The 72,089-nt window shown below is 45.0% G+C and overlaps 1 protein-coding gene and 1 pseudogene across 1 annotated transcript; one reads left to right on the top strand and one right to left on the bottom strand.

Moving 5' to 3' along the window:
• Nucleotides 1-8,846: 8,846 nt before the first annotated feature.
• On the top strand, nt 8,847-38,534 carry Snx18 (sorting nexin 18). Its single transcript, XM_057789864.1, has 2 exons — nt 8,847-10,612; nt 35,885-38,534. The coding sequence occupies exons 1-2, from the start codon at nt 9,016-9,018 to the stop codon at nt 36,136-36,138; spliced, it is 1,851 nt and encodes a 616-aa protein (XP_057645847.1). The 5' UTR covers nt 8,847-9,015; the 3' UTR covers nt 36,139-38,534.
• On the bottom strand, nt 28,286-32,065 carry LOC130887653 (ras-related protein Rab-2A-like; annotated as a pseudogene).
• Nucleotides 38,535-72,089: the final 33,555 nt, after the last annotated feature.

The raw sequence follows: 72,089 nt of genomic DNA on the forward strand, positions 1-72,089 counted from the left end.
GTTGCCTGCTGCAGCCACTTGGGATCCACATTTTACTTTTACCATTATAGCAGGAGCAGCAGGAGCAGCAGGAGCAGGAGGACCAGGAGGACCAGGAGGAACAGCAGGAACAGGGGGAGCAGGAGGACGAGGAGGACCAGGAGGAGCAGGAGGACAAGGAAGAGCAGCAGGATCAGGAGGAGCAGGAGGACGAGGAGGACCAGGAGGAGCAGGAGGACAAGGAGGAGCAGGAGGAGCAGCAGGAGCAGCAGGAGCAGCTGGAGGAGTAGCAGGAACAGGAGGAGCAGCAGGAGCAGCAGGATCAGGAGGAGCAGGAGGACAAGGAGGAGCAGGAGGAGCAGCAGGAACAGGAGCAGCAGGAACAGGAGGAGCAGGAGGAGCAAGGAGGAGCAGGAGGACCAGGAGGGAAAGCCATTAATATATAAAAACATTACTAGAAACTCCTGGATTTTTTTTAGCTGAGGTCCATGTAAACGGGCAAATGTTTAGACTGGTTATAAACCCTTACAGCATAGTGGGATAGATGCCACAAACAAGAGTGTATGAAGTGCCAAGGTGACTATATCTCTATGCTCATAAGCGGATGGAGGGCTGCAAGTCCATTAGGATGGGGACTGGACACTGGAAGCCCTCAACTTGATTAGATGGTTGGGTTTTCAGCCCTAACCTCTAGACTCTGGAAGGATTGTGAGCCTCTTGAAAAAATTTCATGCTCCTCTCGTAACAGGGAAGTATGGATGCTTTGATTTAATGCTGATCAGAAGTACAAGCCAGGCTCTTAAAAAGCTAAGCATGGCTTTGATCCAAAGCAACACAGCAAAGAAACAAACCAACGAAACATAGGTCACAGCCTGAAGTTTGTGGAGGGGCGGGGGAGTCAGTCTCGAGACAGAGCCTTCCAGATGGAGGATCTAATCATCCCTCTAGGGGGTAGTGTCCACACAAGATTAAATTATAGACACAACTGCCCGGTCTCTGATGTTGCATAATTAATTGCTTGCTTAGTGGTTGGGAGGAACATCTGCATCTCTCTCGAGGCCACAGTCATCTTTGGTTAGATGAGCATAGTGTGAACATCTAGGAAAGTTCCTTGGATCTCCCAAGCATGGAAAGGGACAGGAACAATTTCGGGATGTTTCTGTCCTGGGTCTGTTCTTCTCTCTTGTCTGTGTGCTCATTCACTGACAATTTCCCACCCTCACATCTTCAGTTGCCAGCTATGAGCAATAACTCAAGAGACTTCTAACTCAAGGTATACTCCCATCTCATGGGTTCCAGACCTTTTTTGTACAACTGCTTAGAGAATATTTTCTCCCTGGTGTCCTGCAGACATCTCAAACTCTATCCCCAAATCTATCCACTTACCTTAGTTGAACCTGCTTCTCCTTATATACACCTCATCTCATCAATGGCCTCTTTGATCCACTGCTGACTCCTCTGGATTCTAAGTCCATGCGTACAGACACGATTCCCATCACAGCTGTTTCTAGCATTGTAAGACACATAGCAGACATTGCTGTAAATCCTGCTACAGTAAGTGAATGAGTCCTTGAGTCTGTAATTTGCATCAACCCTCAGGGAATAGACACCATCCTCATCTCTTTTCTCCCTCCTCCTTCTGTAGCCACATTAATCAAATCAGACCCCTTAGCTTCAGAAGGCCTTCCCTGATTATACCTTTCTCCTCCCTGGTATGCCAAGTCCCAGAATTTCCTGATCTACAGCATATGATTGCCACACCAGTTTCACTCACCAGTCATCTGAGGGATGAAGCAGGCACCACATTCTTATCCTAGTGTATCCTTGTCTGTAGAAGGTAGGAGAGATGTTCTGGAAGAGGTATGTTGCGGGAGTTCCTTCCGCCCCTTCAGCCAATAGCCACTGAGATACTAGCCCGTTGGGGTGTGGTCTCTCTCCCTTTAAAAAAGCGGCCACTTCCCTCTGCTCTCTCTAGCTTCTGGCTCCACTTCCGGTGACTAGGCTCCTTTCCTGATTGTGCAGAGGGCTATTATCTGGGACGGTGATCTGTAAGTTTTCCCTTTAAATAAATAACCATTCTATTAATCATAATTTCAAACTGGTGTGGGATTGTTTGTGACTTATGCCTTCAGAGGTATCTGGAAGATGTTTGGGCATAAGTGTGGACCTCAGAAGAGGACTGTACCAGAGAGAGATGGGAGGTACTCATGGTGATGCTGTGGGATGACTGCTCTGTATTCATGGTGATACCATGGGGATGACTGCTCTGTATCCATGGTGATGCCATGGAATGACTGCTCTGTATCCATGGTGATGCCATGGGATGACTGCTCTGTATCCATGGTGATGCCATGGGATGACTGCTCTGTATCCATGGTGATGCTATGGGATGACTGCTCTGTATCCATGGTGATGCTGTGGGATAACTGCTCTGTATCCATGGTGATGCTGTAGTGATGAGAAATTCTGCCCAGGAAGTTGGGTACAGAACAGAGATGAAAGATAGTCAGACATTTAGGATAAACTGAGACCTTGATTCTCTAGAGAGAACATACCCCAGGTACAGAGGCGAGCTAATAATCCTATGCAAAGATGCTGGCTTAGTGTGACCACATCTTCTGATTCCCCCTTAGCTTAGGAAGTTGGAATTGTGCTTTGGAACAAAAGAATCTCCAACACAGATGCTGCTCAACATACGCTGGGGTTAATTAAAATAAGTATAAAGTGGAAATGTGTTTAGTATGCATTCCCCGTGGGACACCTCAGCTTAGCAACCCACTCCACCTGAGGGGACAAGCTGGATAGTTCCCCCTCGTGACCACTAGGGGGAATGACTAAACACCTGCTGCTGCCCAGCATCACAGAAAAATCAGGAAAGATCACTGTTCACGATGCAAAGGATGATTTCTGCTGGATGCATGTGTTTTGGTGCAACAAAAAGCCTAAGACTGGCCATATGTTGAGGTGGATGTCTGCAACCCCAACTCTTAAGAGGTGGAGGCAGGATGATCAGGAACTTGAGGTTGTTCTGGGCTACATGATACCTTGTCTTAAATAAACGTTAAGAAAAAGCAATCAACAACACACACATACAGACACTCATATATACACACATAAGCTCAGGTCAAATCACTGTATGTCAGGGTAGAGACATGTTGATCAAACCAAACACTAAACCAGATTTAGGTCTTGGTTTAACAATTCGTGTCTTCTGATTGAAAAAAATTGGGATCATTCCTTTCTAGACCATGGAAATGTGTCTTAAGAGAAGGAAGAAAACTGGAAGCCCCAATTGAAAAGGCGACAAACAGCTAAAAGGAAAATGGGGAAGTATATCCCAAAGAAGGCACTCATCAATCATGTGACTGCATGGCTTTAACAGACACATGTCTAAGGAAATAGAAGTATTTCGGTCCTTGATTTCACTTTGGAGCAGACAGGAGCTGTGTATGAAGGTAGCCAGGGCATTAAATGAATGAAGAATTCCTCCAGCAATGGTGGATAAACTTTTAGAGAAATGTTTGTTATCAACTGTAAATATGGATGCAAAGGAAATGAATATTATAGAAGTGTGATGGGAAACCCAAGCACGTGAACACTCCAGCTTCGCCTTGGGGATAAGCTGACTTTAACAAAAAGCTGAACTTCCTTACTATTATTAGTAGTATGAAGTTACTATTTTATTAAATCCTGATCTGACCCAAGGAAGGGGATTTTAAAGGTTTTTGAAAAAGTTTTATTTTATGTTTGTGGCTATTTTGCCTACCTGCATGTCTGTGCAGCACTGGCATGCCTGGCAGTCACAAAGGCCAGAAGAGAGCATCAGATCCCATAGCAATGAAATTACAGATAGTTGTGGGCTGTCACGTGGGTGCTGGGAGTCAAACCTAGGTCCTCTGGAATAGCTGTAGTGCTATTAAACTCCAAGGCATCTCTCTAGCCTTTGAGGTAGGTTTGTTTTTTGTTTGAGACACAGTCTCTTTGAGTAGTCCTGGCAGTCCTGGAAATTGCTGCGTAGAACAGGACTGCCTGGAACTCATAGAGATCTGGTTGCCTCTGCCTCCTGAGTGCTGGGATTAAAGGCAGGTACAACTACACCTGGCTCTGTAGTAGATTTTTTTAATTCCTATTTTTGAGGAATAAGGGTTGGAAAACTTTGTCCATTTATTTATTCAGTTGATGGGTATTTAGTTTATTATGCAGGGCATAGATCATAGCGAAGAAAGATGATTTTCTTTCTTTTGTAAAAAATATCCCAGTAAAGTTCTAATTCCCGGTGTCACCAAGCAGACTCAGGGACAGACCCCCCCCCCCCCGACTCCAAGCCTTCTAGTAGACCTCAGATACAGTTTCTAGTAAGTGGCCAGCCCTTTTAATAATAACAGCAATTTTGAGGAACCGGCAAAGCACAGGCTCGTGACTCAGGGAATGGAAGTTTTCAAGACAGCTGAGTAGCCCCAAGACCACTCACCAACCACATGCCTTGGCCAAACACCCAGTCTGTGGTTGCGAGCAGTGTCAGCCCTCTGCCTGGAAGAGCTGTCGTGAAAACAGCGGGGACTCACACAACACAGGTGGGAGTGCTTATAAAATCATTTCTGTAATGCGTGACATATTATATGCATGGTTTCAAGTAATTACATAAGTATAGTGTTATATAAAAAATAATGACCCATTCCGCCAATTCAATGACATTTCCAGTCGTCTCAGAAATTTTGCAGTGGTGCCCTGGGCGGATGAGTCAGCCTTAAGTTTGTTGACTTGATGAGAAGCATTGTTCAGTTGACCTTTGCAATATTTAGTTTGAGCCGGAGGTTGCAGGGACCAAACCAGGAGGGTCCAGACACAGCAAGAGTCACTTCTCGGAGTTGACATCATCTGGGGAGGAAACAAGTGGGCGTTTTCTCATTCATTAAACAAGTATTGACTGGTTGCCTACACAGCTCAGTTCATTGCTATGCCCTTGGTGTCCTGAATAACCCACCGCCCCCACCCCCCCATCCCCCCAAGTGGTTTACATTGTAACAGGGAGAGAGAATGAATACATAGAGATGTGTTGATGTTAGGTGGTGAGCGTTAGAAAGAAAAACGAGATAGGGCTGTGGATGGCGTGTGGAGGGAGGGAGACCTTGTTAATTAATGCCAGCTGTCTCAACAAACAAACCCTGCTAGTTCAGTGGCTTAGCCCAACAAAGTAGGGTTGGGAGTGGAAACTCCGGGACCCAAGCATACTCTATCTTACTGCTTGGGTCTTCAAAGCAGCAAACAAACAGATAAATGAGGCTTGGTGGAGCCGGTCTGATTCTGAATAAGGAAAAAGTGCAGCATGGTGGATCTCTATGATAGACGGGTTCAAGAAAGAAAACAGCAGCAAAGGCAAAAGCAGGGACAGTCCCAAGAAGAGCAAAGAAACCCGTGGGGCTTCCCCAGGGGAAGAGGCAGCCAAGAGCCTGACACTTTGGGCCTCTCCAGCCACCTTAGAAAGTGAGAAAATACAGGTGTAGGATCATCGAGTGCCCCTTAAAGAATTTAAATATAAGAACATAACAAAGTAGAAATTGTTGATAGCTACAGTGAGTACATGAACTAAGTTATGAATTATGTTATTTTCTAGAGGAGTGGTTCTTAATCTGTGGGCCAATAGCCTGCATATCAGTTATTTACATTGTGCTTACACAGTAGCAAAATTATAGTTATGAAGTAGCAACAAAATAATATTATGGTTGGGGGTCACCACAACTCGAAGTGTATTACAGGGTTGCGGTATAGGGAGGTTGAGAAACACTGTTCCAGAGTAAGGCTTCTGGACCTTTTCCCACTTAAGACTTATTTTATTCAAGAAAAATTTATACCTAAGATATATGGCTCTATATAATCATTATAAAAAGTCAAATATTTACTGATAATAATAAATCAGTGATTTCAGACAATTATGTTCTATGCATATAATTTTACCATGAATTAAAGATAAAAAACTACATACTAATGCGGTAAGTGTGCTTGTTTGTTTTTAAATAAGAATTGCATATTGGATGAATATTTGATACTGGAAGGCACAGCATCTTCAATGTTCTTCAGAGCTGATTGACATTTGTTTTTATAATCATCAATGCTTAAGAACGCCATCTCACATTACATATAGTACAAAATGTAAGAGGCCCGCTTATTCGTTTCCCGGCCTCCCAGACTCCCGAAATAATTACACAGAAACTATATTATTTAAATAACTGCTTGGCCAATCACTTAAGTGTATTGCTAGCAAGCTCTTACATCTAGAATTTAACCCATTTCTATTCATCTGTGTATCGCCACATGGCTGTGGCTTACCAGGTAAAGTTCTGGCATCTGTCTCCAGAGGGGCTACATGGCTTCTCCTTGACTCCACTTTCTTCCTCCAGCATTCAGTTTAGTTTTCCCTGCCTAGCTCTGATCTACCCTATCACAGGCCCAAAACAGCTTCTTTATTAACTAATGGTATTCACAGCATAGAGAGGCAAATTCAATATCAACAAATATGGCAGAAGTATATTTAAGGCCATTTCATAAATTCCTAGCAATTCTATCCTAATCTCAAGTCAAAATTCATTCAACAAATTTTTATAAACTTAAGAAGTTGAACAGCTGTTATAAAAATTAAACACTCGAACAGTCTAAAGAGGATTCAACACATACATGCTGAGGAAGGACAGTGGGATACTATTCTCTTCTCTGTTGTGGCCCTTTAAGAGCAAAGAACTTTATATGCATGCTAAATCACTGCTGCTCATGAAACACCATGGTTTCAAATCTCAGCTAGGGCACATGGGGTAGCATTCATTGTGCTACATGTCTGATGGCAGGCATCCTGCAAAGCTTATTGTGTCTTCAGAACCAAGGCTGCAGTGAAGTTGAACATGCAACACGGTTGGGTTGAAGCACCTTAGACCCATTATGTATTTGATTCTAATGAATTATTTCTGTCTGTTGCCTGTTCAGGAAATTTCTCCTGTTGCTAATTTTTTTCACGACCACCGTCACATTCTTTTATGTGGCCTCTCTATGAGGCTGTAACCCACAGTTTAAGAAACTGTCTTCTAGACTTATCTTTTACAAATGCATTGCTATATTCACGCCCCTGGGTGAATGATTGTAAGTTATTAACTAAGCACACTTCCTCCAGATCCCTGACCCTCTAGGGGTGAAGTATTTCCCACCAGTCTGAGCACAGGGCCAAGCATCACAACAGTTTGTTAGCGTCTCTCCCAAACCCTTATGACTGAGAAGCATAAAGTCCTTAACTCGGCTCTCAGAAGCTGAACTCTCACAGATGTGTGTACCCCTGGGCTACTAATAGATTCAACACCCTGGAGGTCCTTAGACATTGCTTCCACGGTGGTCCAACCCTTCTGCAAGAGCTTCCTGTAAACTCCTGGAATTATTACACCTGAGATAAACCCGAAGCTACCGTAACTAACTCTCAAATGTAGAGTTTACTACCCAGTGCTAGTGGAGGGGTGCTACTGTGCTTTGTCCAGTAGATTTGTTATCACACATGAACATCTCTTGAGTTACTACGCAATGTAAACTGTTTAGATAGTGTTGGCTTTGAGTTTCTGATCATGCCAAATGATGACATAGAATCCCAATGATTGCTCTCCATGAGAATCGTCATATCCAGAAAATGCTGGACTTAGCTCCTGGGATTGAGTTAAGGTTTTTCATTAGGAGGCAGCTTGATTTACCACAGTGCTTAGGATAATGGAATATTCTTCTGATCAGATTCGTAGAAATGGCCATAGGACAGGCTGGAATTTGCAGAGCTCCATTTAGAGCTTTCTTCAAGGGCTAGGTTAGACTCCGTGAGGAGAGTGTGAGAAAGTAAGCATTGGGAAAAGTGTATATTGAAGGAAAAGATATGAAACAGGGCAACTATAGGAGGCTGGGGTTGCTAAAATCTCAGGAAGGAGCTTTGATCGACTGACTATAAATTATTGAGAAAAGGAGTGGTCAATGACCTCGGAGGAAATGTAAAGGTGTGAATACAGGAACCTTCTCTATTGTCTATCACACCTGTAACTGCAATTTTAGGACCCTTATTCTCCTTAGGAAAGGGACCAGAAATTGTACTTCCCCAGGTAGCAATAACAGCAACAGCAAACTGCTTGACCGTGCTCAGGGCCTACAGCAGTTCCTTCACTTGTAAGATAAGGATGGCGTTATCACTGAATCCACACAACCCTGGGAGGTAGGTGCGAGGCCAAGTGCCTCGCTCAAGGCCATGCAGGTAGTCAGTGTCAGAGCGCGGACTGGCACCAGTAGCCAGGCTCTGAAGCTGGGCTCTCTCGAGTGCTAGCTCTCTGCAGACTTTTCAGATCTTTCCCTACATCACCCTTGCCTCTGGTCAAACTAGGATCTTCCCGTCTGGATGGAAAGGAGCTGTACCTGCAGTGAGCACACCCCTGGCAAGGACATCCGTATCAGTTCAAAAGCTGATCTTCAGGGTGAAAGCCTTCTCTTACGCTGTGGGGTTAAGTCATTTCAGGAGCATTCCCTCCGAACAGTCAGAAGGGGAACGGCTATCGCGGATACAAATACTCGCTTTCTAAGAAATGTTTTTTCACTTAAAAACCGGAACAATTTCAGATAATTCACTTCTGAAAAAGAAAACAAAACAAACCCACCCGCCGCGTGGTCACCTAAGCGCGCACTTTCTCATACCCGCCACGAGGGGGCAGCGGCGGCCGCTGAGTCAGCGCCGACGCGGCTTCTCGGCTATCGCTTGCTCTTGTCTGGCTCTCGGCTCTCGGCAATGGATTCGCGCCGCTGGGGACGTGGGAGGCGCGGGCCCCGCCCCCAGCCGGCGGCGGCGGCGGCGGCGGCGGCGGCGGCCCTGAGCAGCAGTGCTGGCTGCGAGCAGAGCGGATCTGCACGAAGAGCGCGAGCGGAGCGGGGAGCGGACCGTGCACTGTCCTAGAGCTCCCCTCGGCACACAGGGGCGCGGGTACTGACCGCGGGGCCCTCGGGCGGGCCCGGGCTCGGGGCTCCGGGCTCGGGACCATGGCGCTGCGCGCCCGGGCACTCTACGATTTCAGGTCCGAGAACCCCGGGGAGATTTCGCTGCGGGAGCACGAGGTGTTGAGCCTGTGCAGCGAGCAGGACATCGAGGGCTGGCTCGAAGGGATCAACAGCCGCGGCGATCGCGGCCTCTTCCCGGCCTCGTACGTGCAGGTGATCCGAGCACCCGAGCCCGGCCCTCCGGCCGACGGCGGCCCCGGAGTCCCGGCCCGCTACGCCAACGTGCCGCCCGGTGGCTTTGAACCTCTGTCCGCCGCGCCATCCGCCGCCTTCCAGCCGCTGCTGCAGTCGCAGGCGCCGCCGGGGTCCTTCCAGCCGTCGAGCGCCGGCTTCCCGTACGGCGGGGGCGCTCTGCAGCCGTCGCCGCAGCAGCTGTACGGCGGCGGCTACCAGGCCAGCCAGGGCAGCGACGATGACTGGGACGACGAGTGGGACGATAGCTCCACGGTGGCCGACGAGCCGGGCGCGCTGGGCAGCGGCGCGTACCCCGATCTCGACGGCTCGTCCTCGGCTGGCGGCGGCGCGGCTGGTCGCTACCGCCTGTCCACACGCTCCGACCTGTCGCTGGGCTCCCGCGGCGGCCCGGCGCCTCCACAGCATCAAGCGTCTGGAGCCAAGAGCTCGGCCACGGTGAGCCGCAACCTCAATCGCTTCTCCACCTTCGTCAAGTCGGGCGGAGAGGCCTTCGTGCTGGGCGAGGCATCGGGCTTCGTGAAGGATGGGGACAAGCTGTGCGTGGTGCTGGGGCCCTACGGCCCCGAGTGGCAGGAGAACCCGTACCCTTTTCAGTGCACCATCGACGACCCCACCAAGCAGACCAAGTTCAAGGGCATGAAGAGCTACATCTCTTACAAGCTGGTGCCCACGCACACCCAGGTGCCAGTGCACAGGCGCTATAAGCACTTCGACTGGCTGTATGCGCGCCTGGCCGAGAAGTTCCCGGTCATCTCGGTGCCCCACCTGCCTGAGAAGCAGGCCACCGGGCGCTTCGAGGAGGACTTCATCTCCAAGCGCAGGAAGGGCCTGATCTGGTGGATGAATCACATGGCCAGCCACCCGGTGCTGGCACAGTGCGACGTCTTCCAGCATTTCCTGACCTGCCCCAGCAGCACGGACGAGAAGGCCTGGAAACAGGGTAAGCGAAAGGCTGAGAAGGATGAGATGGTGGGTGCCAACTTCTTCCTCACTCTGAGCACACCCCCAGCCGCCGCCCTGGACCTGCAGGAGGTGGAGAGCAAGATCGATGGCTTCAAGTGCTTCACCAAGAAGATGGACGACAGCGCCTTGCAGCTCAACCACACTGCCAATGAGTTTGCGCGCAAGCAGGTGACTGGCTTCAAGAAGGAGTATCAGAAGGTGGGCCAGTCCTTCCGAGGCCTCAGCCAAGCCTTTGAGCTGGACCAGCAGGCCTTCTCGGTGGGTCTGAACCAGGCCATCGCCTTCACCGGGGATGCCTACGATGCCATCGGCGAACTCTTCGCTGAGCAGCCCAGGCAGGACCTGGACCCTGTCATGGACCTGTTAGCACTGTATCAGGGGCACCTGGCCAACTTCCCAGACATCATCCATGTTCAAAAAGGTAAAGCCGGACCTGTTGAGCAGCTGGGGTGGGGTGTTTTGTTCAGGCTGAACGCAATGACTTTGATAGGCGCACCACTGTCTGGTTTCAGGTTCCGGTTCATTCTCTATGTCTGGGGACCCTTAGGGCTGTGCACTATTGGGACTTTGCTTAGAGAGTTTTCGGTGGATTGCTAGATCGCTCCTTCTAGGCAGAGAAGCCACTCAGTGGTTGTCGTCTCAGAGTTTGAATAGGCAGGGAAATCATTTGCTCAGATCTATAATCTTGTGGACTGGGGCAGAATTAGCAGGGGACCTAAACCAGGCCAGGCATCCCTTTGAACACTGCTGTGCTGGCAGAGATAGGAAAACAATAGTTGCCTCCCAATAAAGGTAAGTCAGGCTCTCTCCTGGGTTCCTGCTGTGTGGCAGGGGAGTTTGGCCAACCCTGTTCCAAAGCTGGAGTGGCACAGGAACTTCCTGTGTCAACTTCTTGTGACGTGCCCTGAAAGGCTCTCTACCTTCAGGAACCCAGCTCTCCTGTCTCTGGGTTTGGAATTCATCAACCAACTGACGTTTGGGCTGTTCTTCAGGGATAGCGCAGGGAAACTAGTTGAGAGGAAATGGGAATAGCATGTCTGAAGCAGCAAATTAGCTGTCCTGGTGTCAAAGTGTGCAAAGTGTGCTTTTCAAAGCTGGTGGTGTTGCTGGCTTTTGTGAAAACACTGAGACTTTGCAATTTTTTTTTTTTTTTTTCCGTAAACTGCAGCAGTCTTGCCTTCCTGACCTGAGGTTCCTCAGTAGCCGGCCGGCCCATATAATGGCTCTATTGATTGAGAGAGATGGGGAGGTGTTGCAGTTAGGAATGTGGCCTTGCCTCTGGAGGTCCAGAGTGGGGGAGGTGGCAGCAGGCAGTTACCTCCTGTAGCATCCTGGGCTGAGGGAAGGCTGCCTGGATAGGCAGGCTTGGCCTTGGGTGGGTGGGGATAACCCGTTCACTTCCCCGCCAGGGGGGAACAGAGCGACTGTGAACATCCCTGATATTTAACTTGTTCTTTCTTGGGTTCAGCTGAGTTCTTTCTTGACTGGAAGGAAACAGAACAAATCTCTTCCTCAGACATTTGGGGACATCAGTCTCCTTGACGGCATCTCCATCCTTTCTGCACTTTTCCTTCCCCTTCCCAGTGTGACCAGGCCTCTGACTCTTAATAGGGTGGGGGGATGGGGACGTTCAAAGGTCTTGAGTCCCTTCTTGCTGCTGCCAAACACAGTGCTGTGCCTGTCTGTGGTACTAGTTTCCTAACCGAAGAGCAACTTTCTTGACAACTAGCGATTCATAAATACAGTCCAGATTGAACTAGCTCTTCGAGCAATAATGTTCCTGCTGCCTGTGCTGAACCCACATCTACATTCCTTCTGTTTGATTTTTAAGTTATGAATCCTTACCTTCTGGGCTGCTGCTGGTGAAACTGACATTTCGAGTCTCCAGTGCAGCACCTTCCCCTTTAAGATCCCTTGCGTGACTTCAGTCAGGTCACACGCAGCTGCCTACTGCTGAATTTCTGTGACTCTGTCATTGAAGGAGAGCAGAACCGAGTACAGACACCTGGGGGCGGGCAGGTGTCTGTCTGCTCCTCCTCTGTGCGGGTTTCGACTGCCTCTGGCGTGCCCTGCTGTTGAAACTGTGTATCAGAAAAGCTGTGTTTGTCTCCAGGACTGCTTGACCGTGCAGTCTAGTTAGCCATTGGGCTTTTTTATTTTTTTCCCTCTTTCTCTCTCTCTCTCAACCATAAAACGTGAATTGTCTCCTGTTGTTTGGGACCTGGAAATTCTTTTCAAAACTGAAGCCGTTTTATGTGGTTTAATCAGCTCAAGAGAGTGAACACCTGTGGGCATTACTTCAGGCACACTGTTGATGGTGAAGTGTTTTCTGCTGTTAGCCTGGTGTGTTGTGCACCGGGAGCCAGAGTCTCCATGTGACCTGTCTTTAGAATGTAGACGCTTACAGCTGTAGTGCCCAGTGCCCTGAGTGTAGGGCCGACAACCGGTATCTCTCAAGGATGCTACTATTAGAAGTACAGATGAGATTAAAATCCTACCTCCTAGTGGGGGAGCTTTTTGCGCATGCTTAGGGACTTGGTGATGTAAGGATCAGCTGACCCTCTCTCTAGACTGTATAGTTGCTGTTGGAATGACTCTTCTTTTTTTTCAATCTGAGCCCTTGAGAGCCTGTTTGCTGCCTGAGTTTTGTTTTGTTTTTTGTTTCTTTTTTTCCCCCTCTAAGGTCTCAAGGTTTAATCACATCAGAGGGTTCAGTTGACTTTTGAAAATAGCGACTGCAAAAAGAAGAAACAAGAAAAACTCAAGCAGCTTCCCAGTCTTTTGCTGTAGGTGACCCAAAGTCTATATCTCAATTTAGGAAGAACTGCTCTCATTATTTAAAGGGGAGGCGGTTTTTCATTGCTTTGACATTTTCGATGCATGGTAAATTAAGTCTAATGAAAGCTTCAGTTCCTCATTCAAATGGCCATAAGTAACAGGTGCTTACTTAAATGAGTTGTGACCAGAAGGTTGGCCACTAGACCCCGGCATGTCCATCATAGTTCAGAGTTTCAACAGCTCTGCCTGGTTGGCTGTGACTTCAGCAACTCCCTTCCCAAGAGTCCGAAAATTAGTTACCTCTCAGTGGGTTTCCCTGGTCATTTTCATTTGGTAATTTTGTGGCAAGACTTGCTTCCCTGGTAAGCTTAATTGCTGAGTGGGAGGGAGACAGGTTCTGCTGGATCCCTGCTGCCCTCTCCCCTCACTTGCCCTGTGAGCATGATTAACTGCTGGCCACCATGTCTCAGAACCACACCTGCCTCCTCTGGGTGTCTGAACCGTCCTGGTGGGGACCCCCACGACAGAATAACTGTGGGTGCTCTTAGCTGTGGTGGGCTGGCTTTTGCTCAGACTAATAAAGGTTTTAGTTTAGTACTGTGAGCAGAAGTGAAGAGAGCCATATGGTTCCATCAGCCAAAAGATAATTCCAGAGTTGTGTTTTTAAATCAACTAATGGACTCTTGGATAAATAGACCTACTTAGTTTAATGGAGTGGAAGTGGAGGGTGAGGGGGTTGCTGCAGTCTGTAGTAACATCGGATGGAAATTTCGAATGTGCTCAGATTGCAGCCATACTTGGCTTAACAGGAGCCCTTTCGGCTCTCCAGATGCTCTGCAGGCTATGGGTCTGCTCACCCGAGGCTCTGATTTTGTTCTCCTCGGTGGGAGCATTTTATCTCTCCTATTTTATCATTCTTGCCTGTAGTGTGTTTTGAGAATGCTGAAGCCCAGGGGCTCTGCAGCAGTCTGTGGGAGAGTGTTGTGGGGTTCACAGCGTATTCAGTGTGGTTTCCAAAGAGATGGTTAGCTTCTCTGATGTAATAAAGCCACTTCTGGGTGGCTGCAACCCACGGTTTAAGTGTCTGACATTTATCTCTTGAGGATCACAGCAGGAAGGACCACGACAGCAAAGTGATGAGACCTCTGTTTTTCCCTTTGCTCCTAAGATGGACTAGAGGAGTGGAGGGGGCCACACAGGGCAAAGGCCTCAAACCTCATCACACACTGAACCATTACTCATTTGTGGGAGAATCTTAGCAGGGTCTCTGAAGCTGCAGCCAACTAGACAGCGCCCTTCAGTGGAACCTTTCAACAATGACAGAAGCGCCTGTGTTGAAACCTCACTTGTGCTCTGCGAAGGGCTAGGTGAGCACAGTCCCGTTCTCGCGCTCTTCCCTTGATGCTGAAACTCTCTCTTTGCTCTGAGTGGTCCAGATGGCACTGCCTTTTCAACAACAACAACAAGTAGCCCCACGACCTGAGTGAGGCATGGTGGCCAGAAGCTGGCCTGTGAGTGTCCTGGCTAGAATTTCTCCATTGTGCCGCCTTTCACCACCCTGAGGAGGGCTGGTCTTGTCTCCCTCAGCCATTAATTAAAGATAGCCCGAGCCCCAGCAGGGCAGACAAGGTGAGGCCTTGCTGTCCCGGCCTCATTGAGTGTGCCCTGTTCTCCTGTCCTAAAAATAGCTGGAAGAAGGTGGTGCCAGGAACAAAGAAAGATCTAAGGAGGCGGCGGTGTACAAGCCCATCCCTGAAACCCCTGGGCCGGAGATGGAGGCCAGTTGTTCTTTGTGTTTTAACTCAGAGCGGTTCCCCCGCTCCTCCCTCCACCTCAGCTTTGACTTCATTTCTAGATGTAGCATTTGTCCCCGTGTGCACTTTTCTCAGTGACTCTAAGGTAACCGTGATTGGTCCGTGACTGTCCTGCTCAGACAGCTGGATGGATGCTTTTCCCTCTTCCCTGCCAGTGGTTTCTAGACTGCTCTGCAGTCCTGTCTGCCTAGACTGTCCACAGTCGCTGCAGAACTGAGAGGAGGCAGGGGACTTTCATTCCTTCCCAGTTCCACCAGGGACTTGTCACACCCCTGGGCTTCATTGGTCTTCCCTTCCCGTTGGGGAGTGACACCCTGTCTGATCACCGTAGGATTTCCAAGCACGAGAAATTCTGTGATTCACCAGGAAACTTCCCGTAAACTTCGGTTCCTTTTGGCGCCTCTATAAAAATCTGCTGTGTTATATCTAATATTTTTAAACCAGGGTTTAGTATTAAATTGGATTGCATCATCTCTGATGCCCATGATACATGATTATCACCAATTAAGTGGTCTGGTAACTGTGCTGTGTTTAGTGAGATTGTATCCAGAAGACAGATGGAACCATCTGGCAATGGTATTATGCAGCACAGACTAGAGGCACAGACGGCACTCTTGATCCTCAGTGAGTTCTGTGGTGTGCCAGGTTGCTGAGGGCCTGGAGGATAATGGGAAAGGGGGCATGCTCTTAGTGTACCCGTGGCACAAGGGAAGTCTTGTGTGCAGCTTCAGGGCTGTGGCCCCGTGCCCATCTGTGGACAAGTGTGGAGCCTGCTGGGCTGGGGCATGGCCGAGTGGGAGTAACCCTGAACCATTGGAACCTCCATAATCTTCAGAGCAAAGTGGAAGCACTTACTCAAGGTCACCCCAGGATTAGATTTTATGGTGCTTAGTAGCTACTTACTAAATATTTGACTTTGAGAACAGGAAGGTGCTTTTAAAATGGGATTCAATCTCCATTGAAACACGGTCCTAGTGAGTATAACATCCCCCCTACCCCCTTGCAGCCTGTAACCACCAGAATTGCAGACATTGGCACAAAAGCTGGAGGACTCCTTAGTACGGCCCTGGGTGTTCTGTTTTCATCAAGTTACCCTGTATTGAGTACCAGAACGCATTACTGGCATCAGAGGGGTAAGCGGAGACATTGCCTGGAGTGATCAGTATATTGCTCCCATTAGATGGTTTATGCAAATTTTCTCTTGTCAGCGCTCTTCCTCCCACACCAAATGAACTTGGTGCCGGGACAGGATGCTGCAGCACTTCTGAGCATCATTCCCCACGTCTGTAGAGGTGACGATCGGGCTTCCCTACATACTACTTTGTTTAGATGATTTTTAGCTTGTTAAATAGCGTTAGTATTTCATATTGAAAGTAGAACAGCTCAAGAAAGCGGTAGACATTTAGACATTGTTTCAGGCTGACCTCAGGAGTGTTTGCCCATGTGACTCAGGCTGGGAGCTTGAAAATCCTTTATCAGCTGACGGAGTTAAAAACATTTAGTTCAGATCGGTAAGCACGGATCCCTGGTTTAATTCATCGGGTGTTTCTGGAAGGGAAGTACCTGATCTCCTGACCACCTGTTGGCGCCCTGTGTTCTGAAGCTGCCTGTGGTGAACATCTGGCGCCAATTCTAGGACCCAATGAGGGATGTAATGAATGGGGCTGCAACAGTGATTGGTTGGAATGCTGGCTTTTTCCTGCCTGCAAAGTGAACTTTATTTTGAACTCTAAACACAGCCTCCTTTCCCCAAATGAAGGAAAGTCAAGTTTTCTTTTCGTGTTGCAACCCAAATACTGCCCAAAAACAGCTTAAGGGAGAATGGGTTTGCTTTGACTTGGGTTTGCAAGTGGCATGCCCTTCCTGGGAGGGAAGGCGTCATAGCAGGTGGCTCCCTGGTGGCTGGAGTGTGCAGGGGGGACCCCTTACCTGCTTCTGCTCCCAGATTCCTCCCTCTTCTTCTCTTCAGTTGTGAGACACCCACCCAGTCTCTGGGTGGCCCTCAGCTTATCTTCCTTATTAGCTCCCCACAGACATTCCCAAAGGTGTGTGTCACAAATGCCCTTAATCCAGTCAACCTGACAATCAAAATTCCCCATCACGGTGTGTAATCTGATTAAACATCAGTGTCATTTCTACCCTTTTTCTGAGAACTTTGACATTCATGATGTGATCTGATTTTCCCCTGTGCATCATTTAGTGAGTTGGAAGACAGTAGTTGGGAGAAAGGCAACCCTCTAAAAAATAAACTCGATTTTTATTGCATAAATATTTAAGTAGATACCATAGCCTAAGCACTGCCAACATTACATCAGTGACCCAAATGACTACCACCTTGTGTAGCTCCCAGTCTAGCAGGGTGGAGACACAGTGAAAGATAAACATAGCGAACCATAATACACAACAGATATGTGTGATACGTGTTCAGAAGTGGGGCAGGGGACGGGGTGGAGCGCAGAATTGTGTGGGCAGGGTAGAGCCCACTGAGAAGGTGGGATTGAATAGCATTGTGGAGGCTGGGAGGTCAGTAGAGCTGCTCCGGCCGAGGGGTCATCTGTAACAAGGCTGCCGGTGGCTGTGGACTGGGAAGGTGGAAGAAAAGCCAGGAGGTCAACTGTTGTGTCTAAGGCCATTCTAGTAGGAGAGGTCACCCCAGAAGGGCAGAACGGTCAGGCTTTGTAGGTCATTGTCAGGACGTGTGTTAAGCCAGGGGCTGGAGAGATGGCTCAGTGGTTAAGAGCACTTACTGCTCTCCCAGTTCAATTCCCAGCACCCACATGGCAGCTAACAGCTGTCTATAACTCCAAGATCTGACACCCTCACATAGACATACATGCGGGCAAAATGTTAATACTAATAAAATAAGAATAGGTTATTTAAAAAAAGTTCAAGCGAGATGGAAGCTGTTGCAGGATTTTGAGTAAAGGAATGACATTTTGGACATTTCCCAGTTGCACAGAGAAAAAGAATGGCTCGGAGGTCTGAGCAGGTACAAACAGGAAAAGAGTAGGAGTTGGTGGCCTAGACAAGAGAGAGGCGGTAGAGGTGATCAGGAGGGCTCCCAGCTCTGGGAGAGATCTGTGGTGAAGGTACAGTCCTCAGGTTTGGGGCACATTGGGATCTGTGTCTCTCCCCATCACAAGCACAGGCAGCCAAACCCCTGACCTGGACCTCGTGCTTGGAGCCTTCCTGTCCTGAGCAGTCATCCTGTGCACGGTTTGTTTGTTGGCTGGTGTTGGCTGGCTCCCTTCTGTGATCCTGCATTATATAGCTACAGTCACGTATGTGTTTGTGGTAGGTGCTTCATACATGTTTGTGGCATTAATGAACCATTGGCTGACTTATGTTACTTACTGGATGTTTTTGTTTTTCCATTTAAAAGTACAGAATCAAAAGATAGAATCTGTGTGTACTTTATGGATGAAGTCATTATTAATATGTGAGTGGCTTTAAATTCTTAGATTTTTGTGGCTGTGATGTGACTTTCCAAAATTCCCTGGAGGGAGGAAAATGAACATGTTCCTCATGGTATTTCTTTGTATGGACTATGGTGTTTGAATGTGTAGAGATAAAGTTCACAAACACACACTTCTTTTTTGGTAGGTTTTAGTAGTAGTACTTTTTGGAGGACTCTTTCTGTTTAATTTGGAGCACAAGGACCTAAATAATGTGCATTGACGTTGTTGATGGACTTGGATTCCTGTAGCTCGGATGCTGAGCGCATGGTCCCTCATAGAAGTTATAGTTCTTTCTGTGGGGCGGCATGTGTGTACAGAGGACCCAGATGAAGAGCACTTTCATCTCAGAATACGTGTATGAGAATCTAGAAGATGGAGGGGTTGTCAGTTTGCATTCGAGACTTGGGTGGAGGGTATTTAGTTTTTGCTTCGAAAGATTCTTTTGGAAGAACATGGATGGAAAGTACCCGCTTGGTCTCGGATATGGTTTAGGATAGGTATGATAAGCACATAATAGCCAACACATTGGTTCCCGCACAGAAGTCCATGACGAAGTCTGAATAGCTGTGATTACGGTGTGGCACACACAGGCATGGCTGCACTGAGGAAGGAGAAGGTATTTGTAATTGCGCAGTTTCATTCTAAGATGAGTTTGGAAAGCAACTGTAAATTTCCAAGCGGGGAGAGAAATTCCCAGACCAGAGGAACCATTTATGCAAAAATCAGTCCAGGCTGCCTCTCAGAATCAGCTCAGCCCTTCTCCCCCTCTTTTGAACCTGGATGTCAAATGCATACAGTTTAGACATTAGTGATCTTCAAAAAGTGCTTATGATGCACTTCTGGGTTTACAGCTGCTGTTGTGGGTGGTGGAGGGAGTGTTATAGAAGGGGGTCATTAATGTGGCCGAGTTAGCGCTTCCGGTGGACACGTGTGGTGTGTGGGAAGCTTTTGAAATAATTGAGGCAAGGCATGGTAAAATCCCGAATAGATGCAGTATCACGGAGTGGAGAAAGAGGCGGGCACTTCCCTCGCAGAAGTGGAGAAAGGAGACATAAAATGACTGTAGATCATAGACCGCGGAACCACCTTGGGAGACAGCTTTAAGCAGAGGTCTGCAGGCCGCAGCTCACGGGCCAGGTGTACCAAGGTGCTGTTTACAGCACTTGAGCTAAGGATGGCTTTTATGTTCTTAGTGGTTCTCTAAGTGCCTGCATAATAACCTCAGTTTTGCTTGGTGATCTGCAAAGCCTAAAATATTTACTGTTTAGCTTTCAAAGAAAATGTTTGCTGAGCCTCTTGTTCAAGGACAAGCAGGTTAGTGGAATGGAAGTACAAGTGGTGGTTGCTGCTCTTTATGGAGTTTGCTGTGTGGCTCCGCTATTCAGGCATACTGGGGAACATTACATCATAGTTCTTTGAACAAGTGCTTCATATCAGTCTCTTATGGGATCAGTGTTTAATGCTTTTAGGCATTGGTATTATCTCCTGTATTCGTTTCCCAGGACTGCTTTAACAGGTTGTCGTCATCTGGGTGACTTAAACCACAGCATGTGTTCCGTTACAGTTCTGCTGTCTGAAATGCAGGTGTTGGCAGAACCATTGCTCTTCCAAGCTGTGGGATAGTGCTCTTGTACACTGTAAAGATGTGTCACTTGTGTATTAGTTTAATAAAATACCAATTGGTCAGTAGCCAGGCAGGAAGGATAGGCAGGGCAATCAAACAAGAGAATGCTGGGAAGAGGAAAGGCAGAGACTTAGCCACCATCCAGACAAAGAGGAAGGAAGCTGAAAATACTGTACTGAGAAAAGGTACAAAGCCACATGGCTAAACAGAGATAAGAATTACAGGTTAATTTAAGTTGTAAGAGCTAGTTAATAATAAGCCTCAGCTAATTAATGTAAGCCTCTGTGTGTTTCTTTGGGACTGAACGGCTGTGGGACCAGTCGGGACAGAAACTTCTGTCTACATTTCCATGGAGATCTCTTCCATTCCTGGTTGCTGGCCTTCCTCAGAGTGCCTTGGCTATAGGTCATCAGTCTGTACCCATTTTGGCATGGCATTAGCCCTGTGTGTAACTGGGTGACTGGCCATCTGGCTCTGCTCTCTTCTTTCTTGCCTGCTGTGCCCAGTGCGGCCTTACATCTGACAGCACCTCACTATTGACATGTATGTGCAAAGACTGTTTCCTGGTGGATAAGGATTGGGGCGATGCTCTTCAATCCAGTATAGTTAGTTAACCTCCCCCACGAGGGTATCATCTCCCCATGGTGATGCCTCACAACTGAGGCTGAGAAGCTGGGCATGTCCTAGGTCACACAGCTGACAAACCAGGGCAGCATTTGAATTCATCTTTCATCTGGAGACTGGTGTGTGTCACTACAAGAATACTTGCTAGGAAAGAGTCTGTTGACAGCATCTGGTAAAGGTTTTTCAAGTACACAGTGACATCTTGATCATTTTCAAAGTAGCTATCATATTTTGAAGGCTTTTTACCACTTACTAGGCACGGCACTTTCATATACTTATATACGCTGTATCTGGTTAAACCTCATGGGAGCTTTTGAGGTAGCCACCCCTCTGTTTTTTACCGCTTTCCAGGTGGGGACTGAGCTGTGGAAGTCAAAGCCTGAGATTTCCGCATCCCCCCTGGTATTGACTGTACGCCCCACTTTGGAAAGCTCTGCCAACATGTTCAGAGACGGGGCTGTGGAGTAGGACACTGGCTGCGGCTCTGGAAAGGAACGGCTAAACTTGAGATGCCTGCTAGCTAGCGTGGCAGCACTTGGCACCGTGCTGGGTGTCTGGAGGGGCTTAGTGTTACCCCTGGGTGTTATGTTTGGGTAAGGCCTCTAACAGAAATCTACAGTGGCGAGGAGGGGCATGATGAGGAGATAGGAGCAGAGCTGAAAGGAATTGTAGGAAAGCCTGCCCTCCAGGCCTCTGTGTCTTTAGGCAGGTCCCCATCTGAAACCCAGATTTGCCCTGAATTTATGTACACCTTCCTGTCTCAGCCTAAGTGCCGCACAGACACACACCACTGTGGCCCCCTTGTTTTAATGAAAGGAAAAGCTTAAGTTTCTTCTGATCTGCAAAGGTAAAGGGAAGCCCTGGGAAAATAAATCAATAGAGAAACCCCTCCTCTTGCAGCCTGGCAGCATAACTGATACCAGCTCTTGACAAAGGTCTTCCAGGGTGGGGGTAGGGGCTTGCCTTTATATCCCAGGGAACTCAATCCCTGTTTTACACACTAGGATACTCTTAACCAATCTAGATAACAACCTGGCCCATCTCAGTGTGAGTATATTTTTTAAACTTGGTATTTTCTAGCTCTTGTGTTTTGTCTCTGGTTGGTTGGTTGTTCTCTGCTCCTACCCAAGGAAGTTCAGACTGCCAGAGTAAAGAATAAAGCCAGTAGACTCCTGATCCCTGCCAGTATGGGGAAGCAGGGAAGCCACGGGGGTGAGGGGGTTTCTGTTTAAGACGGCGATGTAAGAGCTGCCCCTAAAACTTAGTGCTCACGGGGTGGGGTGCAGCGGCCCTCACAGTGTGGGCGCAGTGAAAGAAATATGAGAAGACCTGAGGTGCCTTCCTTGCATGATGGGATCCATTTCAGGGAAAATACTAGACAGCAAAAAACACATACTCTGGAACTATTTTTGTGGCCTCGGGTTAATGCAGCCCTCTTGGACGAGTTCACAGCCCAGCCTCCTGGAAGGCCTTGGCTCTGAGCTCTCAGCGTCCAGCCCGCTGGTGGCCCTGTCAAGCTCTGGTGTCACTTGGCACTAGACCAAGCCTGGTCCTGCCCCGTGAGTGGGTCTTCTCTGTTTAGCAGCCTGTGTAGATTTGATTTTAGCCCAAGTCTCCATTTTATCTTCCCAGAACAAAAGAAACCAAGATTTTATTCCAATTATAAGTGCTTTCCAGGTCCTCTCCTCTCTGACTCCTGGGGTTGGTTGTGAAGGGTCTGCTAAATGCAAGTTCTGGCAGCTTGCTGACCCTGCTTAGTGGAATTTTATGGCCAGAAAATATTTAAGAAAAGAAATAACACTTGTTTTGTCTTTCTTTCATGCACAGATTTTAGAGTCTTTGTATATTTGTTGAGGTAGAGGCTATTCAGCACTTCCCCTCACCCCACTCTTCTGAAGTCAGGGTGTATAGTCCTTACCGAACGTCTTGGATCTACTTTTTGTCCCCCAGGTTTTAAATCTCCCCCTTGGTCCTGGAGATCAACCACAGGGCTTTGCTTGCTGAGTGTGGCTCCCCATTGAGCCAGGTGCCACCCAGGTTTAGTATGTCTTGGGAGCTGGGGCATCATAAGAACCTTTCTGAGATTCCAGCCATTGTGTTTGTAGCAAACAAGCTGCAAGAGATCCATGACTTGAGGCTTCATTTGGGGAGCAAGGCAAACTGAACATCTTTTAGTGGGTGTAGGTCAGCTTGATGCTCTGGTCCATACTGGCTGTCCATCCGCTGGTGGACCTTCGGTGACTGCATTAGAGCTGTCCCAGCTGGTTCCTCAGGATATAGCAAAGACTTTTTACCAAGAACAAGCTTAGAGAATGGATTTTTCTATTTATTTATTTGGGACAGGGTCAGCTTTGGAGGCTGCCCTGGAACTAGCTAGCTCTTGTAGGCCAGGCTGGCCTCCTCGAACTCACAGAGACCACCTGCCTCCGGAGTGAGTGCTGGGCTTAAAGGCGTCCGCCACCACCGCCCGACTGAGAATGGGTTCTTTAAAGGGTTCCTTTTTCTGTTGTTCCCCCATTAACAAGCAGCCAGGGTTGGTTTTTTCCTGCCACTTATTCTTCTTGTCTCAGCTCTCTTAAAATAGCTCCAGACGTCTCGTCATTTAGTGCAGTTGTGAGCTGGAAGGGAACTCAAATGAATTTACCTTGGAAGTTTGGTAGTACTTTTGTGGCATTTAAGCCCTTCAATAATGTTGTTGGGGGCCGGGTTTAGTAATCCTGGAACCTTGAGAGGCTGAGTTTAGGGGGTTGTGAGTTCAAGGGTAGTAAGGGCTACCTAGTAGACTGGTCTCCAACACAGAAACAGGGAATGTACTCAGAACCTACTAGGACTTGAATGGATGGAATTCTTGAGGCCCCTCGGGGCTGCTCCTGCAGGAGATGTGGGCAAGGGAGTCCCCACTGGGCCCAGGTTCCTAGGCAGCCAGCTATCATCAGTATTGTCATTCAGTTCCTAAAGCTTCGCCTTACAAGCTTTGAAGATTGGGTGCTCTTTACTTCCTGTGGGGGTTGAGGAGAAGAAAAGCATGCAGCCTGCAGAGGGTAGCACAGAAAGGTGCCCTTGATGCCCTGTGTGAGTTCACCATCCCAGTGACCACCTCACCTCTGTTAGCTGGTATCAGCCTTTGTTTTGGTATGTAAATACTGGAGCAGAGGGAAAGTGTACCAAGTGGGGGGGCGCCCAAACGGAGGAAGGAAAGGGCTGGGAAAGACCGCAGGAGTGGAGGAGGCTGCAAGGGTGTGGGGATCAGTTGGGAGGGTAAGGAAGTAGGTCACCTTGACAAATTAGCATTCTCTTTCAACTTTGGTAGCTGGGGGGGGGGGGGGGGCGGGGAGATGGAAATAAACTGGCCACCCATCCAGACTGCTGTCCCTGTGCCCCTTCCTGCTTTGCCTCTCACACCAAGGCCTCTCTTTTATGAGAAAGTCCATAGGAAGACCAAAAAAATCAACTTTATGTTTTTGGCATATTCATGATTTCAAAATCAAATGACTTTTTTTTTTTTTAACCACCCCTCCCTTTCTTTCTTTGAAGGGAAAAAACATAGCCTTTGGATCCCTGTTGCTTAGTGACTGGGCCTTTTGTGTAAGTGGATTTAGAAGGACAAAACCGACTGAGACGATATTTGGATGAGGGTGGGAAGGCAGAGAGAGAATTGGGGTTGGGGCATAAAGAGGGAGCCCTGCACCAGCCCCAGCAACTTGTCAAACAGAGTCGCGGCAGCTCCTGAGGCAGGATAGAGCCCGTGAAGCTGGGTTTTTCCTGTTTCTTTTGTGGGTCAGTTGGTGCCAGGAAAGTTGGCTGTCCCTGTGGAGCGGGCACAGCCACTTGTTGACTTAGTTCAGCTGGCGGCCGTGGTTGTCACTGTGGGCTAGGACCCGCACTGCAGAGCGCACAAGGTCTCTGCAAAGGCAGTGACGTGGAAATGCTTGGTAAGCGCTAGCTTCTTACTGAGAAATAATTTAATGACGTGGTACATCAGTAGCATGGTGCTCAGTCAAGTGGTGCTGACTTCCTTGATCGTTATTCATTTATAAAATTTGAATCTAATGTAATGATATTAATGAACTTTGTTAATAATTAAATCCTTTCATTTTGTATTCATTTCAAACATGAATAACATGCTCCTGATAAAGGCATGCCTGCAAATTATGAGCAGAGACTTGGTTCTCTCTGGCTTTGCTCTTTTTCCGCCAGAGCGGCTTGTAAGACTTTACAGCCTGCTCACCCTGGTAACACACACACACACACACACACAAAGGTAGGGAGGGAGTGGGCGGAAGTGAATTGGGCCTTGGGAGCTGATTTTGGAGTTGGAAATGAACACAAAGTTTCTTCCAGAGGTGGGTCAATGGGAGTAGGTTTGAGAATGAACCTTGCTGAAATTTGCAGTTATAGAGTCGGCATTGGAGTTCAGGAGATTAAAAAAGAACATTGGTTTAGTTCCTCTTAACTCTCCAAATGTTGAAGGAGTCCTTTTGGTTTTTCAAAACCATTTGGTCGGTGTAGCCTAGGCTGGTCTGGAATTCACGAATGTGCTCACGTGTCCTTGAGCTCACCGCAGGCTTCCTGCTTCTGCTTCCAAGTTCATGCATGCCGACTTGAGACTCCTAAGATGTGAATCTTATCTGTGGATGCCCGCAAAGCTGTTGGCAGCCTCCTGCAGACACCTACCTCATCTTAGAGTGGAAAGGGCCAGGCCGGCCCACAGGTGGGAATGGTGGCTTCTTTGAAACAAATAGCCCTGGGACATTTTGGACAAGTGACAACCTCTTCTTTCTTGGAAGATTTTAGAATTATACCATGAACTCTCTCAAGCTTCTGTTTCAGATAATAGGGGAACCTGGTACCAGCTGTGCCCTGCTTACCTGGGCCTGAGCCGCAGTTCAGCTTCCTCAGAGTCTGTCAGGCCTGGAGTGATGGGGTGGGGTCGGTCATACGTCTGTGGAAGCCCAGGCCTCAGGGCTCCTGCCGCTCCTTTAGAAATACAGTTTTAGCCAAGTGAACTTTTGGTCCTATTGAGGGCTCCATATAATTTGCCAAACTAACTTAGTAAGTCAACCAAGTGCCCACCAGAACCGTCCCTCTTGATATGTAAGCTTTTCAGTATGTCAGTCATGCCATGTGCTACCACAGAGCTCACAGGAAGGAACCTGCCGGGGCTCTGGGACAGCCTGTGCTACTTCTGCCTTAGGGGGATGTTGCCTAAGTGTCCGCCTCCCTTCAGGCCCTTTCCTGTGCTTGGAGTACAGGTCAGGAGCTGGTTTCCTGTGGGTGACTCAGGAGACTGCGCTGCTTTGCACCACCTTCCTGTGAGAGGCAAGCGCTCTGTCGGACGTGTTCCCCATACTTCTGAAGAACGCACCACGCTCTGTTGTAGACCCCTTTAAAATGAGCACTTTGCTTGTGTCTGTCTGCTAGCCCAGTAAAGTCCCCTTAGAAGCTGTAACCGGCAGTCACTTAGCCATTTTATTTATCAGCACAAATTCACTGGATGGAAGCAGTGGCTTTCCTTAGGAAATTTCATGCAGGTTTGGAATGTGCTTTGAGCCGCCCCGCCCTCATGTCTCCTCCCTCGTCCCCCTGATCGCCTTTCCTTCCTCCCGGATAGTCCCCTTCTGCTGTCCTGTCTTCTTAAGAAGACAATCTAGGTTGAGATGAGAGAAATGTGGTACTGTCTGAGTGTTATAGTTCATATACCGTAACATTTTCCTGCAGCTGACATTGTTCTGCAGTTCTCCTGTATGTACCTGTCGGTGTGTGTGTGTGTGTGTGTGTGTGTGTGTGTGTGTGTGTGTATGCATGTGTGTGTCAGTGTGTCCCTTTGTTAGATCTCTCACTGAATCTGGAGCCAGATTGCTCTGCCAACCAGAGTTGGCCCCAGAGACCCTCCTGCTTCTGCCCCTCTGGGCTAGCAGTGTGTGGGGCATGTTACAAGAGTACTCCCCTATATAGCTTTTAGTGAGGACCAGGAATTGGGATCCATTTTGCATGCTTGCACGGCAAGCACCTCCCTGATTTGAGCCATCTCTGCAGCCACAATTTATACTTCTTTATGGCAAAGTAATATTCCATTCTGTACACCTGCGACATTGACTTCAGGCTGATTCCAGAGTTTGGCTGTTGTGATTAACACTATCGTAATTATGGGATGAAGGTGTCTATTGCATGCTGACTTAAGATTCCTTTGGTCTACACCCAGAAATGCTGTAGGTGAATCGTGGTAGTTCTTTTTTAATTTTTTGAGGACCCTGCACACTGATTTCCCACAGTGGCTGCGTTAATCTATGTTCCCACCTGCACTGTGTAAACTGCTTCCAAACAGCAAGTGCTCTCAGCGTTCGCTTTTCTCTTGCTTTGCTTTTGTTTGTTCGAAGTTGATGGCACCATTCTGACCATGGTCAGATGGAATCTCGCTGTAGTTGGGTTATGTAGTTAGTTATGTTTTCTTGATGACTAAGAATTATCTCGTGTGTATCTTGTCTATTAGGACGTCTTTCAGGCCAGTGTTTTTGTCTGACCTGTATGTTCCTTTCTTTCACTTAGGAACTGTCACCCTAGTCATGGGCATCATGGAATTCTTTTATTTAGTAGTGCTCTCTTGACCTTAGACCTCGCCATGTAATTTCTTGCCCCATTCTTTCATCTCCCTGTTTGGTTCTGAAAGCAACATGGTGATAATGCGTTTGTGAGGGGCCAGGTCCCTGCTAAATGAACCACTTAAGAAGCAGAGCTCCTGAAACCTTCGCCTGTCTCCCCATTGATTCTCTGATGGAAATGTGTGGTCCCTTTGTTGTTCTGTCCTGGGCAGTGTTTTTAGCTTCTATTTACTGTCCTCCAGGGTTGGAGAAAATGCTGCAGTGTGGCTGTCATGCTCCACTTGGGCACTGCAGCTGGCTGCATTGTGTGCACCTCTGCAGTTGTCCCCGAATCCCTACAAAGCATGTTGAAAATGTCTGTAGAACAAGCAAGCCTGCACTGATCTGACTCTGGCCCCGTTTCCCTCGCCAGCTCCTCACCCTCACAAGCTAGGTTTGCCTGGGAATTTTGTAAACACTGCTTTTCGTTTGATCTTCAGCGTGTTAAACACAAAACGTGCGAAGTGTCAGGAGCTGCACAGATAATTTCCGGCTCCAGAGCTGTCAGCTGTGGGAATGAACGATTTGTAACAGCCCAAGTTCTAGCCTGGGTCACACTGTATACTTACCGCTGAGGTTGTTAGAGCATTGCCTTCGGGGAAAATGTGGTTTTTATTTGCTCTGCCGAGAACTCATACACTGAGCTCAGTGAGTGGAGGTGGGGCAGAGTGAAGCTTCTGGACCCTCAGAAGTGTGGTGTGGCTTGTTTAAATCTGTCAGTGTTCTGTTCACTCCCAGTCTGAGATAGAAAATTAGCTTTTGTAATAATTAATCTTGTTCTTGGGATGGGAAACACACCAGCTCCCTGTCTGTTAGAGGTTGTTAAAAAAAAAATTAACGGCCTTCTTGTGCTAAGAAGAAAAATTTAGTTTTTATGAAAAAGAAACTTTTATGTTGTATCAGATATGGAAGGCCCCTGAAGTTAGGATTCTGAACTTGGTAGGCGGAACCTGGCTGCTGGTCCTACCCAGAGGCTGTGTGGTTCTTTTTCATTTAGTTTTTTAATTTATTGCTATTGATTTGTTTTATTTCTCTAGGAGAAATCAAGGTAGCTATATTTCATTTAAAAGAGGTCATTTCACAAGATCCGCTCCACACCATGAGAGACGGGTGCGGGTCAAGACAGGGTCTCCCTGTGTAGCCCAAGTGGCCTGGAATTTACAATTCCACTTCAGCCGCCGAGGGGTGACCCCCCCCCCCCCCACTGCATGGCGCGCTCACTGGTCTTTTTGTTTGCACAGTCACAGTGTGCCTTTAATACCTTCATGTTTGTGTGCTCTTACCTCGGAAAGGATTGAGCCTTACACAGGAGACACAGTTTTCATAGACACAGCTCCTGGTCATCTGCCTTGTTGCAGTCTTGACGTGCTAGACCAGCAAACTTGACTCCTGTTAAGTGGGTCACACTGAACGTCCAAGTAGAATGGACTTGGCATTCGTCTTCCAAATGCTCTGTCTGGTTCTCTTTAATTTACAATAGTGATTTTTTTTTTTTTTTGCCAGAATGTTCTTGTTTACCCGTCAGATAAACTCATACGATTCTAAAGCAGCTATGTGTTAATATTTTGGATTGGATTTAGCAATTTATAATGGACACTACTCCTTCATTTCCCTGCCACCCAGACCCAAATAACCACACAAAAACTATATTAATTACAACACTGGCAAATGGCTAGACATATTCCTAGCTCGCTCTTACATCTTAAATTAACCCATTTCTATTAATCTGTGTATCCACCACGAGGCTGTGGCTTACAGGTAGATTCTGGATCTTTCTCCTGGAGACTGCCTGACTCCACATTCTTTCTCCCTGCATTCAGTTTAGTTTTCCCACTTACCTGCCTTCAGCCCTGCCATAGGCCAAAGCAGCTTCTTTATTAACCAATGCTAATAAAACATATTCATAACATACAGAGGGAAATCCCACAAGATCTCCTCTTTTCTGTCTAAATAAAAAGGAAGGTTTTAACTTTAACATAAAATTACATATAACAAAACAAGTATCAAGCAAGAATTACAGTTACAATATTTCTTTGTGAGTCTAAAACTTCATATCTGTTTTTTTATCATAACTAAGGAAAACTATAACTATCTGTCTTTAACTTCATAAAAGACCCCAGAAAGATATATTACCTAAATAAACAAGAAGTACATTGTAACCAACTTCCAAATCTCTAGAATTTACAGAGACATCTCACTGCCTGGACAGTCAGCCATAGTTCTGTACCCTTGGTGCACCCATCTTCAGCCTACAGGCCCATAGTATTTGGCAGACTTTTCCATGAAGCAGGAAATTTGAAAGGCAGTTCTGCCTATATTGTCAGTTTGTCAGTCACTTTTTTCTGTGTCCTGCAGAATGTCTGGCAGACTCTTGCATGAAGCAGGGACCCTTAAGGACTGTCTTATCTCTTTTAGACAAGTTCAGTGGTCATTTTTCTGTGGGTCTTACATGTCCAGTTTATACAGCTTACCATCAAGCAGTCCAGGCAAAAGAAGTTTCTTGCCCAAATGGCTAGCCTTGTCACAATGAAGGTAAATTCCATAGCGAGTTTCTTCAGTGCCCATCAACCTCTCTGAAGTAATTGGCACTGCCAGAAACAGATATGTCTCACTGTCAAGAAAAGTTCTTAAAACGTTTTAAATGCCATATTCTGTAGGTCTTTGAAGGGTTGAAGATTATCTATCTAACTGAAATATATCTCTATATCTAGAAAACCTAACATAATTAAAAGTTTGATTATTATAGATGACTATTAATCTGTATTTCTTAACTACACATTGCATTTTTAAGTGAACTGCACAAGCACGGTGCCTTAAACAAGAGCAGAAATACATATACAAAGTGTAATAAAATTGATCTTAACTTTGTATCAATAGTCCAAGATCCATATCAATGCAGAGTATTCATCTCTATATCATATCTCCCTTTACTTTTTAGAATTACATAGCATTTTATTTTGCACTGCTATAGCAATCTCATTCTAGGCCAAGGGAGAAGAAGAAAGGATAAAACCACCACAGCGAGTAAATGACTAAAGCTCCTCTCCTTTACCAGGATTTTCTGTCTGGTAGATTTATTTTCATCACATCCCCTCAGAACAAACAGTAAGCTTACCATAGTTGAAAGATTATAAATAGGTTGCCACTGAAAGAAAAATTTCACAGTCACTGTCCATCAAGGCTGAGAAACTGTTTGTCCTGCATGAAATATATCCTTAGAAATCGAGTGAGTGGAAGGGAACAAGGGAACTTAAAGGGCAAGGCACGCCCTCTCGGTGGGCTCACTCTTAGAGTCGCTTAGTGTTGGGATTTTCACTTCCGCCCTTCCCACCCATCACACCCGTGTTTGTACCCAACAGCACTCATTAAGGCAAACAAATCCTTCTGCGAAGCGGTCTCAAGAAATTGTGGCCGGGCGGTGGTGGCGCAAGCCTTTAATCCCAGCACTTGGGAGGCAGAGGTAGGCGGATCTTTGTGAGTTCGAGACCAACCTGGTCTACAAGAGCTAGTTCAAGGATAGGCTCCAAAACCACAGAGAAACCCTGTCTCGAAAAACCAAAAGAGAAATTGTGGACAAATAGCAAGTTTTTGGCATTAGAACAGGTTAACACACACACAGACACACACACACAAAGCCTTTAGTAATACACATAAGCTTATTCTTCTTGGACTAGTGACAAGAAAACATGAACATGCTCATTAGCAATGTCAAAAACTTTACCAGCCAATGTCCAAGCAATTCCTAGCTATGCTTCTGTAGCTTCAAGCTCCAAACAGTGCAGGGTTTATGCAAATGCATTAGACTTCAAGCTTGGCAAATCACACCCAAACAGGTTATTAAACTATACATACAGAAAGCAAATGATAAATATAGAATTCAAAGAGTCCTTCTGTCTTTCTTTATATTCTTGAAAATTGACAGACCTTCTGAGGACAGTCCTATTGTATTAAGCATTAGGTAACCACAGGTGTGGAAACCTAATTACACAAAATGATTAAAATACTCTCAGTGGCTTTGTAGTGTTCAATACAATTCAGCTCATAGTTAAGGACACAAGACAACATTTAACAAAAATAATCATATCAATTGACCTAGAAATCAAATGCAAATAGGTGTAAATACAGTTTCCAAAATCTGTCTTTTAAAATTAACATTAATCATTTATTCAAAGTTATACAAAAATCTTAAGGATTAAAGTCCCTGTGACATAAAACCATTTCAGATAGTTCGATGTCTCAGCTGGGTGTGAGGAAAGAGGGGAACAGAGTGCGTGGCTCCACTGGGCAGCTAGCCGGTAATAATGACTGAACAGCAGCCCCCCCCCCGCCCCGCCTGCTCTCCTCCCTCGGATGCCCATGTTCGTTTCATTGGTAGCAGCATGCTGAGGGCCAATATTAATGCCATATGCCTCATTATTAATGTCAAAGACCCCTTCTTGGATGTTTTCATAAATTTCTCTTGCCGTGTTAATAAATGCCTCCTCCACATTGGAAGAAGTCTTGGAAGAAGTTTCCCTGAAGATGAGTCCATACTCTAGTGAAAGAGTTTCACCTTTTTCTTCTTTCTTGTCTCTCCTTGAGTCTAAGTCACTTTTATTTGCAATAAGCAGTGATGACCGTACTTTAATTGGAATGCTGACGGGCGTCTTCTAACCAGGTTGTCAAGTGGTTGAACGTGTCTCGTTGTGATATCTTACACTAGTAAAGTCCCCGCAGCACCTCTGTAATATGAGCTGTGATAGAGCGAAAGGACGCCTGCCCTGCTGAACCCCAGATCTGGAGTTTTGTCTGTATCTGTCAAGGGTTATCATTTGAGCACCAAACTCAACACCAGTTCTGAGGTCCTGCACTGGCTGAAACCTTGTCTGTAGACTGTAGCAAGAAGCACGATTCCTGTGTTGCCGATGAGGGTGTAGGTGAAGAGACAGTGTACGCCATGGCCACGGCCAGCTCCGTGCCAGGCTCATACTCCTCCTCCCACTGTGCACCTCCTCCATGCCCTCACCAGTGCCACTCGACCACAGACCCAGGCCTTGCCCACAGTCAAAGCCAGCAGAAACTCTGCTTTCAAAAATTTTACTTCTCCCCAAACCTATTTTTGTCTCTATGGTCTCTTGGAATACATGTCTATAGAAATTAAATTTTTTCCATTTTGAATGTTTAAGTTTTCCACAGTGAACAATAAATTTTCCAACAGTAATCTCTGAAGTCTCTGGGAAGAAGATGGGGCCCCACAATGTTTCCACCTGGTTCATATGATACTATTATGCTGATAGTACCACTCTAAGATTGGTTTGGGGCTACAAAGTTCTCAAGATGTTTCCAACTTGGTTAGCTGAGATGGTGCACCTTTTACATTCTGGCCAGAATTTCAAATAAGAACTTCAAAAAACAAACAAACAAACCCTGCCCCCTGCCAACTACTGAGAGACTATCTGCGATTTAACCAGATAGTAATCTGGAAATTTAGCCATCATTTTAGTTTTTACAGGATGCCATAGAAATAACATCTCCCCCATAACAACTGGAAGTAATTCTAAAAAACAATGTCCCCTCTCCCAACAAAGTTTGTCCTCAGGGTTTGGGACAGTTATCATCTGTTAGGGATTGGTTATAAGCTGTATAGGATTGGGGGTGGAAATGAAGTAGACTCACGGATCTCTTTTGGGGACAAAAACGGGAATGGATGGGATGGGATAATAGGTAAATTAATATATCTACTTGTGAACTATTACTTATAGACAATTTGTATCGGTATAGATTCTTGTATATTGATACAAATCCAAATTATATTTGTTATATTGAATATGCACCTATTTCTGGTTACAATATTTGTACACGTAGGCAAAGTTATTCTGTTATATTGTATGCATGCATGCTTCTATCTCTGCTTAAGATATCTTGTATATTGATGCAAATTTAGGATATATTATCATATTGCACTATATATTTCTACCACTGATCAAGATATTTATATATATTGTTTACATTTTGTGGTCATTGCCCTCATTTGCTGCACATTTGTTTAAAGATTGTTTAATTTTAGAATGTGAAGCCTTAGTCTTTAAGCTATATAGGTGTTAAGAGTCTATGAGTTGGAGGTCTACAAGAGCTAGTTCCAGGACATGCTCCAAAGCTACAAAGAAAACCTGTCTTGAAAAACAAACAAACAAACAAACAAAAAAAAATTCAGGTCAATAGTCACCCATGTTTGTCGTACATATAGTTAGACTAGTGAGGCTCTCTAGATGCATAGAGATTGCATTCCGCATACATAGGTAATCTTCAAACACTTCAAAGAACTGTAGAATATGGCATTTAAATAACTCAGGATCCTGTTGATGTGAGACATGATTGCTCCTGGCAGCACCAGTCTATTCCCGAGAGAATGTTGGGCACTGAAGACACTCCACTTGGAGCTTGTTTTCTTCTTCCTGGCAAAACTAGAGTTTGGGCAAAGAACTGCCCTTGCCTCAACTGCTGACAATATACACACTGTCCAAAATGAACAAACAGGATAAAAGCAAAAATGACTGCCAAACCTTGCCAAGACAGGGTACAACGGTCTTTCAATTTTTCTGCCTCCAAAAATTGTCTATTAGATACTCTGGGCCTTAGCCAAAGTTGGTTGCTCAGTGTTGCAGATGAGACTTTGGGTGATTGCCCAGGTAGCCGGTTTTCTCTGTCATTTCTTATACCTTTCAGAAGTTGCTTGATTCCACTTACTCCTTACAGGCAATATTATTTTCCTTTTCAGGTCTTTGATGGAGTTGAAGGCTAGATAGTCATAGCTACTTTCCTCCCATGACTTAGCCAAGACATTTTTAATATAAGACTTAAACTCCTCAGGACTATGAAATAATCTGTGCTCTTTGCTAATCACCTTAGCCTGGACATTTAGCATATGTCTCTCACACTCACCCTCCCCCTGTGAGATCACACTCACCCTCCCCCAGGGAGTTCTGAGCCAGCTAGGAGTTTATGGTGAGACCACCCTGTCTCAAAAAAACAAACAAAAGTAATAATAGAGCTGGCGAATATTAATGCTGCCAGGCTAGGAAAGACATTGAAGGTCTGATACTTCCCTTAGCTTGGCAGGGGTAGTCTTGAAACCATGTGGTTGCCTCTTGGCCCTGCAGGACATCCTTCTCTCAGCAGCAGGGTGGAATGATGCCCATGGCAGGGCAAAATGATACAGGCACGGATGTCTGCCCCTGCTGCTCTGGGACTCTGCCCACGTCAATGAAAGGTCCTATTTAGAATGAATACATGAAAAACGTGTGGGAAAGGACATTCCCCCACAGACATGCATTTCTCTGCATACAATTTGCTGTTGGCGGTTTTTCGTTTCCCAATTTTGTCTAGTGCTGAAGCAGGGTGGTAGAACACTTGCCTGGTTGGCATATGTGAGGTCGTGGGAGTTATTTCACAGGTATTATTAAGATAGCATTTTTGAAAAGCACACTGTTTTTCATCTTTGTTTAACCCCAGTTTGCACTGTTGATGTGCAGATTTGAAGGAGTTAGAAGCAGGGAGGGCCTCCTAGGGTAAGAGCGAGCTCCCTAAGTGAAAGGCTGCCTTTCTCCAGGCGTCCCACTCACAGACTGCTAGCTCCCGTCTTTGGCTTCTGTGCTCGGTCATCTCGCCTTTTAGGGCGCATTAGCAGCAGGGGTGCGCTCTAGATGCCTTGAGCATCTCCATTCTTACGCTGCTAAAATGTGTCCAGGCCATGCGAGCATTGGCATCGCTCAACCCTCAGGACCAATGGACGCCTCCACTCCTACTGTGTGGCATGTGGTTCTCGGGGAGAGGACATCCTGTGTGACTCCTGCCAAAATGACTGATCCCATGGCTCCCACCATACAGCACCCTGGAGAGCTTTCTAGATAAAAGGCTATGGTACTTTTGAAGACCTTCTGATGCAGTCATCAGAGTAAACATAAAACCCATCGCCCCTGATGAAGACACATTCTAATCATTGGGGATGCTGGTGTCCTGTGTAGGATCTCCCACAAGCAGGTACTGTCAGGCCAGGCATGCATGCATGCATGCATCATGGGCTTAGATACCCTGACAGCCTCACTGCACGCTGGTGGGCACTGCCCAGCCCCTCCCCCACTGTGGCGTGATTTCCAGAACCAACTTGACTTGGTACTGATATGCTTCAGGGACTGGTTCTGACTTTACACAACAACTTTTTTAGTGAGATTTTCTCAGGAAAGGGGATTTCATCTTTCTGGGGTATTGTTCAGCAGATGATTCTCTCCATATGCATGAGTATAACAGTCTCCTACATGGTAAACGTGAAAACTGCAGGTTTGGGGTTTATCTTTGAAAGGACAATTTCTCACACCTTTTTGTTGGATTTGGCATCTCAAATACTACAGAGGCTTGATCTGTATGGAAGACATTGGTTGAGTAAGTGGAGTTGGAGCTGTGGTATAGCTTTCAGAAATCAGACTCTTTTTAAATTGGTAGTTACAGTGACCATTTTGAATTCAAAGGTCATTGAAATAGTTTAGACAAGTACCTAGGGCTGGAGAGATGGCTCAGAGGTTAAGAGCATTGCTTGCTCTTCTAAAGGTCCTGAGTTCAATTCCCAGCAACCACATGGTGGCTCACAACCATCTGTAATGGGGTCTGGTGCCCTCTTCTGGCCTGCAGGCATATACAAGTACCTAAGTTCCTGAGTGATACTTAGCTCTGCCATTGGGCTGGGCATATACCTATTTTAATTATTGCTCTCTTTGACTGCAGGAGCTCTTACCAAAGTAAAGGAGAGTAGGCGACACGTGGAAGAAGGGAAGATGGAGGTCCAGAAAGCTGACGGCATTCAAGACCGCTGTAACACTATTTCTTTCGCCACGTTGGCCGAGATCCATCACTTCCATCAAATTCGAGTGAGAGACTTTAAATCACAGATGCAGCATTTTTTACAACAACAAATAATATTTTTCCAAAAAGTGACCCAGAAGTTGGAAGAAGCTCTTCACAAATACGACAGCGTCTAATGGCTGGACATGGGACTGCGCACTTGTTTTCGGTCCAAGGATAGTTCCTACAGCAGAGTAAAAACTGCATTCAAAGAGCTATTGCCAACTGTAGGTGGTGGTACAAGGATGGTTTTGTGTTCAACTGAAACCCGGCTGGATATCTAATTATGTAGGAAAGAAACAGTTAATATCGTTATGTAGCAGAAACAGTACCACACTTTGTAGCTAAATTATACTATGTATGCCTACACTACCATTGTAACTTTTGGATAATGATTATACTATTTGCCTTATTGCTTTTTGAAGTATGGGTATATTAGTGTATACTTTGTAGACCTCAGAACCCATGAAGAGTCTCAAAGAAGCTGGCTGGATAAAAGCCTGCTGTGGATGCCTTTTTATTCTCATAGATCGAGATGACCTACATTCAACCTATTCTCTGTTTACAAGCTCCAACTAGAGCAGCTACGCGACTTTGTGCCTTTAGACTGATTGTTTTCATTTCTGTCCCACCCCTGTCCACGCCCCCACTTTTCTGACGGAAAGAGTGAAAGGCGGGTGCATTGGTGACAAACTGATGAACCTCATGTTTCTTGGGGCGGGTGGGAGAATCAGTGGCCATCAGTGCCCAGACAGTTAAGATGTTGGCGGTTACAGAGGAGTGAGATGCGATGTTGTCTTTGGATGGGGAAAAGGCCGTCGGAGGATGGCCTCGTGACTCAAGGGTCCTGCAGACTGGGCATGATGACTGCAGCAAATGCGCTTGGTGCGTGGAGAAGGAGGAGTCCAATCCGTGGGGGGACGGTATAGAAAGAGCGAGTGAGAGACAACATACTGGCTCTTAGTTCTTGGGAGGCTTCCTTCTGTCTTCTTCTGTTCTTAGCTTGAAATTTCCTTTCAATGTTGAGCTTTTTGTTCTGTTTCTAAACGGATCTACACTGTTAACTGAATGAGACGCCACTGTGATTCACTCGTTTACTTAATCAGAAATTTTCAGGGATGTCTGTAAATTTCAGTGTTCTGCGCAGTGAGAACTGTTGGTTGACTTAAGGAGGGACCAGAAACAATTTCTACTATTCCAGTACTGAAGAAAAAAACAATACTGATTTATACTGTGTTTTTAAAAACTAAATATTGATAAAGCCCCCCCCAGAACATTTAACCTTAAAAACTATTTTGAGTATAGTCTTTTATTATTATAAGGGAACTACAAATGACTTATAAATACCAAAAAAAAAAAAGCCCAAAACCAACAACAACAAAAGGTTTCAAAAGCAGCTTCTTTTAAAAAGCACAAAGAGATTCTGGCTTGAAATGCCCAAATCTCCATGTTCTTTGTGGTTGTTGAGTTAAATAATGTGGTTCTTGAGTGTGCAGATGTCAAAGCTGTCACTGAAGGTTGAGGTGCCTGCATCTGCTATCCTGTGAACTATACTTCCGCCACCCCAGAAACCCTGGTACTGAAATGGTGACATGGGAGGCCAGAGGCCGGTCTCAAAGGGGGTGAGCCAGAGTTCCATGAAAGGATCAGCTCGCAGAAAGGCCAAAAAGGAAAGGCTCCTGGGATAGTTACTCACCAGCGCACTTACACTCCTCGAAGTAGTCATATGGGTTGAATTTTTAAGAACAGATTATGATAATTTTGATCTCTGGTCAAATTCTTATACTTCAGAACTCAGAGCCAGAATTGGCATCATGTTGCGTTGTCTTTACTACAGACACGTGGGACTGTCGCCAGAAGCTGTGCTCCCTTAAAAAGCGACTTCCTAGTGTTGATTGCAGTCCAGTTAGATAAAGAAAGCCCATATATATTTAAAAATTAATTTTATTGCAGAAATTTGGAGGTTATAACGATAGCATTTAATTTAAGTCTGCGTTGGTATTGAACAAGCAAGCTCTGCTTTTCAGTTGTTTTGAAAGTCACATTTATTTGCCTTTTTGTTTTGACAGTGGTTTGCTTTTTTTTTTTTTGAGTAAAATTACTAAACTTGTGCAATAATAACAAGGAAATTACCTGAGGTTTCTTGTATGATTGTGCTTTAGCCAGGGTGGACATAGCGTAAATTATAAAAACTAAAGATTAAAATACAAAGAAATATAAGTTCATGCTGCCTCCTTCTAAGAGAACCTTTGTCCTTCCTAACCACATAGCATAATGCCACTGATTCATGGGACTTTCAATGAATTCTGTGGGTTAAAGCACCAGAGTTCCTAGCGTCCATTTTTGTCCAAGATCCTTATTTTCTTTACGTTCTTGGTCCTATTGAAACATTTCAGTATCTAAAAATACTGCAATGTTTATACCCAAGAGAAAAGCCATTTTGTGTATGCTGGTCACCATGACCAGTGTGGTACCATTTTTTTGTCGTTGTTTTGTTGTTTTTGTTTTTTAAATAAACTATCATGCTCTTCGAGCCATCATTTGTCTTTATTTCTAGAATTTGAAATTCTGACACACAGTTGTGCCTAACGCAAGGGTGTGCACCCTTGAGCCTGGTTTTGCTACTTTAATCACAAGCAGTGAGTTGTTTATGGGCTGTAGCCATGGTACAGCGAGACTGGTTGTACAGCCATGCATAGTTTTCTAAGCGGTTGTATCTGAAGGCACAGTTCACACCCAGAATGGGGAAGCACATTTGAAAGTGAAACACAAATCAAATCACATTGGCTAGAACAGTGTAGTGGTTAGAATTTCCCAGGCGTCCCTGGTACTATTATGGTCTTGCATTTATTCCTGACAATACAACAAACTCTCAAATGCTGGTTTTTCATGGTCTTACATTTTGTTAATATGTCTTACATAACTACGGACCTGAAAAATATTTCAGCTTGTCAAATCAGACATATAAACATTTATATGTACACATTTCCATGTCCGTCTCTACTGAGCTCCTTGCTAGGCATTCCCACCCCCTTAGGTTTTAATTTTCTCAGAATCAGACATCTTATCTGAGCCTTTAATGCCATAGGCGTTAGCCACTTTCCTCATTTCCAACTTTGTGTTTGGTTAACCGAGTAAATCAGCCCGGGTATTTATTTGTACATGAGAAATGGTGGATATTGTTTGCTTTAGAATGCTATGAGTGGGCTGGAGAGATGGCTCAGTGGTTAAGAGCACTGACTGCTCTTCCAGAGGTCCTGAGTTCAATTCCCAGCAACCACATGGTGGCTCACAACCATCTGTCATGAGATCTGGCGCCTTCTTCTGGCATGCAGGCATACATGAAGGCAGAATGTTGTATACATAATAAATAAATAAAATCTTTAAAAAAAAAAAAAAAGAATGCTATGAGTAAGTAGCGTGGATCAGATGTGTTTATCTTTCAAAAAATAAAGCAGGTTGCTTCATTCTCAATTTTAACAGGATGTGTTTTCTCCATTCATTAAGGAAGTGTTCACTAACACAAGACACAGAGAAACTGGAACGTGCTCTCCATCCTCAGCGTTCAACTGTACTTGCCACTTGGATTGTTCACGGAACTTTTAATTGGATTAGCTTCAAGCCGTTCACTTTTCAGGTGATCTCACTGAGTATTGTCAGCAAACTGAGGTCTTTGATATGACAGTTAACGTGGATCCGGCACCAAACATACAGGTGTGGAAGTAAAACCCTTACAAACTGTCTCCACTAGTTACCGGAAAGCAGCAAACTCAGACCTGCCCAAGTCAAACGACTGTGTGCCAAGACCTGGCCGGTCCCAGTGGGTGAAGATTATATTTACTCCTTCGGGATGTGGAATCTGCACATTAAACCTGCCTCCCCTCATCACCCCAGCCTCCCCAGCCTCCCCAGGCCTGCAAGGGAAGGGAAAAAATGGCTGACCCCTCTGGCCATGAGCTGCATCTGATGAGCAAACCTCCGAGGAAGATTCCACCCCCTCCCCACCCCCTGTCTGTGTGTGTGTGTTTGTGTTAAAACCCCAGTGAGGCCTTTCCTGAGATCACACAAACGGATGCTGCTAACTGGCACTTATCCTGGGATCTGGCTCAAGCCATTACTTTTAAGTGGTTTCGGTGGGTGACGTTCCTCTGCTTTTTAACATTCTCTAAACCTTCCAAGCTCCCCAACGCTGGGTGGATAAAAATCCTAGCATTCTTTGGCCATGACATAAAAATGCAGAAGAAACATCTAGTCTGCCTTGTTCCTTTTCTCCTAGGGAAGATGACAGTCAGTTCTCACTGGTAAAGTATTAATGTCACATATCAAGAACAAGACTGTTCCTGCGAAGTTACCATAAAGGGGACTCAAGCCACTCGAGAGAGGACCATATATTGCCCTGTCACTAGTCCACTCGGAACTGGTCTCTGAGGTTGAAGTGGTCATATTTTCCCTGTGCCTCGCATTTTCATTCACGCCAGGAAATGACTCTCAGGCTCTCATAGTTGCTGGGTTGGCAGGCATCTGTGCAAGCTGAGCCAGCACATCAGAAGGATGACACTTTGGAGCCAGAGGCCTGGGTCAGTTCCTAGGCTCCCCATACCCCATATGACCTCAGACAGCTGGCAGATCCCTGCCTCGAGTTGTGCCGTAGGCCTCCGAATTTACGGCATTGGGGGCCTGTTGGTTAAGACTGCCACGGAGAGTCTTTACCCATTTTACAGCTGTCCTCTAATAGACATGTGACCATTGGTTCTAGAAGTAGGTGATGGCTATCACATGACCTTGAGCTAGGAGGTGTGTCTAACCCCACCTGTGTACCCAGGAGAACTGTGAGTGTGTCTCAGAACAAAATCGTAAGCTTACTCCAGACACTATGAGATATTTTTGCAACTTTCTTGGACAGTTCTTGAACTTGAGCCTTATGGATGACAACCCTGTGTTGCAATGTCTGAATCCTGCAAACCTGATTTCGGCCACTCTCACACCACTGAGCGGATGGAGGGGGTTGGGAGTCCTGCTCATCCTTCATCTTTTGGTACAGGTCCCTGGCGTTCTAAGAACTGAGTGCCAGTGTTTTGAGGAAGTTGTCCCATAGCTCTAGGCTGGAAGGAAGAGCAGGAGGCAGCTCAGACTTTCTGTTTTGATTTGCCAAATTAGTAGTGGTCCCATTGAGTTGCTCTTCTCCATCTTTACAGTATGAACTTGAGACCCAAAGGAACAGCCTGTTCAGTGCCAGTACCTGACTGACCTCATCAAACACACAGGCATTTGGATGTTCAGTGCCTTTTCTCTGGGTAGTCAAGTTCTTGATGCTTGGGTGTCACTTTGGAAGCAACATACCTTTGCATTCAGTGTTAGTGTAGATTAATTAGGTTAGATCAGATAATGTATTTGCTCTGCTTTTGTCCAACCCAACTCTTAGGAAATTGTTTTTTATTTAAAATAGTTACCTTGGGAACAAAATCTTAAAAAAAAAAAAAAGTATAGTCAAGGATTTAGCAAATCAGGCTCAACCTAAAACTAACATGGGCCCTGTCTGCTTGCTACAGAATATTTTAAACCATTTTTCTATCACCTAGCCCATCTGGGAATTTTATTCCAAGCCATTGGAGTGACTAGGTGCTAGCATGCACTGTCTAAGGCTGTATGGTCTCCATACATGTGTTTGGATAAATCACAAGGCTTTTAGGAAAGTCCGGCCTGGTATTCCAGAGCAAGGGGCTTGTTGAAATGTTGATGGCTGTTAGTCTTGGATGCTTGGAAAGTTCGACCTTTCCAGATGCTTAGGTCGACATGATCTCATGGTGTACTTCCACAGTAGCTAAAGTACCCAAACCTATGTAAGTGTCAGTCATTTTAAAAAGAGGATGATGGTGCATGTCTGTAATCAAGAGGCAGAGGCCTGAGGGATTGCTAAATTCTAAGCTAGCCTGATCTACAGAGCACCAGGCCATCTGGGGCTACATAAGGAAATCCTGTATCAAATAAATAGGGGACCTATATGCCAGTATAGAATTTCCCAAGAAAATTAAATGAAATAAGAGATAAACAGTATATTCCACTTGCTTCTCCAGCAAGTGAAACAAGTGCTTATATCTGTGTAGATTATTTCATAAATGTCCCCACATTGGTTACAAGGTTACGTTGTTTGCTTCTGAAGCCAAGGACTTGGGACAAAGACGGGAGACTGTTCATTGTATGCTTGTTTAATCTTTTATGTTTGAATGATCGACTGGTATTTCAAAATAGATGGACGGAAGATTTGAAATCAACAGAGGGACTAGCAAAATTTAAGAGCGATGTCAAAGACGTGGGTGGAGCTACAGCCCAGTGGCAATGCCTTTGAGACCAAGAAGCTAATCTGTTTGCTGTGTTAGCTCTTGTTGAGACCCAACCACATTTGGAGTAACTGGACCGTAGACTAAAGACAGCTGTGATCAGGCCACGGGCTCTTGCTTACTATTAACAATCCACCTGGCTTTCTAATCAGATTCCCTCCTGGCTCCCGTCCTGTGAATCCTTTCATGATGATCCCTTCAGTGCCTGGCCCCTTCTCTGCACTACCACTTCATCATAGGATGGCATTTAGCCAATGGTTACCTGTGGATCCAGGGATAATCCTTTTTCTTACCACCCTATGTGGGGTGCCTGCTAGGGGCATGATTCTCCTGCTTGCCATCACATCCACGTTTTATCTATAGGACTTTTCCTTCTAAACAATTTGGTGATCAAGGAAACTGGGGGCTTACTGTCACCCCTAGAAAATAACAGTTCTAGAAAGAGGCAGAGCTGGGATTTGAACATGGGCCACCTGATTCCGCAGCTCATCAAGCAGTCTAAATCATTTGTCTACTTACCTGAAAGCACATGACAGGGAGGTCGTGTCTTGGAGACAAGTCTTGTTCTCTGTCCCTGTCTTGTTCTTGCCTAAGATTCCAGTTGCACACAAGCCAGTAAATGCAGGCACAGGCATCCTTGCTCACAGAAAACCCAAGTGACTCCCCAGGTGGGTGAGTGAATCTAAAAGCACTTTAGGGGACCAATGAAGTGGAGACGTTTTAGCCCTGTGCACCAGCATTGCCAGCACACACAGTTGCCTTCCTGTGAGGACCGTCTTTCACAAAGACAGACCTCTGTTCGCCTTCCAGGAGAATGGTGGGCCGGCCGGCCACAGAGGCGCTTTGTTCTGCCGGGCTGCTGTGCGCCAGCCTGCTGATGCAGATTTGTGACCCTGCAGAGTGACAGATCTCTTACACATCACACCCTTTTGAGCCATTCATGAATGGCTGCTGGGTTTTCACTGTCAAATCCTTGTCTGCTCAGTTGTTGCTGTGTAGAGCCAGGGAGAGGCTTTAGGAATCAGGAGGGAAGCTAAGCCTTTGAGAGGGGGCCCAAGGGAACAGCATCATCAGAGCTGCTGGAGTGGTGGGAGGCAGTCACTTGCCACGCTGCTTGTTTTACTTAATAAAGGAACTTAATATAAAAGACGTCAGACCAATACGCTCTCTGCCATAGACAAGCTCTGGGAAATCGTCATTTTATCAAGGACACTTACCCCAGCGGACCATTTGTTCAGATGCTCACAAAGGCATCTATCTACACAGCGGAGAGATCCTGGACATGGGTTGGTGAAAATACTTCATGCATCTATCTACACAGTGCTTATATGCATAATTAAAATAATAAAAAGTCTTTTAAAAATAATGTGCTGCCTAGACCAATCAAGGCAGTATCTTGAGGGTGGGCTCAGGTATCATCGTACTGTAAGAAGCTCCAAATAATTCTGAATTCACCTTCACTTTTCTTAATTGAATATGAACAGGGCCAGGCCCCACAAACTTTAACCTTCTTATTCTCTGTAGCTCAAAAGTTCCCTCTGGGTGAGTCCTTACAGAGAGTCAGTCAGGGAAGGGATTAGAAGAAAAAAGCATTCATTATATAAACCTGTCTCCATGACCAAGAACCAAAGCCTGGAGTATGCTGGGAGTTAATGTGGTCTAGTCTGTAATCTGTTCTGAATAGCACAGTTATTGGTTACAGTTTGTGTTCATGGTCAGAGGAGATTTGTCAACTGCAAATGATTTTGACGCATCACAAACTGTCTGGTTCTTTGATGCATTTGGGATTTTCATATTCTAGAAGCGGCCTGGCCCCAGCTTGCCTGGCAAGTGGGGATTTGGAGGGTGCGAGTAGACAGCCAGGAAGACAGAGATTTCCAAGAGTTGGATCATCTTTTTTTTCAGGACTCAAGACACTGGAAAGTTCTCTTACCCTCCCCCAGTGGGAGGTTCTGTGCTTCTCTTATTATGAAGGTAGATGACTAAGGGCCGGGAAGTTTTATGAAGTTAATTACGTACAGGTCCTTCATGCAGCTTTGTAGAACTTCCTGGTCTCCTTGTGCTACCCCACCCACCTCGCCACATCAGAGCTCATGCCAGCTGGCCTTTTGTAAGCTGTTTCCTCTGCTGTACTGACCTTCCAAGTCCTCTTTGTCTGGCTGGATCCTGCTCCTCCTTTGGGTTGGGGTTTATCTCCCATTGGTAGCTATTCCTGTCCCATCTTCCCAGCCTTACTTGGTTAGGTGTCCCTCCCCTTGTTCCCAGTGCTTTTACTCTGCTTTGACATTCGTCATACTTCACATAACCTCTTCTCTAAATTCTTCCCCTCTATTCATGTAGGTTTTTTGCTCTTTATTTTCTAGTGTTTAGCACAGTACCTGGCATATTGATTTATAAGACTAAAATCAAGAGTGGGTGATTCAGAAGTTCTACAGTTTCACTGTTAGGTTTAATTTGCCATGTAGTTCCAAGCAGAATGACTTAAAAGCTCAGTGGCCTTCTCCCTCCCTGCCTCCCACTTCTGAGTCAAACTGGTTAACAAAAAGAGTTGCCTTCTCTCTTGGGCAAAGTACACAGTCCTCAGCATCCATTGTCACAGCACAATACTGCACCAGGCTCCTGTGGGTGGGTGTTCCGGTCACTACTGTGGTTCAGTTGTGGCTGGAATGTGTTAGAGGCTCTGCCCTTACTGTGGTGGTGTTGCAAACGGTCGAACCTGTAAGAGATGAGTGAGGTCCAGTAGAAGGTGCGTAAACCATCTCCAAAAAGGCATGCCATAGTTCTTAGAAGCAACTGGTTCTCATGAGTGCAGTTGTTATGAGGAGAGCCTGGCTCTAACGCTTTCTCTGGCTTGTTTAACCCTGTGATCTCTCCTACATCTGTTCCTGCCATTGGGATACCATTTATCATCAGTCTCTCACCAGCCGCTGAGCAGACAGGGTAGTCCAAACTTGGATATTCATCCTATAAAACTGTTTTCTTACAAAACACCGAGGCCCGAGTCTTTGTTAGGACAATAGGAAGTCAAGTATTACAGTTGCTTACCGATGGTTTTTGTGTCGTTGTTATAAACGAGTTACAGTGAACAGCTTTACTCATTACATTAGATGCCTACTGTTACTATAACAAATCATCACAAATTTAGTTTCGTAAACAAACAGAAATGCATTACTTTATAGTTCTAGATGTCACAAGACCAGAATAGATACCATGGAGGCAAAGATGTCAACAAGATTGTACTCCTCTTTGGAGACTACAAAAGAGAGTCTCTTGCCCTGCCTTCCGTAGCATCATGATGCTGCCTTCATTTCTTGGCACCAGGACTCTTCCATCTTGACAGGCCAGGATGTCAGGGTCCAGCTTTGATGGGGTACACATGTTCCAGGATAGGGGCATGTGGATTAGAAATATTAGATAGGAGGGATGTATATATGAATGAACAGGGGTGAAGAATCCAGGAGGGCAATCCAGTGAATAATGAACTTCCTGTGTTTATTTTCCATATGTTTATATACCCCAATCCAAAAGGGGGGAGAAGGCAAAAGACTGCTTTAACAGGATACAGAGAACAAACAGAGCAATTACCTGCTTTAATACCTTAAACATCAAGCAACTATATCTTGAGTTAAGCATTCTGTTGTTAAGGCAAGACAGGCAACAACCACACTTTAGATCAAGCATCATCCTGGTCAAACCTCCTGTCTCATTCTTGAAGGAGCAGGAATAGGCTTGAATTCTCTGACCTTTGGTCAAGGGGAATGGATCCACCTCTGTGAGCCACTTACTACCCAAAACATCAAGTAACCACACTCTAGGTCAAGATATCTTGTTTGTAGCCACTCCTTGAGTAAGACTTCTTGTTGATAACCTTGAAAGAGCAAGAGTAGGCTTAAACTCTATGCTGTTTAGTCAGGGTGGAGTGGACCCAGTTCTGTGGGCCTCTACACCAGGCTGAGCGGTTCCTCTTTTGATTCACTGTGACAGTCCCTTCCATCATCCTTGTTCACATTTAGAAGACCCTTGGGACTACATTGGGCCCAACAGGAATAAGCTAGGCGAGTCTTAGTAACATAAGCTGGTTGGCAACCCTTATTGCTTTTGCAGCCTTTGTTGTCTCCTGCCTGAATGTAATGGATTCACAGGCTCTCAGATTTAGTATGTAAACATCTTTGTTTGGGTGGCATTATTCAGTTTACCATAACCATATAACCTTGAATGCTTGTATGACGAGCTCTGTAAAAATAAATTAACTAGAAATGAACCTGCAGAATTGTGGAAGTTTTGAACAAAATTTTCAGTTGCCTTCATGAAGGTCTAGGGGTCGACCACCACTATATGCAAGCCCTATTCCTATCACCTTCCAGCCTGACCATTTTAATGCATTGATTCATTGTCAGTTGTGCTGTTAAAAGGAATTTAGCACCCCAGAATATAAAAACTAATAAAACCTGACAAATCCATTTCCCTAAAAGCTGATGGAGCACAGATATATCCAGGATCCAAAAGCCAACTGTGTTTGTCTTTCAAAGGACTGTGTTTTGCTTAGGTTAACATTTATTTAAGTACACGTGGTGTGAGTATCAACAGCCAGTGAGTAAAGACATACAGAATCAAAGATTAGGGAATATTTTATGATAATTTTTTGGCTAGCAAGACATACTAAAAAATCCATTAATTTTTTAAATTTATTGATTTGTGCATTCATATTTAATATACACCTTATTCATACCAGACATTCTTGACATCCAGGAATTCACAAATTATTAAAAGGACTAAGACATGACTGCCAATACACAGTGAGTGATTAAGAGTTGGTTACATTTGTATAGAATCCACCTGTTGCAGCTATGTGTTTCCTGTGACAATGGGCCACCTTTATTCTGGAAATGTCTATGCTTTTAGGCAAACAGTTAGATGATTATGCAATATAGAGCATAGTAAACAAATCTTTTGTCTGAGTACAAAATTCTATGAAACTTCAAAGAGTAGTCTCAAAAATAGACTCTCTGAAATAAGCCAATCACATGGTTTCAGCAGGTAACATAAGGTAGTGAGACTGGTCAAATTCATAGGTGCAGAAAGTAAGCTATTAATTGCTGGGGCTGGAGGTCAGGAGCATGGGAGTGAGTTGTTGATGTGCAGAGATCTTTAGGATTTCATCTTTGGAAGAGGCTGGTTGTTGGTTGTACAGCAGCGTTAATTCACTTAATATTACTTAGCTACAGACTTAATGGGGATTGCATGCATGATATATATATATATATATATATATATATATATATATCTCACAAAATTTTTTAAAAATCTTTTAAAGTGCTATCTTCTAAGCAGTCATGGGAAGAAGTTACTGTAAGCATTTGAGTACCATCCTTGTTAAACCCCTCTATGACTGTATGGTACTCACCCAAACCTTGCAGATTAGATACTAATTGACCTATTTTGTAGATGAAGAAGGTTCCATAATTGTCTAGTCACAAACTAGAATTTGAGCCCAATTTACTTTTCTCCTGTGCTCTCATGCCTGATACCTAAGGCACCTGACTGACTGATTTACACTGAATATCACCGTTAATCATCTCTAAGCTAGAAATAACCATTAAAATTGAGGTGGTTCTATTGGTGCGTGCCTGTGACCCAGGTATGTAAGAGGTAAGAGGTGAGAAGGAGGATCAGAAGTTCAAGGATAGCCTTGGCTCCTTAGTGACTTTGAGTCCAGCCTTGGTTACTTAGTGACTTTGGGTCCACCCTGCGATAAATGGACCTTGTTTTAAGAACAACAACACCAAAATGATACCCAGAGTGGGGCATGGTAATTCACATGCTCCTAACTTCAGTACTCAGGAGGCTGAGGAAGGAGGATGGAGTTTCAGGCCAGTGGGCTGTATTATAAGATCTTGTCTCAAAACAACAACAACCCTACCAACTACCACAAAGAAGACCCCTCTCCCCACAAACAACAACAAAACACCACAAGCTTATTTACTCAGAATATAAAAACCTTGGAAATAATCAGCATCTACAGCTGCAGTTCATGTTACTAAAGAAAGTTCTTCCTTCCTCCTCTTTCATTCCCTTCTTCTTTCCCAACTTCTGGCAGTGTAGAGTACTCTCTCAATCACAGTCTACAGCAGGACAACCTGTACCAAGGTGACTTAAAATTTCATTCTCTCCACGATGGCGTCTTAGGGTCAGAAGGCTGGGGCAGCTCTGTTAGAGATCAGACAAAGGACGTGCCCCACCTGCTTTTCCTCCTACTCGGCCCTGGATGACATCGTATGAGAAGTCATTTCCTGCTTGATCCTTATCACCAATGCTCACTAAATTAATGGTCTTACTTCCTTTACTCCTGAGTGTAGAATTTGAAAATAGCAGTATAATAACTTCCTATTGAGCTTTATACTGATGACCCTAGAAGGTCATGTGTTTGGCTGATTTTCTCCTTTCTTCAGAGAAGAGAAAAACAAAACAAAAAACAAAAATGATAGTTTGATGTAGGAAGTGGATGAATGGAACAAACTCAGCTGAAGTCCAGTGCGTACCATTGCCATTTGCTGATGAATGTATTTCCAACCTATAGACTTGCTCATGGCTTGAAACAAGACCTGACAGATGGTATAGAAGTTTTACCACTGGTTGAAAAAGGTGGTGGCCATTATAAACTCTATCACTGGGTTGGTGTAGGAGGTCCTTCTGTCTATGTGTTGCTTTCATTGGTTAATAAAGGAACAGCTTTGGGCCTATAGCAGAGCTATAGGGGAACAGAGCTAGGCAGGGAAAACTAAATGGAATTCTGGGAAGAAGAGGAGGTGGAGAGAGATGCCTTGGACCTACTGCCACAAATAGACATGCTGGAACTTTGCTGGTAAGCCACAACCTCATAGTGATACACAGATTAATAGAAATGGGTTAAATTAAGATGTAAGAGTTAGCTATTAAGAAGCCAGAGCTAATGGGTCAAACAGTGATTCAATTAAAAGAATTTATGTGTGGTTATTTTGGTTCTGGGAAGCCGGGACAAACAAGTGGCCTTCTTGCAGCACTGGGTGACACTCTGAAGCTGATTCCCAGGTGCAATAAGGGACAATGAAAACAGCACGAGTCTTGTGTTCCTACTCTGCCACCAGAATCCACAGCTTCCCATTCCAAAGGGAAACTGAGCATTGAGTGACAAACTGTCACACAGATTCCTTCAGGAAAATTCATGGTCCTAGAAGGACTAGCTGAAGTGCAGCCATCACTAAGGAAGCGTGTGTTTAAATGGCACTGGTCAAGGGTCAAGCTTGCTGACCAAATTCACTGAAGATTTCTACCCCCTCTTTAATGATCATAAATGTTTCATTTTATGCCCCAGAACTTTTGGGGATACCATCTTATTGTCAAGCCTTGACAATGTTTTTTAATGCAACAGAATGACACTTATGTCTACTGTGTAGATGTAATAATGGTTTAAGAACAAAATACTCAGGGCCTTTGGATTCTTGACTTTAATATGGAGATTGTTCATCTTTATTAGTCCTCTTAATAAGCAGTGGATTTCTGAGTGACAGAAACTGACAAGGGCAATGAGTTTTAAAATTTAATATTTTTTCATCAATTCATGATAATTTGACTTGGAGGGGTAAAGTTAACACCCTGTTTGGATTGTTGTAAAGGGAATTTTTAAAAGGTAATTTCTTTTATTTTATTTGCATTGGTATTTTGCCTCCATGCATGCCTGTGTGAAGGTCTTGGAGTTAGAGACAGTTGTTAGCTGCCATGTGGGTCCTGGGAATTGAACCCAGGGCCTCTGGAAGAGCAGTCAGTGCTCTTAACCATGATTTATCTCTCCAGCCCGTTTTTTAATGAGAAAATTAATGCATGGTAAGTAACACTTGGTAAGTACAGAAAGGTGAGGTAAAAAAAATAAAACAGTCACTCTGGTGTAAAGCTGTTTTGTGCTCTCTCTCTCTCTCTCTCTCTCTCTCTCTCTCTCTCTCTCTCTCACACACACACACACACACACACACACACACACACACTTGCCAAGTACATGACCTCCAATGTCTTTAATCCTCAGACATCCTTTGGGAGAGGGAATATCACTCGCTGCTGCTGTTGGGTACTAAGAATGAGATGATTTACAGAAGGTCATAATAGGAAGAAATGAGGTAGAGGTGGCTTTAGTGTATAATCTAACGAACCTCGGAGCCTTTGTTCTTTTTTTTTTTTTTTTTTTTTTGGTTTTTCGAGACAGGGTCTTTCTGTAGCTTTGGTGCCTATCCCGGAACTAGCTCTTGTAGACCAGGCTGGCCTCGAACTCCCAGAGATCCACCTGCCTCTGCCTCCCGAGTGCTGGGATTAAAGGCGTGCGCCACCACCGCCCGGCTGGAGCCTTTGTTCTTAACGAGGGATGTATTCTTGAGTTTTTCTTTTGCCTTTTAAAAAAAATATCTTACAAGCATGGAGGCTGAAAAATGTAGTAGTTAGACTTAAATGCCAGTGCCTACACTGCGGTGCCTATGGAAGGGACTTTGGAAGCAGGGACACCTCATCTCTACTCCTTGTCCAATGTATGTCCTCAGGCTGGTGACTCTCCCCGACCCTCTATCTTTTTTCATTCAAGTAGAGGCAGCTACAACCCTAGAACCATTCCTACAGGATCAGTTTCCCACAATCCTGTGTGAATTGATTTTTTTTTTAAATATTACCCTTTCTGTTTGAAACAGCTTTAGGGGCTCATCTTTTCTGAAGCAAAACTCTGATTAGCGGATTTTGTGTGTGTATGTGTGTGTGCATGTGCGTGTGTGTGTGTGCGAGAGAGAGATTATATATGTATATATTTGTATGCATGTTTGGTTTTTAATTTCATATTTTCTCATCAATATTCCTCAAATTTAAAAACCAAATATCTGTTGATTACATATATTTACTCATATGTGATATTGATCACTTTCTATTTTCTTATTATTGGAAACATAAATTTTTTTCCACATTTCTAGCGGTATAGATGAGTAATTTTTGATACATAATATTAGCTTTTAACTTCTGTTATAGCAAATTACTCCATGCTCCATGGCTTAAAATATCACAAACTTAATTGATTGCTTTCTAGTTTTAGAGGCCAGAAGTCAGGACTAGGTCCCACTGGACTGAAATGGAGGTGTTGGTCAGGCTACCCTCATACTGCAGGATCATGGGAAAATGAATCTCCTTACGTTTTCCAGTTTGGCTCATGGCCACCTTCCGTCTTCAAAGCCGGCAAAGGCAGGTGAAGGGTGTCTCACAATGCATTCCTCTGATCTTGACTCTCCTGGCCTATAAGTAGTGATTCTGTTTGGTCGACTTGGATAATTCAGGATGAAGAGCAAGTTTCAAATTCACTTGCTTGGCAATTTCAATTCCATGCAACCTAGCTCCCTATCACCAGGTAACACAGCATGATCACAGGAGTCGGTATTAGGGGGATCACTGGGGAAACATCCTTCTGCTCCATGCAGCAATTCTTCTAGAAGTCTGTCCTGCATAAAAAATCAGAGGAGCATGAAAAGTTTAAAGGCTACCATGTCAAATAAAACTCTCAATTTATATTGCACTTGGGAGTTTAAGAGTACCCATCCCCATCGTACTATTGCTTTGTATGAATAGGGCTGTTTCTCGTTATTCTCCTAGCCTGTAAGATTACTGATGCCATAGCTTCAGGTGATAGGAAATTCAGAGTATGAAACATTACATCGTGGAAAGTAGGTCTATTCCTGACCCATATCCTCCAAGTTCCTCTACAATGGCTCTAGGTTGTCTGTAGAGATGTTCTGTGTTCATGGAAGCACATGCGTGGCTGTGTGCCTCTTTTAGTACAAATTCTTCAGGCTTTTGCAGTTTATGTAGGAAATTCCATCTTGGATCTAGAAGTTCTATGTAAGACTGCCACAAGGAATGACCATTTATTTTGTTTTAGGTGTTCTGACTGTATAGAGACTTTCTCATTTTTTACTTAGAAGCTGGATGCACAGAAACTCCAGTTTCCATAGTTCCAGAGTCAGCGTGCAGAGGTATATTGAAGCTCCAGAAGAGGCACACACGTCTTCATCCTCAGAGCGCAGCATTGTGTTTATGTGCTGAAAGATGAATAGCGTGCTATGTGATAAGACTAACCATTCCCAGCTGAGAAATAAATGATGATGGAACATGGGTTTTTGTAAAATATAGCAGATTGGCAAAATTCACTACAAATTTGAATTTGTACTTTCACAAAAAGTGGTATGATCTTATCTAATAATCACTTTCCCAAATATAGTGTTCTGCAACTGTTTTGGAAGATAATAGTTATGATGGAAAAAAACTGTGATGGAATAAATTCAATCCAACATTCCTACATTCAAACAGTAAACAGGGCGGGTCTTCCCACATTGTGTAAGCAATCAAGATAACTTCCCACAGACGTGCTTAGAGACCTATCTCCCAAGTGAGTCTGGATGCTATCAAAGTGATAATTAGTGCTAGCTATCACATGGTCTAACCTATCTGTAAATGGGCAGAGTCACATCTCAGTATCAAAAGACGTGACACAGGACTGGGACAAGAGCTCCATGATGTGTTTTTTGCTAAAACATGAAAACCCAAACTTGACTCCTTAGCACCATGTCAAAAAGATGAGCATAGAATATTGCACACTTGTACCCCTATACTGGGGGGAAGACAGGTGGTTTCTGGAGGTTCAATGGCCTACCTGAAATGGTAAGCTCCAGGCTCAGTGAGAGATCTTGTCTCAGAAATAATGATGTACACCAACCTTTGACCTCCACACCTGCCCACACAGGCTAGTGCACCTGCATGTATGCATGCACACATATCTACAACACACATGTACACGCACGCAGTACACATAGAGTTTTGACAGTTCCGGAAATAAAGTTATAAATGTTTATAAGAATATACATTTGTAAGTTATCTATTTCATTTCGAAAATCGACAGATAATTTAAGCCTACAGATCCCTTGCACATTCACATAGATATTTCTCTAGGCTATTTTGTACCAGGATTTCTGGAACAAAGATAGTTAGAGATGATGTATATGTCAATGTTCTTTGTAATTTTAAAGCATTTGTTGATAAAAATGAAGCTATATGTAAAAACTGGAATATAAGAAAACAATTTTGAAAGAGAAAAAGTATGTATTTTCACATCTGTAAATGTCTATGCTAATATTCTATAATATGTTTTTAAGACACATCATCTTGTATATCTAAAACTTTATAACTCTCTTTAGACAGCCATGTATGAAGCTGTAGGGCCTTGAATTTGTCAGCAGGGAAAGTTGGGGTCAGGCAGGACAAGGAGCAACTTTATACCTTTTTCTTTTCTTTTTTTTTTTTTTTTGAGTTTTCAAAATAGTTTCTCTGTGTAGCTTTGGAGCCTGTCCTGGAACTTGCTCTCTAGACCAGGTTGGCCTTGAACTCACAGAGATCCATCTTCCTCTGCCTCCCAAGTGCTGGGATTAAAGACATGTGCCACCACCACCCGGCCCCAGCTTTATACTTTTAACTTAATATAATCCATGTCTCTTTGAGATTTTACTCATCAAATAAGCCACACAATTTTGTTAAAATTAACCAGTGAACATGAGTGGTTCAGGGTAGATTGGCCACTCAGAAATCCAAAATTCCTACCACCACTGCCATAGGTGTTATTGTCACTTGAAGTTAAGGACCAGGTGATGGGGAGACTGTGAAATACACATGCATTGTGTTAAGGGTAAAGCAGAAATTGGGACATCTCCTCTCACTCTGTACTGAGAACCACACACACACACACACACACACACACACACACACACACACACACGGTTAGACCTAGGAAGAGAGATGCCTGAAAATGACCCTACCCCCACCCCACCCAGCTAGTGATTCATTGTGGAGGAAGGAAAGACGTGTTGGTCAACAGCTGCCTTCTCCTCCCAACCTGGTCTTGCTACAAAACTTGAAATGGTCCACATCCGTCGTTTCTGGAAAGGCCTTGCTGTGTGGTCTTGGCCCCCCCCCCCCGAGACCACTGAAGCTCATTGGTGACACTCCCCACAGTGCTTGCTGGGACTCAGTCCCAGTCTGCTTCTCTCCTCCTTTTTCCTATGAATTGAGAAGACATCGGTCTACCTCACAGTTTTGCATTTGATTTATCAAATTTGTTCTGTTCAAACGGATCCTTGCTAGATAGGGAGCAAAGATAACTTTATTTGTGGGGTTAAATATAGTCATTTGGAGCAGAGGCCTAACACCAGTGTGTGTGTGTGTGTGTGTGTGTGTGTGTGTAGAGAAGGGTGTGCCCAGAACCTCAGGCACTGGATATGAGAGTCAACATGAAGTATGATAAGAGTCAGAGAATTAGATTTTTTTGTTTTGTTTTGTTTTGTTTTTTTGTGGCCCGGAAAAGGCTGGTGAAATGTATAACATGGAGAAAGCTATCATCCTGAGCCAGGGCAAGGTCAAGCAGAGGGGCCTGAACCAGGCATAGAGTATGCTCCAAAGATGCTTGGGAATTGATGCTACATTTTGTGGGAGGAAGAATATAGGTGTTGGCTGGAGGCAATTATGATTTCACCCCCACATCTTACAGCTTTATAAAAATGAAACCCAGGCCTGGGGTGGTGGCACATGCCTTTAATCCTAGCACTCGGGAGGCAGAGGCAGAGGCAGGCGGATCTCTGTGAGTTCTACAAGAGCTAGTTCTAGGATAGGCTCGGAAGTTACAGAGAAACCCTGTCTCAAAAAAAAAAAAAAAAAAGTGAGACCCAGTAAAGTTCAAGCAAGCAGCTGTCTGCTTAGCAGACATGACTGAGAGATGTGTTTAAGAACAGGAGTGGCAGTGTGCCGGAAGACACTCAGAAAGATCTCACCTGCACTCAGTGTGACCCTGAGCACTGTCACCCACCTCCTGCCTGGTCTCTGGATCTCCTGTCACCTTTCCAGTGCCCACTGTGCCTGGGCTCCAGCTGTGAATACTCAGTAGAAGCAGGCAGCTGCTGCTTTGGGGGAAGCACTGACTCCATGGCTGGGAACTTCTGGGCTCACCGAGGGCCTCCCTCCCTGATGCACTATTTGCTTTCAAGGTTTCCGTAGAAACCAGGCCTATAATGCTGAACTCAGTCTTGGCCCCATTCAAACACAATTTCTTTCTGTGCAAGTCACAAGGTTTGGTCTTTTCAGTTTCTCCCTTTTCACGTGTCCCTGCTCTCCTGTTTCTACAGTGTGGCCATTCACGAGGGCCAAGGCCTCCTTTGTCACACCAAGGTTCACGCTTATGGTCTTGGCAGGACTGCAGCTGGAGGGAAAAGCTGTGCTCTAGTGACACACTCCATGTCAGCACCTTTGCTAGGCGCTGGAGGTGACGTCTGCAGCTCATACAACCGACTCTGTAGTACAGGGGACCTCCATCAACCAAGCGGGGGTGCAGACTAGTCCCTTGGCTTGCCACAGGAAAGATGTCCTTCAGAGTCACTACTACCTCCTTCATTGCCCTTCTACCTCCTCCCCTCCCTGTGCTGCCACACAGCCACTGCCCACTTCCATGTCCAAGGGACTGTGGTCTGAGCTCTAAGCCCAGACAACCTCCTTTGCAACCAGATCTCAACCGTCATTACAAGACCTTCACAGCTCGCAAATGGAATCACAAACACCATCTTTGAGTATGACTGCCTTCAAGCCACTTTAATTTCTTCCTGTTTAGTGATATGAACTCACTGTAGGGAGTCCAGGAAACAAAGATATAAAGAAGAGCATTAATCATTGCTAATCGTCCCCATCTGCTAGACTGTTCCCGCGTGAGCCCCGCGTGAGCCCCGCGTTCAGGCTTCTCAGAATGTAAGTGTGTGCTCATGATGCTTGTCCAACTTCATTCTTTCTTACCTTGCCAAAGTCAGCTTTCAACATAGAACTGGGAAATACCATAGGTTTCTTATACCCCGCGTGAATCCTGTGTGTGAGAAGTGAGATGAAGAAGCGGGGCCTGGCATGGAATAGCTCCATGAGGTCTGGGCCTCATCTCAGGAAAACAAATGGCTAAGCTGACTGCGGTGTTCAGGATCTAGAAACACCGGAGGTTGGTGCGCAGACTTTGCAGTTATTAACTACAGTGCCTTTGTGTGACTTCAGCTCCTGCCTGTGGCTTCCTCGTAATCTAGTTGCCTAAGGGCAATTGGACTTATATGGTGGTTTGAGGCTCTAGAAATGGTTGTCCCAGGGAACCAGGCAGAAGTCATGTGATGCCTTCTATGACCTAACCTTGCTAGCCATAAGTCATTGTTTCTGCCATTATCTTGACTAAAGTAGTCACGAATCATCATGGTCTGGACGTGAACATCAGTCTCCAGCTGGTGGTGGCCTTCGGGGAGGCTCGGGGGAACTTTGGGAGGTGTGAACTGGCTGGAGGAAACAAGGTCACTGGTGGGAAGTCCTTGGGAGACTCTTAGCTCTAGCCACTTCCTGCCTCCTGCCTTGACGTGAGCAGTGAACCTCCTCCCCATCCCCTGCTGCCACGACGTGTCCAACTGCAGATAGCTAAGCCACCCTAGGCTGACCCCTCTGAACCAATCTTAGATAGATCTGCGAGACACTGCCCTGTGGTTAGCACAAGATTTTACTATCTCTGCTGTGGTGTGAAAGGCTCACAGTTTCTCAGAGGCCGGCATTGTTTCCTCCACCTGGCTGAGCATAGTTGTCGAGTTTGCCCTCAGTAAATATTGACCAGCCTGTCACCAGACCCGGGAGATTCTCGGACAACACAAAATCCAATCACCTAGAAGTGTTATAGGAAAGGCTTTTAAACCTTTCAGGTATTAAGGATATAAAGAAACTTCCATCCTCTTTTACAAACTTCTTTCTTAAGGGATATAAAACTTAAGCCTTAAAGAGACAGCATTCCTTACAGTGGTCAACCATTTTAAATACGCGGAGTCATAGAACAAAAAGGTTAAGATCTATGATTTACAGATGTAATCCTTCCAGCCTCCCAGCCACAAAAAGTTTTAAATATCCCAGCCTCTTTTCCAAGTGTTAGAAAATGACCCAGAAATGTCGGAGGATGGCAGAAACACCCCTGTGATATAGGCCTCGGGCCTCTCCCCATTCCTTTACTGTTTTTGAGTTGGATGAGGCCTCCTGGGTTTTCCTTCTCCAGAGCAAGTCTCTCTTTCCGTGGCCCCATTTGTGCCTTTTCTATGCAGAAGGGAGGGGAAGGGGCAGCCTGGAGAAGAACCATGGAGCCCCTCCCAGTCCCTTGGGTGGGAAGTCAGAGCAGCCGGCAAGCTGTTTGCTCTGCTGCTGCTGCAACGGTGACCAGAGGAAAAACTCAGCTACGAGCTTGCATCTAAGACACTTGAGCCCAGCTTTGGTCCTTTACAAGGGGTTGTTACCTGCTCCAAAATAACTGTCTAGACAACTGTTGAGAATGTGGTTAGAGGCCATTCTCAGTTCTGCTTTCAGTATGACCAAGAGTTAATGAAGGCTAACTGTTGGACTGGGTGGAGATTTTCACACTTTCTGAGTGTCAGGAAGCTTGGGTCCTCGATCATGCCTTCTCAGAGAGCCACCCTTGCCCTAGGGTGAATGGGCTTTGCAGCTGATTGAGAGCTGCTTTGGCCACTTGAGCTGGCTCTGAGTTTGGATAGCCAGGAACGTTCCTATGCTTCTGCTGTTTCCCAGTGGGTGGGAGGGCCCTTTCTAGAGCTTGTGTGTGCTGTACCATGCCTCGGCTCTGCTCCCCTACAAACAATTTTGGTGGGTCCCTACTGTGTGTCAGCTGGAGGGTTAACCGGAGAATCACGCTGGTGAGCAGGAAAGATGCTGCCGCAGCGCTTTCCCAGGGTCTAGTCCTTTCCCATTTGTTAGCAGGACTCTGGGATTTGTTTTTCTTATGGTGGGGATGGTTTGGGGTGGTGGACCCTTTGCTCAGCCCTGGGTGATTGATTGATTTGTGATTATCTCCTCCCTTTCACGTGCCAGCTGTGGTCAGTGAGAATTAGTGGCCTTGGAGAAGACTTGCACTTTGCCTTAATAAAAATGTGATATATGAGGCTATTGAGACTCTGTCTTTTTTGTTTGTTTGTTTTTTTCTTAATTTGCCTGGAACACAGACTTGAGACCAGGAGCTATAGCAGCTATTCTGGGATAGGTAGGAATATGAAGGAAGGAATGGCGTCATCTCATAGCCACAGGCTCTGATGTCAAGGAGCCCTCAATCAGTAGGAGTGGTAAACTCCCTAACTTCTCATAGTTGTTGTGATTCTTGACCCTTGATCATTAAAAGATAGCTACAGACCCAAGGAATAAATGCATACTTCTCAAATTCTATATTGAAGTCTCCATCACTACAAGTACAATTGGCTATAGCCATGGAGTATAGCTCACACCGACTTGTCTTCTTGTTTTTGTGTTTTCTAGTCGTGTGTGTGTGTGTGTGGTGCATGTTTGCCTGTGTGTGGGAACTATCCCTGTTGTTCTACAGTATTCATTGACAAGGTCTCTCCACCAAAACTAGAACTTGCAGATACAGCTACTCTTGTTAGCCAGTTTGCTCTGGGGTTCCCGTCCTCTGTCTTCTGAGGCTGGAATTACAGGTGGGTTCCCATGGCAGTCACATGGGTTCTGGGGATCTGAACTCTGGTGCTTACACTTGCCCGGGAGGAGTTTGAGCCACTGAGCCATCTCCTCCAACTCTAAAACTGACCTTTCACCAGCAAGACATGATGTGTGCTTTATCTGACACAAACTCTCACACACGTATATGTGTGTTACATTCTATTTCATAATGCATCAGTGTTTATAGTAACGTATAAACTGTTTAAATGCTGCTAAGAAAGATCCCCACCTCCTTATATATATAACTTGATGCCCTGGAAAGAAGCAGTTTGTTTACTTGGGTCCTGACTATCCCTGTGTTCTGCCCATCTGTCCACACTTTCAGGAGTGCGAATGGCATGATTTGAGACAGACCAACGAGAAAGGTAGCAAAGACAAATAGAAAGACAGAGCTGGGATCATGATGCCCTTGGGGTGTCAAGATAAGCCAGGCTTGGTGGCGCACACCTTGAATCCCAGCACTCTGGAGGCAGAGGCAGGCAGAGATCTAAACTGGATGCCAGCCTGGTCTATAGGGCTAATTCCAGGACAGCCAGGGCTACACAGTGAAACCCTGTCTTGAAACCCCTCCCAACTCCCAAGAAGAAAGGAAGGAAGGAAGGAAGGAAGGAAGGAAGGAAGGAAGGAAAGAAAGAAAAAAAAGAAAGAGGAAAAGAAGTAAGAAAAGACAGAGATCGGAGCTGAAAACCTTCAGAAGTGAATCAGCCCAGAAGATAGCACTTCAGGAAACCTGCAAGGCCACCTTTCTCTGCAGGTGACCCATGGTGATTGAGCTCAGTATGTTCATATACTTTCTGCAACTCCCAATCCTGCCTGGGATGGCCCCAGATGTATTTTTAGCCATGTTATGACACAATAATTAGTAGCAAAATGAATATAGAAACAAAGAACCAACTCAGTTTTGTTTAGATTTTTTCCTTCACTCCCTCCTTCAGCAGCCATCTTTGAATCTGGTGTCTGGGTCACTGGCAGCCATCTTTGAATCTGGTGTCTGGGTCATCGGCAGTGGTCAGTTTAAGGTGAGATAAAGGTTTGGAAAATGAAAGTGTAGAATAAGGGACCCGCAGCTGGCTTTTCTGAGTCACATGAGCCACAGCAGCTTCTGTGGATGCTGGCGACTAGAAGAAAAAATTAAATCCCTGATGGGAGAGAATTTTCCTGAGTCCCAAGAAGATGATCCCAGCAAGGTCCTGGGAGACCATGGTGGCAAAGTGCATCTCTCTTCTCCCTTTCAAGGAACTTGTCTTCTTGAAAAAATAGTGTTAGTTTCTCAAAGTAAGAAGCAAAGGAAAGAAATCTAGTTTTCTTAGGAATAAGATAGGTGTTTGCATCTCTCTCTCTCTCTCTCTCTCTCTCTCTCTCTCTCTCTCTCTCTCTCTCTCTCTCTCACACACACACACACACACACACACACACACACACGTGCACCCCTGTAACAGCCTGGCTCGGTTACAGTGGCCGAAGCACAGTAAGAATTTTTGATAAAAAAAGGAGAAAGAGAAGGAGAATTCTGAGTCAGGCCATGGCCTGGTGGGGCTTGTAAATCTGGTCAATAAACTCAGTTAGAGAGCAGCTTTGTGAAGGTCTGCCATAGCAAACAAGGCCTCTGTCACTTTCCTCCTATGTTCCAGCTTACTTTGTAACTTATGTGCTCTCTTGTGGGCTTGCGGAATTTAGCAGAATGCCTTGAAAAGTGTGCTTTGGTGGTACTTTTATTTTGAGTATGGAATTTATGGGCTTTATGAGCTTTCTGGAGGAAATATTCCCCCCCCCTTCTGGTTAGGAGCTTTCTTTTCACAATTTGACCTTTACTTTCATTGTTCTGCGTTCGATAGTCCCAAGCAGTTCTAATCTTAATTTATAAATTTGATGGCCAGTTAAAACACATACCTTCTATTTAGCTACAGATTGGGAGTGTATGTTCACATATACATATATACATACATATACTATATATATATGTATATATATATATATAATATTTTCTTTTTGGATGTGCTGAGAATACTCATATATGTTCTTCACTTTCAAATTGTAATAAGATTTCAACTACTTTCTGTGTCACTTCCAAGGGTCCTTCCAAGTGTACATAAAGAGATTTATGCAGAAAATCCAAGTGAAGAACAGAACAATATAGCCACCCTTTTTTTTTTTATTGCTTTTCCCAAAGACATTCATTGAAAACATCCTAAATGATGCGCTATCAAAGACAAATTCAGGAAGAGTGAGGAGCTTCAAGGCTCTGTCCACCAGAGGCATTCCTACCCAGGATGGAAGTGGGCTATTTTGTGGGTTAAGAAAAAAAAATCAATTTGCATGTCCTAGTAAGAGATAGTTTAGATATTTTAACCTCTGTTTTGAGGGAATATTTGAAGGAGCACTGACAGCGGTTGTCTTAGATTGGTTTATGATCAAAAGGAACCTAGATAGGAAGGGGTTTTATTTCAGCTTATCTTTCCAGGTAAACAGTCCATCATTGAGGAAAGTCAGAGTAGAAATTTAGACAGGAACATGGAGGCAGGAACTGAAGCAAAAGCCATGAAAGAACTGGGTGGTGGCTCATGCCTTTAATCCCAGCACTTGGGAGGCAGAGACAGGTGGATCTCTGTGAGTTCAACGTGAGTCTGGTCTACAGAGCGAGTTCCAAGACAGCCAAGACTACACAGAGAAACCCTGTCTCAAAAAACCAAAACAAACAAAAAGCCATATAAGAATGTTGTTTGCTTGCTTGCTTCTTGTGCTTTGTTCAGTTGTTTTCTTCTATGCCCTAGGACCACCTACCCAGGGACAGCACCACTTAGAGTGGACTAGATTCTCCCACACCAAATATTAATCAAGAAAATGCCCCACAGACTTGCCTACAGAGGTAATTCCTCAACTGAAATCCATCTTCCCAGATAGTTCTAGCGTGTGTCACATTGTCAAAACAACAACAACAACAACAAAAACAAAACAAAACAAAAAACAGGACAGTGATAACTGATGTGAAGCTAGGGCTAGAGGGTTCCCCCAGAAAGGGTAACATAGGTGGATCTACTGCAGGAGGCTGGACTGGATGGTAATGCTGAGGATGAATTGACATAAAAAAAAAAAAAAGACTGAGAAGAGTAAAGCTGACCCTAGAGAAACAGAAGGTAAAGGCAAGAGCCTTGTGGAAAACGAGATGAAAGGGTCCATCTGGTTGACCCGTGGTGTACTCTTGAATTGTACAATAGTCCCCTGGGTTCACTCTGTGTCATGAGGTAACATGAACAAATCCTTTATAAATGTTGTTATTTGCCAAGTTATATTTGGAAAATTAATTTAGTTTCACTGTGTGGGAAAGATTAGAAAAAAAAAGGAAGAAGCTAGCAGTGGTGGCAGGCCAAGTTAGGACGTAATTGTCTAGGAAGGGAAAGAGTATTTTAGGAATTTAGTTAGGGTTGTTATTGCTCTGAGATTAAATATTCCAAAGCAACATACTGCTGAAAGGGGGTGTTTGAAAATGTGACAAAAAATAAAATAAAAAGTAAAAATAAAACCATGCCTGGATTTCACTTGGAAGTGAGTAGGGGCTGGTGCCTGGCTTCTCCCTGACTTCTTCCTGCCACTCTGTCTGCATCCCCTTGCAGGCTTTTCTTCTCCTCCTTTGTTTTGTACACTGGACCTTTAAATTTAGCACCAACCAACAGCCAGCAGAACGAAGGCTAGCAAGACAATCGGCAGCTATGGTCTCCTGTATCTCCGATGCCAGCAGAGCCTCCCTAAAATGATGCTCCTTACTGAAGGCCTCCCAGTGGGAGAGAGCTGTCTTATCGAACCTGATGTCTGCTCAGCTAATCGTTGCAATCTTGTAAAACATTTCCTTGTCAGTGTGTGTTCCCATCTAGGGGTACTAAGCTTGCCGTGTTGGAGGACACACACAGGGTCATCTGTACCCCTCTCCAGCTGGCACACATTCACCAAACTGAGCTCCCCAGTTTGGTGAGCTTCCAGCCATTTGCATAGTGTTCTTTTGGGACCTGAGGGCCAACCTATTCAGGTTGGATATTGGAGTGTGTCTCTATATCCCAGTCCAGCTGTTCAGTCAGAGCATGCCCAGTGGGGAGTAAAGAACTTGATCATGCACAGGTAAAACTCACAGAAAAAGTGACAGATTGTAGTATGCTCTTGTTAGAGCTATGCATCTTGTTAGAGCTATGCATCTTGTTAGAGCTGTGCATCTTGTTAGAGCTATGCATCTTGTTAGAGCTGTGCATCTTGTTAGAGCTATGCTCTTGTTAGAGCTGTGCATCTTGTTAGAGCTATGCATCTTGTTAGAGCTATGCATCTTGTTAGAGCTATGCATCTTATTAGAGCTATGCATCTTGTTAGAGCTATGCATCTTGTTGGGGCTATGCATCTTGTTAGAGCTATGCATCTTGTTAGAGCTATGCATCTTGTTAGAGCTATGCATCTTGTTGGGGCTATGCATCTTGTTAGAGCTATGCATCTTGTTAGAGCTATGCATCTTGTTGGGGCTATGCATCTTGTTAGAGCTATGCATCTTGTTAGAGCTATGCATCTTGTTAGAGCTATGCATCTTTTTGGGGCTATGCATCTTGTTAGAGCTATGTTCTTGTTGTTAGAGCTATGCATCTTGTTAGAGCTGTGCATCTTGTTAGAGCTGTGCATCTTGTTAGAGCTGTGCATCTTGTTAGAGCTATGCATCTTGTTGGGGCTATGCTCTTGTTAGAGCTATGTATCTTGCTCCTTTTTCCTTTCTTATGGCTCTAAACTACCTCTCAGATGGTGACAGATGACTGTGTCCTGGACAAACTTTAACCCGGCTAGAGCAGTCACTGGAATCATGGGAAATCCCTTGAGCAATGACTGGGATACTTTCAGTGACAACATGTTTTTTTAAAGTTTTCTGTTTATATACTTTTTGTCTAAATATAGAATCTGTTAGGAATGTGGAAAAAAGAAAAGAAATTAAAGCTCAATATACAACTCATTATTGCTGGCTTTGAAAGAAATCAACCAACCACAGTAATTCATTTCAGGAGGGGTTTGGTAAGCATGTGTAGCCTCTTCATATCCCACTCATCCTTGAGAGTTTAAACAGGGTCAAATCTGTTTTTTATAAACCTTTAGCTGTATGGCCACAACCCACACCCTCCTCTTCCCTAACTTCTATGAGAGTTACAGACAGCACCTGCTGTGGTTTGAATGAGAATCGTCTCCCACCTTCATGGGTATTTGAACACTTGTCTCTAGTTTTGGGGAGGTCTAGGGTTTAATAGAGGAAGTACAGCACTGGAGGGCAGACTTTGAGGTTGTATATCTCTCCCTATTTCTAGTTTGCCCTCTCTGCTTTGTTCTTGAGGTAAAGGATGCAATTCTCAGCTCTCTGCCCTGGCCGCCATGCCTGCCTGCCTGTTGCTATGCTATCCCCCACCATTACAGACTCTACCCGTCTGGAAATGTAAGCCCAAATAAACTCCTTTCACTGAAAGTTGCCTTGGTCATGCTGTTTTATTACAGCAACAGAAAAGTAACACAGTCCTGTGCCATTTGTCCCTCCTTTTGTGCTGCCTTGGATTGTTCACCACTATGCGTTTGTCACAAGGCGGTGTCATACTATAGAAAGTGGGTTTCCTCAGTGTCTTCCTGTTACCACCACAGAGGCTGAACATATGGATGAGAACTTGATCAACACCAAGTGACATCATTGCGTACCTACTTAGCGGCTCATTTCAGGAGCCAGGTCTACCGCTGATCTTCCTTTTACTGCTGGAAGATCTCAGGGTTGGCACAAGCCAGTGCTTACTATGAGCAAAAGCTGGGCCATGATGAGACTCATCACCTGTTAAGAGCCAGAAAAGAGCTGGGTCGAGGTGGTGGCGCACGCCTTTAATCCCAGCACTGGAAAGGCAGAGGCAGGCAGATCTCCGAGTTCAAGGCCAGTCCGGTCTACTGAATGAGTTCCAGAACAGCCAGGACTACATAGAGAAACCAGGTCTTACAAAAAACAAACCAAACCAAATAACCAACTAAACACAAAAATTCATAAATGGCTATGGCTACGATATAAGAAGCATAGGCTTTTGGGTCAGCAAATATGAGCCCAGAGATTGCTTTCCCTGAGCAGCGTTAGACAAATATTTTTACCAGAGCATAACTTTTCTTATGTATAACAGGAATCAAAATGCTACTTAACTTCCTGGTATTTGTTGGCTAAATAGAATAAATTATATAGAACTGTCGGTCTTATTAGCTCAGTCAGGTACATAAGGAATACATTTCCTCTGGTTAACTTGGAATGTGCTACTTGAAAACTCAGGAACTTGGATCAGAAAGTCCACAGTTCTGCTCCTTCCATATGGACCCTCATGTGCCTGTGCCATCATGGAGACTCTAGAGAGCTCACTGCAAGGGTGAAGGGTCGAGTTTCAGGTCTTCCTTGCTGGGTGCTCCAGTCTGCTAGCATGCTACTGCCAAGGCCTGATGCTGCTAGTTCATCATAGACAGGAAGCAGAGTCCTAGATTGTCAAGCTCACAGATGGTCTGGGTTCCTGGGCTCATTATTTGTAGAGAAAACTTCCATTAACTGTTTAATTATCCTGGATCAAAAGGGACCATAAATTTATGCATCATCCTAACATGCATACAGAGACTGATAACCTCACCTAGAAACATATCTGGTGCAAAGTAAAAAACATTTTAATGAGGCTTTCTATAGCTGGAGGATGGCCTTTGGAACCCGTGGCTTTGTTGTTTGACAAGATTAGCAGCAGACCAGATTTCTATTTGTCAAAGGTCTGGGGATGGTTGTGAACTCAGAAACAGATGCAGCAGTGAAGGGCACCCCTTTCTGTGAACTGAGAGCAGCATAGTTGATAGAGTGTGTCATGTGACGAGATGTTTCTCCTCTTTCAAACTAGGAGGCGTGTGCCTGTTCCAACACTAACCACTAGAACAACAGAGATGAAGAGCCTGGCCTCACACTGGTGGGTGGTCTTGGAAGAAGACCAAAGTTGGTGTTTGAAGGCCTATCCTGGGTAGCCCAGTGGAATGCCTTGGTGTTTTTTCTAGACTGAATTTTTTGGACCAACACATACCTTGGATCATGTTCCTCAAGCCTTTGCCATTTGCTCAGGGGATAAAATGTAAAAAGAAGGATGAATTAGAACATTCTGATTTAAACATCTGACAGACTTCCTCCTTCTGCTTGGGAGGGATAAATAAAACACTAGAGAACTCCGTGGTGCTATAGCATGCTGGGTTGGTAGGGCACACTGAAAGCTGTGCTTTGGCCTGTCTCCCTGGCCTTTGAGAACTTGGCTAAAGAGACAAGGATTTCCTAGGAATTATACGCCTGGAGGCTGAGACTGCCTCGTCTGACTCGTGTGGAGTTAGGAAGGAGAAGGAGAATGAATGACCTGTAGTAGCGTGGCAACTGGAGCAGGAACATAGCACAGACAGGAAACCGTAAGGAAGCTTCTAGCTGGGCACTCGGTGGGCTGGATGCCCCTCCCTGCCTTCATCGTGCACAGTCTATGGCCCGGGTAGCACACTGATGTGTTCTTAATGTCTAACAGAGGTCTAACCCTGAAGGCAATACTTGAGTCTTCTGAAGGATGGACATATCTTCTCTAGGAGAAAAATGGAGATCGGTCCCCAAGACAGGAAGCAGGATGGGGAACTGTGGCGTGCACTGTATATGTTTGGTTTTCCTCTCCTCTGGCAAAGGCCAAATCCAATGCCAGGTTTTAGACGATTCCCCTACATGTAATGTCCTTATTCACTGACTAAATTCTTTTCCACGAAATATTTCTCAGAACACCCTCATGAGATAGAGCTCTGGGGGACTAAGGGACAGAGGTGGTCCTAGGGCATAGCTTGTCCTTGTCACCTGTTTGGGAAGCCAGTCTTGAAGTTGGGGAGGTTTAGGCAGTAAAAGATGATGTGATACAGAGAAGTGAGGCCAGGCTGGTGACACATGGGCATGTCACTGACAGTAGAGGAAGGGACACTTGCTGAGGAAAGAGCTGGGTTTCCTGTCAAGCTAGTGACAAATTTCAATTCTCTCAGCTTCTGGAGAAGAGTTTCCCCTTTACTCTTCTCCTCAGACAGCAGAATTGACATCTCATCGGTTGGTAGGGTTCTCCATGGGTCTTCAAGTTCTGGTGAAGCCAGCGAGTCAAGGAGCTAGTGACTCTCAGAGTAAACTGCACCACAAAAGTCCTTTTCCTCCCTGGCATCCTCTTTTGCTTTGAGTACCCTAGTTCACCCAATATTGTTCAACAATTTTGAATCTTTAGAGTAAAAGTACAAATTGCCGTGTAAGCAAGTGGTTAAGGAGGCATGCCAGCAGAGTATAAATAAGTAAGCCCTGACCAAGTTGAAGAGAGACAATCTATTATTAATTGATAATTTTGTCCCTCCAGAATAGAGAATAGCACTTCACTAGAACAAAAGGCTATGCGCTAAGGGCAAATTAATATTTTTATCTTCTACAGGCTGAAAACTGTCAACAAGTACCGAATGGCAGGAAACAAAGCAAAAACAAATAAAACACTTCATGTCCCAGTGTTACATGGTACCCAGTCTCATGTACCAACATCCTACACGCCTTCCTTGTTGGGCTTGCCAATGCTCCTGCTCCTAGATGGACCCCTTTGTTGCTTGCAAAACCTGCTGCTGTTTTTCAGTTCAGGCAGGACTTACTATATTCTTGCCCCATAATACCAATTACAAGTGAGCAATGGGAGTCATTGCTTTCTGCTCATATGGTCTGTGGTAGGGCTACGGGTTGACCCTCTATCCATTCTTCCATTTTGTGCACAGTCGTAAATTCCCCCAAGAATTTCCTGGGCATGTGGCCATTGAGGACCCAGCTTGAACTCCCATGGCTCCCTTGCAGTTCTGCGTGGCCATCTGGCAGCACTCTGGCCAAGGGATTGTGAACATATGTGGTGAGTCTGGTTGTGTCTGTAAGTGGGAGAGTGCCCTGTTTCCTGTTTCTTTTCAAAGAAAGAGGGGTGGCATTTGTGAGAAAGCAGTCCCCCAGTGAAGCTGGGCAGCAAGATTAAGGAGAACTTGGTGTCTGGTGCCAGCGTCCAGGGGCAGAAGTTCTTGGATGTTCCTCTTACACAGCACAGTGAGTATCTGTAACGAGACTTTTTCACGTTGCCTCCAGGCCAAAAGCAATGCATAGTGATTCTGTCTTTTAAGTAGTTGTACCCCAAATGTTTTTTAAAATATACTAATCACTTCAAAACTATTGGAAAACTAGTAAGTTGGAAAAAAAATACTCATGTCCATTCCTCAATAACCACATCACTTCTGAGTGAGTTGTGTACACCTGGTCAGTACTGCACAACTTCTGAGACCATTGGTTCACCCCGGACAATAATGCTGTCGTTTGTTTTGTATATGTTTGAAGTACCATGGAAAAGAAGATCGTAAAATCTAAAGCTTAAACTCTGGGCTGCCTGCAGTGAGTAGTCCCCTCATCATCTGACAAATGTCAAGTGTCGCCGTGTTTTCTTCCAATTTCTTCAATATTTAGCAGTTACTGTGGTACCCTGTCGTGCACTTGAGCATCGTTGAAAACCTTTGCCATAGGGCAAACTATGTCACCCGTGGACTGCTTAGGCCTCTATTGATCCTATCTAATGGAGTGTTCAAACACTTTGAAAAAGGAGTAAAATCTTAACTAGAAGATTAAGATTGTAGCTCATTGTTTGAGTACTTGCCTAGTAGGCTGAAGTCCTGGGGTCAACCCCTAGCACCTCAGGATCTGGGTATGATGGCACATGTCTGTAATCCAAACACTCTGGCGCTAGAAGCTGAAGAATTAGAAGTTCAAGGTCATCCTTCGTTACTCAGCAAATTTGAGGTCAGCTTGTGTTATAAGAGACTCTGAAAGAAATGACTAAGTAGTTTCATCTGAACGCCCCATGAGCCTGTGGTCATCTCCCACTTCCTTCCCGGCAGTTACTGTTTACCCTTTGACCCAGGACGTGTCTCTAAATTGTTTCCCTTTCTTCCCACTTGCCGTTTTACTCGCTGCTGGCTGTGGGCTCACTGCCCTCCATGGCTCCCGATACCTTCCTTCCAGAATGATGCCTTCGTCTTGGTACCTTGTTGAAGGGCTTTAGGTATTTACATGGAAAACAGGAGTAGTCTGGAAACCCTTGAAGAGTAATCACCTCCTTCAACAAGGCCACACCCCCTAGTTCTTCTCGAATAGTCTGCCTCCTGGGAACCAAGCATTCAAACGTATGAGCCTATAAGGGGCCATTCTCATTCAAACCACCACAGTCCGTCTCAGCTAGTGATTCTCATGCTCAGCTACCTCTCGTCTTTTTTTACTTTGAAATGTGATTCTTCACACTGCTCAGGGGATGAAGGCTGTTGTGGAATCAGAGTTCATAATCACCAGCCTTCCTCACGTGAGTGGTGAGGTTAGGTCTTGGCTACTGCTCCAGTGCCATGCCTGCCTGCCCCTTCCCTGATCCCACATCATGACCATGGACGAACCCTCTGAAACTTGAAGCAAGTCCCCAGTTACATGCTTCTTCTACAGGTTGCTTCTTCTACAGGCTGAGGCCAGGCCCATGGCAAGGCAGTCCCCGCATGGACGCCTGGAAAAGCCATTGCACGAAGCTATGAAAGTGAAGCCTGTCTTGTGTTGGAAACCCCAAGATGTTGGAGATGCCAGAACCTTGGGATACCAGCCAAAGAGAGCTGCAGAAGGATGCACCAGCCTGTGATAGAGAAGTGTGTTGCAGTCAACAAAGCTGAAAGAAGTGGGTGGTATAAATAGCTATATAATAAGATCTTTAATGTCAGACATAGAAACACAGAATTTAAAGTTTAGTCTGCTGGGTTTCAGTCTTCCTTTGGTCCTGTATATCCTCACTATGTCCTTGGAATAATAATGTGTATTTTGTGGCATTGTGTGCTGGAAATATGTGATCTTCTTTTTGATTTTACAAAGGATTAAGAGATTGCCTTAAATCTCAGTAGAGACTCTGCACTTTGAAACGGCCTATGAGGGCTTTTGAAATTGGACTGAATTTATTTTTGCATTATGATATGGCTGCAAGCCTATGGGGGCCAGGGGTGGAATAGGGGGGCTTGAATGAAAATGCCTCCTCATAGGTTCATATACTTTAATATTTGATTTGCAGCTGATGGACTGTTTGGGAAGGATTAGGAGGAGTGTGTCACTGGGGGTGGGTTTTGAGGTTTCAAAAGTCCATGCCAGTCCCAAGTCCAGTCTCTCCCTCTCTGTCTTTCTGTCTCTGTGTCTTTCTCTCTCTCTCCTTCTTGCCTGCAGGCCTGCAGATCACAATGTAAGTTCTCGGCCTCTGCTCTAGCACCATGCTTCCCACCATGTTGGGGATGGTATCACACCCTGAAATCGTAAACAAGCCCCCACTTAAATGTTTCTTCTACAGGCAACCTTGGTCCTAGTGTCTTATCAGAGCAATAGAACAATCACTGACTCACAGACACCTGAAGCCCCACTCTCAGGAGAGCCCAACAACTTTGAGCTTAGAAACAAAGTCCCTTCCTCCCCAGGTCACCTTTTCTAAGGGAAGATGTTGCTGTTTCTACTTGGCTCAGAGAAGCAAGGCATGGCCATTCAACAGGCTCCTCCGCTAAATGAAGACAGTGCCCCAAGTTGAATCCCCCACCCTGATGTCCCACAGACAGATACTCTTCACTTTTTAAGGCAAATCACAGTGACCACCATGTTCTTTTGAGATCCAGGAGACCTTGTATTTTCTGGTTGGCTTCTTCTGTGTGTATGCTAAGAAATCCAATGAGATAGCAACACATCTCTATGGATCCTGGCTGTTAATGCCAAAATATGTGACTTGGCTGTGTCAGCTTCTGTGCAGGCTCTAGAAGAAGGGCAACTTTAGCCACTGAAGCAGCTGAGAACCTTCCTCTGTGATTCTATTGGAACCTCTAGTTTTAGCATCCAAAACTAAAGACGGAAACTTTCCTCTCCTTCTATCATCCCATGGGAGCTGTCTTCACCTTGTTGAACTGTCTTCAGCAGCATGAGAAAAGACAGAGAGAAACTCACCTGGAGATGGACAAATTAATTTCTTTCACTTAGTAAATGAACAGAGTTTTCTTGTCTACACATTGTGTCTTGACTACACATCTTCCCAGAGGGTTCCAGTTCACAGTTGTCATTGGACAACTATGGACACAGGGCCACTTCCGTTGGCATAAAGACCAAGATGGTGAGTACAAAAGTCACTTAATAAAATGTGACCGAGTTAATTTGTGAGCATTTAACAATTCAGCCTGCAGTCTTCTCTGGAGGAGATTTTAATTGCTGGAATTACAATTTACTTTTATAATTCTTTGTTCTGTTAATCACTGCAGGTGAGATCTTCCTTCCTTTATTCTGGGGGTTGGAGTGGAGAGAAATCACAATAAGATTTTAAAGGTTCCCTTACAACTTGAATTTAGGGATTTTTCTGGAGCTTGGATTTTTTTTAACATAAAAACTAACTAACCATAGTTAGTTTTAGTTTAAGCTATTTAGCTTAGAATACAATTCCGTGCCAAATTCTGGAGGTTCTTTCAGCTAATCTCTGAGTGTAGGGATGGTCTTGGCTCTCCTTACCCTTACCTTATCATTGGGAATTCTACTCATGCCTAAGTGATACCCGAGTAATTCACCAATAGCGGAAGATAGTAAATGGGACATGGAGTCCATATGTGGGTCCCTCCCTGATAGTTCTTTCTAATACATATGTTCCTGAGCCCTTGCTTCACACTTTGATTCTGTTCTTTGTCATAGGGTTTCCAATGTCCTGCTTCGGACTCCAGTCTAGTCCTTCTAGAAACACATTTTGCCACTGTATCTGTTGTTTATACCACCTCCATTTAGCATTACTGTTTCAAAATCTATTAAGATCTATGGTATAGCATATAAGAGACAAGCAGGGTTCTGTCTCATCCTTTTGATAACTGAGAGAGAAAAATCTGAAACCACAGGCAGACTGGGCCAGACTTCCTGGGTTTCTTTGAAGTCAAGGTCATTCTTGGGATACAGCCCAGTTGGGTACTCAAGGGTGTCTCCAAGAATTACAGCTTCTTAACTCCTGAGATAAGTGGGTCAGTTCTTCAACTTGGCAAATTAG

The sequence above is a fragment of the Chionomys nivalis genome, chromosome 15 (genome assembly GCF_950005125.1).
Source record: "Chionomys nivalis chromosome 15, mChiNiv1.1, whole genome shotgun sequence".
NCBI lineage: Eukaryota > Metazoa > Chordata > Mammalia > Rodentia > Cricetidae > Chionomys > Chionomys nivalis.

Excerpts from the sequence above, each read along its gene's own strand:
- Snx18 (XM_057789864.1), top strand. The coding sequence starts at position 9,016 with ATGGCGCTGCGCGCCCGGGCACTCTACGATTTCAGGTCCGAGAACCCC. Across the intron at positions 10,613-35,884 it reads CATCATCCATGTTCAAAAAG|GAGCTCTTACCAAAGTAAAG; the intron begins GTAAAGCCGGAC and ends CTTTGACTGCAG.